The sequence below is a fragment of the Myxine glutinosa genome, chromosome 11, assembly GCF_964187855.1.
Source record: "Myxine glutinosa chromosome 11, kmMyxGlut1.1, whole genome shotgun sequence".
Lineage (NCBI taxonomy): Eukaryota > Metazoa > Chordata > Myxini > Myxiniformes > Myxinidae > Myxine > Myxine glutinosa.
The window spans coordinates 114697200-114769288 of NC_136271.1; the positions used below are offsets into that span (position 1 = coordinate 114697200).

At 41.5% G+C, this 72089-nt stretch overlaps 2 protein-coding genes across 5 annotated transcripts; both read left to right on the forward strand.

Moving 5' to 3' along the window:
• The first annotated feature begins 2012 nt into the window (after positions 1 to 2012).
• On the forward strand, positions 2013 to 13083 carry LOC137412711 (keratin, type 1 cytoskeletal 11-like). Of its 3 annotated transcripts, none has more exons than XM_078787045.1 (11): positions 2136 to 2541; positions 2649 to 2731; positions 3089 to 3245; positions 8254 to 8418; positions 8549 to 8674; positions 8766 to 8986; positions 9191 to 9255; positions 9340 to 9492; positions 10179 to 10194; positions 10296 to 10330; positions 12777 to 13083. In XM_078787045.1, exons 1-11 carry the CDS (start codon positions 2212 to 2214, stop codon positions 12869 to 12871), a joined length of 1446 nt encoding a protein of 481 aa, XP_078643171.1. In that variant the 5' UTR covers positions 2136 to 2211; the 3' UTR covers positions 12872 to 13083. The 3 variants fall into 3 exon arrangements, with proteins under 3 accessions (XP_078643170.1, XP_078643171.1, XP_078643172.1); XM_078787046.1 differs by having other exon boundaries at positions 9382 to 9492; XM_078787044.1 differs by having other exon boundaries at positions 2013 to 2541; positions 9191 to 9492.
• Positions 13084 to 60240: 47157 nt separating this feature from the next.
• On the forward strand, positions 60241 to 71188 carry LOC144888211 (keratin, type 1 cytoskeletal 11-like). Of its 2 annotated transcripts, XM_078787053.1 has the most exons (11): positions 60241 to 60644; positions 60751 to 60833; positions 61191 to 61347; positions 66364 to 66528; positions 66659 to 66784; positions 66876 to 67096; positions 67302 to 67366; positions 67451 to 67603; positions 68290 to 68305; positions 68407 to 68441; positions 70884 to 71188. In XM_078787053.1, exons 1-11 carry the CDS (start codon positions 60315 to 60317, stop codon positions 70976 to 70978), a joined length of 1446 nt encoding a protein of 481 aa, XP_078643179.1. In that variant the 5' UTR covers positions 60241 to 60314; the 3' UTR covers positions 70979 to 71188. The 2 variants fall into 2 exon arrangements, with proteins under 2 accessions (XP_078643179.1, XP_078643180.1); XM_078787054.1 differs by having other exon boundaries at positions 60242 to 60644; positions 67302 to 67603.
• Positions 71189 to 72089: the final 901 nt, after the last annotated feature.

Consider the following 72089-nt stretch of genomic DNA (forward strand, 5'->3'; position numbering starts at 1 on the left):
TCCCTACCCCCTTCCCCTCCCCACTTCCCCCCTTCCCTTCTGATCCCTCTTATTCCCAGTGGGGAGGACCAAACGAATCCAATCCACCAATCCAATCTGCAATTCCCTATTCGTGTGAGTGAGTTCGTTCTGTCTGTATTGTCCTGGGTATAAGTAAGCTTGTATAAGTTAATATTTGCACTGTGACTCCTGCTGCTTCTGTCTTTATTTTCGTATTTTTCCTTCTTCCTTGGTTTCTTTGGTCTTGTAAATAGTAGTAATAAATTATATTTGTTCTTCCTTACCTTCTGGTTTCCTCTCGTCCGATCGCTTTAGTGATTTCTCGATTGAGTACCTGTGGCGCGATTTTGGCCAACGTTCAGAATCGGGTCTAGTTCTTGTTAATAGTTCGAGCCGCGGCTGCTAATACACTCGGCAAATAACATCTTGTCCGCGGTCTCGAACGAGGTTGCTCACCTGCCTCTCTGGAGGGAGCTGGGCAGCTTCAGGACTCACATCGGTCAGTCACAGACAAGGGGATTATTCCCCCCCTTGGTAAGGGGAAAAAGGGCCGACGGTGAGATCCGCAACAATATATATATATACAGTGCATATTCAGACCCCTTCACTTTTTTCACATTTTGTTATGTTGCAGCCTTATGCTGAAATCGTTTAAATTCATTTTTCCCTCATCAATCTACACTCAATACCCCACAATGACAAAGAGAAAACAGGATTTTAGAAAGTTTTGCAAATTTATTAAAAAGAAAAAACTGAAATATCACATTGACATAAGTATTCAGACCCTTTGCTATGACACTTGAAATTTAGCTCAGGTGCCTTTCTCTTGATCATCTTTGAGATGTTTCTACACCTTGATTGGAGTCCACCTGTGGCAAATGCAATTGATTGGACATGATTTGGAAAGGCACACACCTGTCTAAATAAGGTCACACGGCTGACAATGGATATCAGAGCAAAAACCAAGCCATGAGGTCGAAGGAACTGCCTGCAGAGCTCAGAGACAGGATTGTGTCGAGGCACAGACCTGGGGAAGCCTACAAAAAAGAATTCTGCTGCATTGAAGGTTCCAAAGAACACAGTGGCCTCCATAATTCTTAAAAGGAAGAAGTTTGGAACAACCAGGACTCTTCCTAGAGCTGGCCGCCCGGCCAAACTGAGCAATCGGGGGAGAAGGGCCTTGGTAAGAGAGGTGACCAAAACCCGATGGTCACGCTGGCTGAGCTCCAGAGATCTTGTGTGGAGATGGGAGAAACTTCCAGAAGGACAACCATCACTGCGACACTCCACCGATCTGGGCTTTATGGCAGAGTGGCCAGACGGAACCCTCTCCTCAGTGAAAGACACATGAAAGCCCGCTTGGAGTTTGCAAAAAAGCACCTAAAGGACTCTCAGACTGTGAGAAACAAGATGCTTTGTGAGAAACAAGGGCTTGTGGGTCCTCCGACCATCACTATCTACTGATGCATGTGTTCTTCTCGTAACCCCCTCTTGATTAAAATTCCAAAATCAATACTTACTGCATACCTCAAAACTTTTATTCCTCGCTTCTCCCAGCTATGGGACCACCTTCCACAGGCTGTTTTGTTTCACGCATCCTTCCAGGACCTCAAGCATGTGGTATGCTGCCACCTTATGTTCTTCCCATGCATTTATGTCTTATATTTATTACCCCCATTAACCTTCATGAACCCAACCATCTTATACTTACTCGTTTCAGTGTTTACTGCCCTCATCCCTTTCCACATATCCTGATTGTTTATTCCCATGCTGTTTGTCCCACTGTCAGATCTACTTTGCTCTTCCATGAACCTCACTCCTGTAAAAAAAGAAGAAGAAAAAAATGGACTCAGAACAGCAATAAGCACGGTCTATTTCACAATAGTTACTGTCAATTAAATTAATAACCACACTAAAAATAATCAACAAAAGTGATTTTTTTTTCTTCCAAATTTAGAACTCATGAAAGGAGATTCTTATTATGACAAGGACAACACCCATTTCTACGTGTGGAGAAAGGTGAAAGAATTCTCATTGTTAACAATGACAGAGATTGGCTTGAGGAAATATTTTGCTGTTGGATGACATCCAAATGAAAGGTTATCTTACCGGTGGTGTATATAAAGGCAACACCCCCATGAGGAGAAAACCAGAACTTCCAGTGAAGCTTTGTCAGAACTAGCTCGTTTGTGTTCCTTTTCAGCAGTCAAGATGAGTTCGCGACAGTTCAGCTCTAATTCATTGAATAACTTCGGTTCAGGTCGGAGCATGAGCACCTATCGTGGTGGTGCTGGTGGTGGTGGTGGTGATGGTGGACAAGGTGGACGAGGCTTAAGCTTTTCAAGCGGTCTGCAAGGTAATGAAAAGCAAGCCATGCAATCCCTTAATGAACGTCTCGCCAATTTCATGAATAAGGTTGGCAACCTCGAGAAAGCAAATGCAGAACTAGAACTCAAGATCAAGGAACTGTTGAAAGGTAAAGGTGCACAAGACTCAGACTACGAGTCATACTATGGGATCATCGCAGACTTACGAGCCAAGGTATGTGCACTTGATCCATTGCTGCTTACCTGGTCAGGAATAATTAATGATTAAAACAAAAATAATTTAACATCTAATCATGTATTTTCATGTGTTTGTGTGTGTAGATTCATAATCAAATAATGGAGAATGCCCAAATCAGCCTGGAGATCGACAATGCAAGGCTCGCTGCGGACGACTTTAAAACCAAGTGAGACCGCAGATGTTGCGCATGACCCACCATCATGAACAACAATCCTAGTTTGTGTCCTGAACAGATCTGCTAAGTATCATCTTGTGCAGATTTGTTTTGTCAGAGTTGAAATGCACTAAAATTGAATTGAGGCACTGGATATGTCTATAAGTTACATCTATTCTTAGATAACAATTGTTAACGTTGGTTGGGATTCAGCTATAAAACAAAAAAATGTTGGAATATGTGTACAATGAGACCTTGAGTTTTGTCGTGAATTTCACTTCATATCTTCCCCTTTACTGGATCCAGCAGTAAATTCATGGAATTGGATTTCTTCTCAAAAGTGAAATCAAAATGCTCCGCTGATTGCAGGTTGGACAACGAAACTACTTTGCGCACTACTGTGGAAGCTGATATCGACAACTTGCACGGACTGCGCGATGAGTACACGATGGCAACTTCATCAATGAAGGGAGAGCTGGAGGCACTGCAGGATGAGTTGGACTTCTTGAAGAAAAACCATGCGGAGGTTTGAATACTTCTTCTTTCACCAGAAACATTCCAAAAACCGTTGATGGAATTTCATGGAATTTCATAATTGGATGGAAATTCGATGGAATTTCATATTTTCCAAGAAAATGTAAAATTTAAGCAATTATTTTCGTCAAGAAATATACTCATTTTGCAATATAATAACAAGAAAAAGAGGAATCAGAGATTGCAAACCCTCGCCAGGATGTATTTTCAGTGGTTTATAAGGCTTTTGTGTTCAAACAAATGTGGCGGCCGAACCACGTGACCGATGACGTTATCATTTTTTTTTCCAAACTAATTTATTCCGAGATTATCCTCAAGAAATTTCATCTTGATCGGATGAAGTTTTGTACTTGTATTTTCAGTGGTTTTTAAGGCTTTTGTGTTAAAACAAATATGGCGGCTGGACCATGTGACCGATGACCCCAATTTTTTTTTTTTCTAAACGAATTTATTCCTAGGTTATGCTCAAGAAATTTCATCTTGATCGGATGAAGTTTTGTACTTGTCGAATTATGACGTCATAATGGAGGCACCTACGACATCATCATTAACATATTTTATTCCCCATGGAGAGTTCTTTACAATGAGCCATGTCTCAATTTTTTCTATTCGGCACTTGCGGAGATATAGAGGTTTTTTTTTTTTTGTATTTTTTTTTTGTATACAAGATCGAGGCTCATGAAAGAGCGAACAATAATCACACAGAAAGACAAACCGACACATAAAACATCGGGAGCGGTAGACAAGATGGGGAGAGAGGAGGAAGGACACAAACACAACATTATTTTGAGAGCAGGTACCGAGAGACATGGAGACATCGAGAGATCTGTGAGAGGGAGAGGGCATTGGGGGCGGGGAATGGGAAGGGGGGGGGGGGGAGGGGGTGGGAGAGGTACAAAACATATGGACACTGCCAGGACTTCCAGGAAAGAAGTTGGAATTTCAAACAAGGTGGATCTGGGGTGAATTAGCAGGGGTAGAAAAGATCAAGGTTTTAGATGGGGGAAGATAAGAGATGGTGGTGAACAGCTGTTTTAAAGACCTGGAGGGACGAGTGGGATTGAAGGGAGTGAGGGAGTTTGTTCCAGAGGCGGGAGAAAAGAGGAATGAAAGAGTGAAGGTGAGCAGAGAGCCGAGATTTCGGCAGTTTAACCATCAGAGAGTTGCTGGCAGATCTTGTGCGACCTGTAGGAATATTTGGGGGACAGAGCACAGAGAGAGCTGGGGGTGCAAGGCCGGAGAGGAGTCGGTAGAAGACAGAAAGACCACCTACCTGCCTGCGGTGAGTGAGTGAAAGGCCCTCAGAGATAGCTTCATCACGGGAGATTCCAATAATTCTGAAAGCTTTGGTTTCGACAGCGTGAAGCCGATCTCGGTGTGAGGCAGGAGCACCGGCCCATAGGGGAGAACAGTATTCCATTGAGCTGCGGATGAAAGCCTTGTATGTGGTGAGGAGCTCAGGTGTGCCGAGGAAGGACTTCGCACGACGGAGGATGCCCAGTCGGCGACTGGCTTTGGAGGCCAGGTTGGAAATGTGGTTTTTCCCAAGAAAGATCATGGCAGATAGTGAGACCCAAAAGCTCGAGCGACAGAACTTCTTGGAGAGGATTGTTGAGAAAGTAGATGGGAGGGTTGTCCAGTCGATCTTTTCGGAGAGACATAGTAAGAGTGTGAGATTTGTCAGGATTGAAAGACATGTTCCACTTGTTTGACCAGTCTGTGATTTTGTCCAAGTCTTCAGAGAGTGAGGAGGCTGCAGACTGCCGATCTGAGGGCAGAGGAATGGAGTGGCAGAGAGTGGAGTCATCAGCAAAGAGATAGAGAGGATTTTCCAGAGAGTCGGAGAGATCATTGATAAAGACCAGAAAAAGCACAGGGCCCAGAACACTGCCTTGGGGAACTCCAGCCTGAACAGGAAGGGGAGTTGAGAGAAATCCATTCAGGGCCACACGTTGACTACGACCAGAGAGGAAGTCCGCAAGCCATGCATGGAGATTTCCATGGATACCATAGGAGGAGAGTTTGGTGAGCAGAGCTGGGTGCCAGACCGTATCGAAGGCACGTGATATGTCGAGGGAGACAGCTCTGATTTCCTGTTTGGCATTGAGGACCTCCATCCATTGTTGAGACAGCAGAAGCAGCATGTCCAGAGTAGAGTGACCTGGTCTGAAACCAAATTGATGATCAGAGATCAAGCCATTGGAGAAGAGGAAAGATTTCATATCCGAAGCAATGATGGATTCCATGACTTTGCTGATAATTGGGAGCAGGCTGATTGGTCTGTAGTTGCAAGGATCTGTTTTTGCACCTTTTTTGTGTAAAGCGGTAATGTTTGCTGATTTCCAGGATGCTGGCAGATGACCTTGAGCAAAAGAGAGGGTGAAAAGGACAGAGAGAGGGTGAGATAGAGCAGCAGAGCAGGATTTTAGGACCCGTGGGCTGATGCCGTCTGGTCCAATTGCAGAATCAGAGTCGAGGTTAGACAAAAACTCCTCCACCTTGTCAGGAGAGAAGGACACAGAGTCCAGGAGCAGTTGGGTTCGACTGGGAAGGGTGGGAACAGAGAGAGATGGGTTTGGGACACAAGATTTTGAGGCAAACACAGAGTTGAGGCATTCGGCTTTGTCACGTGCGATGTCAACTGTGTGGCCATTTGAGGTAAGGGAGGGGATGGAGGGGGAACAAACACCAGAAACGGATTTGACCAGACGCCACCAGGATTCGGAGGAAGGAGACAGGTTTGAGAGTTCATTCTTGAGTGTGGAGAGATAGTGCTTCCTGGCACTCCTGAGGGTAGACACACACTTGTTCCGAGCTTGGTGGAAGGAACTGAGATTGCCTTCAGTTGGATTTGCCTTCCAAGAGGCAAAGGCAAGTTGTTTCAGGGCAACTGCCTCACCACAAGATTCAGTGTACCATGGACGGGAGGAAGGGTAAGACATCTGAAGACGAGATGGGATAAATCTGTGCATGAGAGAGAGCAGTTTGCTTTGGAAGAATTCCCAGGAAGAATTGATGTCAGAGGCAGTGGAGATGGGATTTCGTGCAAATTTCGAGGTGCAAACTTTTCGGTTTTTCCAAGATGGCGGCCGAACCACGTGACTTATGACGTCATAATTATGATCAAAAACTTCTACAGGTGGAGTTGCACCTATGGTGAAAATTCCGTGTCAATCGGACCAACGGTTGCAGAGAAAATCATATTTATTCTCTGCGGACAAACAGACAAACAGACAAACAAACAAATAGACAAACAAACAGACAAACAAATAGACAAACAAACGGTCTCAAATGCAATACCCTCTCCTCTGGCGAGGGTAATAATAATAATAATAACAATAATAATGATAATAATGATAATAATAATAATAATAATAATAACTAGAACGGCACTCAGTAGAGAGCATACCTCCGCCTGGTTGGTCCTATCACTCAATGGTGAAGAATCACTTAACAATTTCTCGTAGCCGGATCTGAATCCAGATCTTCTCCAAAATCTAATCATTTCGTCCTTGTCACATACGCTACATCTCTCCCAAATTTCGTCCGAATCCGTCCACAACGTTTTGAGATATTTTGTTCACAAACGGACAGACAGACAAACAAACAGACAGACAGACAGACAGGGGTGAAAACATAACCTCCATCCACCTTTGGTGGCGGAGGTAATAATAAGAAATTTTATTTACATATAGTACTTTTCAAATACAAAGAAATTTCAAAGCACTGAATTTAGGAAAATCAGTTAATCAAGGAAAAAAGAAATAAAAAGAAATGTAACAAGAATCAAAGTATAGTAGACTATAATTACAGAAAAAAAACAAGTACAGTATATATGGAAATATAGAATCAAATTTCATTAAATACAATGTCTTCTGATAAATAGGGGAGAGGGGGTAAGGGGAGGGGGGGGGGGGGCGGGGGAAATCAAATTGCATACAGTGGAAATAATAACATCGTTGACCAGTACTTTTTGCAAAGCAGGTTACTTAAAGGCAAGGCAGTAAAGGTGGGTTTTAAGCCGAGATATAGAACCTGTAATAAAACTGGATGCCTTCAGGTGATCTGGTAGCTTATTCCATAGGTGGGGTGCAACCGAGCAAAAAGCCCGGTCCGCCATTGTGGGCAACCACATCCTGAGCACAGATAGGAGACCGACAGTGCTCGACCTAAGGGTGCATGTGGGTGTGCAATGGCCAAGTAAACTTTCCAAATATGTGAGGCAGGTGCCATGTAAAATCTTAAAACCAAAAGTGAAATTTTAAACTAAATTCGATATTTCACTGGCAATCAATGCAAGGAAGCCAGCACAGGAGTGATGTGCTCTATTTTCTTATTTTGGTTAAACCCCATACAGCACTATCCTGAACATATTGCAGCGTTTGAAGGGATTTGGCAAGTAAACCAACAGAGAGTGAATTGCAGTAATCAAGCATGGAAGAGATAAATCGCAATATCTACAATTATTTGATATTTCATGAGAAATTATTTAACACGTCAATGTAAATATAAGGTGGTGGAAAATGGTTTGCCTGCGATGAGTAAAAACGTTTATCAAAGTAAATATGTTGATTTCTCTGCTGTGAGAAACTCTTTGAGGTAATAATCGTTGCTAAACAATATTCTGATCACAGGACTTCTGAAGTGTAATACGATAGATGATAGATTGATATTTCTTATGTTCTTTAAAGCTTTCTCTTCTCTAAAATATCAGCCCCGTTTGTTGTTAACAGACTGTGGTGGTGATATTTCCTGGTGGGCCACATGTCCATGTAAAATGGAATAAAGAATGTCAGCACAAAATTAATGCTCAACACAGTTCGTGTGGTCAGAAGACATGGTTATTGAGAAATACACAAAGTATAACTTATCACTGTTATTGTAAGATAAGATATGTGTCGTCATAGAAATATGGCATTTTAACAAGTCGGAAATACAACTTTACTTGGAATATATATGGACATTATTCAATAAACTCCTTCAACTTTCTCCCCCTTTAGGAAGTTGCAGCATTGAAGGCGCAGATTTCTGGTTCCAGCATGTCTGTGGAGGTTGATGCCCAACAAGGTCCAAACATTATGCAGATGTTGGATGATATGAGAAGCAGATATGAAGCTGATATAGAAAGGAACAGGGCTGAGGCTGAACAAGCTTTTCAACTACAGGTCAGTTTTTGTAAAAGTTAGACATTGTGAGAGCAACGTAGTTGTAGTTGGAATAACAACATCATGTTACTTAAGTTATGCGTGCCAATGATGAAATTGTTCCTTCCATTACCTTGAAATGTTATTTTAGGCTGAGCAGGTGCAGCAGGTTGCAGTCCAACAAAACCAAGCTGCAATGTCTTCGAAGAATGAGGTCACTGAAATGCGACAAAGTATGCAGGTCCTACAGAGTGAGCTGGCAACTTTACGAGGCCAGGTAAGCTGGATAAGTAAAACTCAGGTGTCTGTTTTATGTGACAATTATCGTCCTTATAAAAAATAAAGTTAGAGTATGTTCTGTATTCTAGATTCCCTCTTTGGAAGACACGCTGGATGACACAAGATGCAGAAAACAACGTGAACTGGAATCGTATCTGAACAGGTTGGAACAACTTGAGGGAGACCTTGCAAGCGCACGCGGGGATATCAACGGCCAGAAATGTGATTACGCCAAACTCCTGGATGAAAAGATGCAGCTTGAAGCTGAGATTGAAACATATCGCCGTTTGCTGGATGGAGGAGGCAGCGGGTAACTTAACAAGCTATTTTGTAGCATTTCTAGCCAAGCAATGTGTGTCAATTGTGAAAAATAAAAAGGTATTTTAATTTTTTTTCTTTAATGTGTAAAACCCCCCAAAAAACAAAACTACAACACATCAAGTGTAAAGCACTCTCTATTTGTTTGAAGATACTGAAAGCCTTTCTCATCATGATATTATAATGTTTTCTCCAGAGTTGAAATGTCATCATCCTCATCTTCATCATCAAAGGGAATGAGGTCAGGATCTGGAGGAACAGGTTCAGGATCTGGAGGAACAGGTTCAGGGTCTGGAGGAACAGGTTCAGGGTCTGGAGGAACAGGTTCAGGGTCTGGAGGAACAGGTTCAGGATCTGGAGGAACAGGTTCAGGATCTGGAGGAACAGGTTCAGGGTCTGGTGGATTAAGTCTCAAGACTGGTGGATTAAGTCTCGGGTCTGGAGGATTAAGTCTCGGGTCTGGAGGATTAAGTCTCGGGTCTGGAGGTTTCAGTGAACGTAAGTACCATACCTTTAATTAAGAAGTCCCAGCGAATGCAAGAACTCTGCTTTCAAATGGATAAAGATTCTGAAGGATAAACAAGTGCCAAACACTTGGAGGGGAGGAGGGGGTGTTTATTTGAATACTCTGTTCTTAATTAGGGTATGTGTAGATTAGGGAATGTTTCTAATTCGGGTATGTTTCTAATTAGGGTATGTGTAGATTAGGGTATGTTTCTAATTAGGGTATGTTTCTAATTAGGGTATGTTTCTAATTAGGGTATGTTTCTAATTAGGGTATGTTTCTACTTATGTAGAAAAGAAAACGCATTTGCATTTCTTGGATGATTGTTGTCTTGTTCTTAGAACGACTTGGAACATCCATGTACTTTTCCAATACGATATTCATGTCTCTATACAGTTACATCTCCAGTGTTACAAAACTAAAATGGTTATTCATTTGAATCATCCTCTGAATGAAGAAATTGTATTTAAGCGAATCAAGTCAAAATCAAATTTTACCAAAGTTGTTGTTATATCTGGAATACAAAGGTCACTATTATGCATTATTATGTCCTCATCGACGAACAGAGATCTTTAAAGTGTATTTTAAGGGTTGAAATTGAAAGTAACTTTGGATATTCTCTGTCCATCCCTCCCCCTCCCACTGCTCCGCTTCCAAACTCGCAACGATTCTTCCACAGAAGTCATCAAGACAGAGTAAGGATTTGTAATAATTTTCATTTTACTGGATGGTGTAATTACTCGATGGTGTGAAATACTCAATTTTAACTTGCTCATCATGTGTTTCTAATTTCCAGGCTACATGAAAACAAAGCATCAAAAGAACCTGTCGGTAAGGTTAACATTCGTTTGGACAATGAATGCAATGAAATTTTCATGAAGAAAACTAGAGCCAATGAGGAGGCTGATAGGAAGGCCTAGGGGTACGCACACTCGTACCTAAGCCGTCTAGCCTGGATTTAAATCCCGACCCAGCTCTAAACTATTATCCTGGCGTTGCACAGGCAGAGTGATTCATGTGTATGCCGTCGCTTGGATGGATGCTAAACGGACGTCCCATCTGCCGGTTTTATTTAGTGAATGATAAACACCCCATGGTGTCCGCTGTGAAGAGTAGGCTAGCTATCACCGGCATCATGACCAAATTCCAAATTCCTGCTCTAACTACTGCTTGGATACTGGGAAGGCAATGTCAAACTACCCAGTTTAATCCTTGCTCAGAAATCTGCCTCAGCAGTACCAACGTTCTGTGAAGAGTATGGTACATAAGAGAGAGAGAGAGAGTTGAAGAGAGAGGGGAATTAATTAATTATTTAATTTGCAGTGTTAATTTGCAAGGTGTTATCATCCAATGTCTACAAAATAGCTTTTTCTAAAACTTAACTGTATACTGGCTGAAGTACCTGACCTGGTATTGCCCAGGGAAATTCAATTAAACCCTCTAATCATTAAATTTGTGTTGTTGAGAACAAATCACAACAAATTAACATACGATCTTCACAACACATATTACTCGATCACTCCCGGGAGAAAAAAAAACCCAGGCAGTGCATAAGCACAACACCTGGTCGAGGCCTGAAGGCCAATTATCTGGTTTTATCTGGGGTCATTTTTTTATTATCCAAACATAGCCCTTGACCTTCCTCTGGATGAAAGAGGAGGGTATGCAATGTTTGGTTGCACTGGTTCCTGCAGAGTCCGAATGCATAAACGAACAAACAAACTTTCTTCTTTATAAATTAGATATCACCCTCTGGGTGTGTCAAGTTTGCGCATTACTTGCTCAAAAAAACTATAGTCTGTGTTTTGCAAGAAGACTATTCATGTTAGTGTGGTGTCGGCTTAAAGGGTTCTAGATGGTCTGAACACTCTAAAGGATACGTTCCAATCGTAGTTAGTGTTGAAGGGGTCAAAAGGGTCTCGTCTCTCAAGCATTTAAAAAGGGTCTAAAAAGGTCCAAGTGGTCTAACGGTCTAAATGGTCAAGGGGCCAAGCTGTCTCATCTGTCTGAAGAATGTATGGGGTTACAGTGGTGTTAAGGTCTAAGGGGTGAAAAGATCAAAATGTTCTGGGGTCTAAAGGGTAAAAAGGTCAAAAGAGTGAAGGGATCTAAAGGTGTGTAAAGTGTCAAAAGGGTCTTAAAGGTAAAAGGGTTCTCAAGGGTATTCAATGTCTTCAAGGTTCTTACAGATCTTTGGGGTCAAAAGGTTATTTGGGGTCTTATGGGTCTTTGACGTCTGAAAGTTCTTAAGGGTCTTTGGAGGTCTAAAAGATATTTGGGGTAAAAAGGGTCTTTGAGGACTAAAGGGTCTTCAAAATCTTAAGGGTCATAAAGTGTCTTGTGGGTCTTCAGGGATTTAAAGGGTTTTAGTGGTCTTAGAGGCCTTAAGGGTCTTAAACAGTCTTAGGAGTCTTCAGGGTCTAATTTCTCAAGCATGTGAAAAGTCTTCTCTCAAGCATGTAATCTATTATCTCAAGCATGGAAAAAGCATGCAAAGGCAGGTGTTAGAGGTCTTCAGAGTCTTTAAAGACTGAGGTGGTGACTGAAAATACCCTAAGGACAATCCCTGGATCAGACTTGGGCTGTGTGCCAAATTTTGTGGTTGTCGGCCATGCGGCCTTTGCAAAAAACACAAACATACAGACAGACAGACGACGAATTATATTTATTATATCTCACTTGGCATTTTTTATCCATCACTATGATAATGGATTTAATCACAAGACGGCATGTCGTGCTTCACACATATTCTGCTCTAGCCATTCCATCATTTGCCTGAGGTCATCTTCCATTTGCTTGGAAGTCAGCAAACATCACCTTCATTAACCATCCTTGCTGCTTGTAAATATGGCGTGAGCAAAAATCATTTCCACTTCACTGCGAAGTGTCGGGTGACTTGGTTTGAACCTTCCTTTAAAATGAGTGAACTTGGACATTTTGAAAATTTCGAATTATTCTCACTCAGATTTTAACTCAATCAGATCACCATAATGCAAATTATCAAGTTATTTAAACCTTCTTTTTGTAAGGGAAGATTATTTGAAATACCGGATACCACCGGGTGGCGCTATATGATGCATTTACAACGAAAGAATTGGGGTCTTCTCCAATACAAAACAAAAAAAAACAAACAAAAAAAAAATACAATAAAATACCCCAAAAAATAAATATATAAATCCACTTTTGTAGTTTAGGTGAGTAAATGCTTCATGAATTATGATATTTTTGTAAATGATTGAATTTTTTACAATAACGAACAAAATGTGTTGTGTTGCAGTTGAGCAGAGGAGGAGAATACAAATTGTAACAGAAGTTTTTGTGAACGGGGAAAAGACGGGTGAAGAGGTGCAAACTTCTGAAGAACCTTTCTAGTAATTACTTCTACTCCTGTTCAATCACATCCAAGTTTGACGAAAAGCTTCGCTGTTTTGACTTGTTATTCGAGGGCTTATTTCTGGGGTTTTAAAAAATATGGTTTTCCCTTCCAGACATTAAGAACAGGTGGCTAAGCAATGGTGCTCGGTGGCGAAATGCTTGCTCATCCTTGAAGCAGAAATGCAATAAAATTAATGATCATGCTGTTTCTTGTTGTACTGTAACTGAAACACAACAGTAAGATGCAATCCCTGGATCACAAATAAACAGCATTCACCTTCAACACAAGAAACAACATAGAATGAATGAATGAATGATCGTTTTAAGGCCATTTTCCCCCGCTAGAGCGGGGGTTGGACCTTGCGGGCCCCATGACAATCATGGTTCCCTGTTTGAGGCAATGTTTTTATGGCCGGATGCCCTTCCTGACGCCAACCCTTGGTCACGCTCTTATGATGCACAGGGATACAGTGTACCTATTCTAAGCCGGGGTACACACCGGGATCATTCATCCCAGCAAGCTGGTGCTCAATTTGCCGACCTCGGAAGGATGACAGGCTGAGTCAACCCCCCTGGTGTTAATTCAGCAATCGACCGGGATTCGAACCCAGGATCCTAGGATCCCAAGCCGGCACCCTAACCGCGAAGCCAACGCCAGGCTAAAAACAACACAAGAAACAAGAAACAACATAGGAAATAAAGAAATGGAAAAAGTCACTTTGGTACTTAGTGACCAACATCCTCACAGAAGTTAAAATCAGCAAGTGATGAGAAAACATACCTCGTGTTGATACTGATGATATAACAATTTCATTTCACTCTTCTTCATATTCGTGTTTGGAAAAAGAAAATAATGAGCAAATGAACGCAAAAGTATTCAAACTGATTTCTATCCAAAGATAAGAATAAGATTGGAATTTTACTTCCTCAACATTTTACAAAAATGATCAAAAACCTTTTTCCAACCATGAAAGAATCTACGTATTTCCTTTTTAATAATTCCACTTTTTTATGTTGAAGGTTCCAGTCACGGACTATATAGTCCTCATCGAGGCAAGGCCTTAAATATAAGAGCTGCATAAAGAGAAATAAAAGAGAGATAATAAAAGGTCAGGAGTGAAACTGAGTATGAGAAGTGTATGATCAAAGGTGGATGATGTTTTTTGTGAGAAAGAGAGAGTGAAGCTAGCCCGGTAGCTAAAGTTTGAGTGAGACAGTAAGTAAGACCAGCGATCTTGACACGGAGAGTGTAAGATGGTTCCGGGCACCACTTTTAACGCTCCTAAGTCAGAAAGCTCGTACTACCCTGAGCGGTTGCTGTCTTCAACCTACTACCTAAAAATCAATCTCCAACCGGATGGGTGTTTTTTAAGGAGGCACCATCTCTGTACTGGATGGCCATTGGCTCACTAAGGGAGGTCATTCGCCCTTTAACAGGTATTGTTTTTAGTCCTGCATGTTGGCAAAATCACCCTTCCCACTGGCAAGCCAGTAAGGGTAGTCGGTTTAGTCGCTGACTACACGACCATGCGCAGGTAGCACTGCGTTACGTGTTAACAGTGGCCGTCAAGAAGCCGACCTGACTTCAAGAAAAACCGACTTGACGCTGCATACGAAAAGAAAGACAACTTCAGAGATTCATCCCAACATTATTCAAAACAAGTACAGATACATTCAAAATACACCGCCCCCATGCCAAATAATTAAATATCCTACAGCGTGGCATTGCCAGGGTGCCTGTGGCGCCTGGCAATACCGCAGTGCAGCTCATAGAGTGCATTGGGAGGGAGAGGTGTACAATAATTGATTGATTAATTGCATAATTAAAATCAAGAAAAGATTATCATAAAATATTTTCTTAATCAATGGCTAATAGCAAGCATAACTAAACCACTAGTGCTTCATCCGAAGATGTATTGTTGCGGATCCTGGGTTCGGCGACATACTAAGGGGGGTTTAAGCCCTGCTCCCCCTCGAATTCCGGGTCCACGAGGCCAACAACCACAACTACACTAGTGGTGGACGGATTGCTAAGCAATTCCAGCCGCTGAGCCCGCAGCTACGCGTGGAAGGGTTAACGGTCACCACCAGAATACCTTCAGACACATGCAGCTGTGAGAACGGGGACTGAACCCCGCACGAGTCACACTGATCCTGGATGCCCGAGCGGTTGTGTGTCGCGTAACTCGTGCCGTTAACACTATCGAACCCGATCGAGCGGTTTTAATTCGGGGCGATGCTAGGTCAATATGGAAAGGACGATGACGGCCAGGTTGGAAACCAAAACACAGTATTTATTCACAGTATTTACAGAACATGGACAAAGTGAAGAATCTTAATGGCCTTACCTAGGTTCCCAGACAAGGGCCCTCATTCGTTCGGGGAAGGGAAGGAAAAGGGTAATGCTCAAGAAGCGCAGCCGCTTCGTGCAGCTCGCCCGGATGGGCTCGGTCGTGCAGCTCGTGCGAATGGGCTCGTTGGACGGAAGCCCCGAGAATCGCTCCAACCTGGGACACCACAGCCGGAGATGATCGCGGCAGGAATGACGATCGATAACGTGCACGTAGCAGGAACCAGAGGAGCGCTCAGTCTGCAGGAGCCAAGCGAGCGAGGGAGAGTATAGCAGGAGACCAGCGCGAGAGAGTGTATACCCAGGAAGAGAGAGCCAGCAAGAGAGAGAGCCTGGCAGAGAGTCAGAGAGCGAGCGGGGAGTCTGGGCCGTGTTTTATAACCCCCTGAAACCTCACTTGAATGTTCCATGGGCCTCCATTGGCCGCCTGGGGTCACGTCTCTTGACAGCCCCTCATTGGTCACCCTCGGCCACTCCCTTTAGCTCCCATTGGTTGCTCACTGCTCCTCCTTGGCCACTCCCTTTAGCCCCTCCTTCGGGCCTGCAGGGCCTGGCCTAGTCCTGTGACGAGGCATTTAGGCTTCAATGAGGCCTGCTATTATCCTGCCTGCCTCAACACATATCAACGCATCCTAACACTGGAAAGGGGACGATGCTTTACATTTAATAATAAATAACTAACTATACGAGGCTACATGTTGTGGTGTAACTAAATATGGGGGGGTTGCCTTTATTCACAAAACCGCAACTATATCTTTTAGAATTGTAATTAAATAAGTCATTAAAAAAAAAAAGAAGATTAATCAATAAATAATTAATCCATTAAATGATTAATCAATAAATCAAAAATATCCTTTATAGTCACATTACTTGGTCACTGTCATGTCCAAATATTAGCTTCCTAGCTCAAACGGTGCCTGAGATATTGCCCAGATGAGAAAGAAAATATATAAATAATTAATAATGAAAATAAATAAATAATAATCATAAAAAAATTAAATAGTTAATCAATTGGCTAATATAATACATAAATCACCACCATTTCATCCGAATCTGTAACTTAAAAAAAAAAATTAATTAAGTCATTCATCGAATAATTGTATCCCTGGTGTTGGGCTAGCGGCTAGGGTGCCGGCTTAGGATCCTAGGATCCTGGGTTCGAATCCCGGTCCAATCGCTGAATTAACGCCAGGGGGGTTGACTCAGCCTGTTCATCCTTCCGAGGTCGGCAAATTGAGTACCAGTTCACTGGTAATTCCCTGCTTGTCGTTAAAGGCGGCAAAAAGGGTTGGCGTCAGGAAGGGCATCCGGCCATAAAACATTGCTTCAAAAAGGGGACCGAAAAACAACAACAACCACGGTTCCCGAAAAAGGCCAACCCCTGCTTGCAGGGAAAAATGGCCTCTAAAGGTGGTTTTTTTATTTATTCATCGAATAATTAAATAATTAATTGATTAATTAATGAATCAATAAATCAAAAATACCCTTTACAGCAAAATCACTTGGTCATTGTCATATCCAAATATCAGCTCCCAAGCTCAAAATGTGCCTGAGATATTGCCCAGATGAGAAATAAAATAAATAAATGATTAATAATGAAAATATATGAATAATAATCATAAAAAATTAAATAGTTAATCAATTGGTTCATGGTATATATAAACAACCACCATTTCATCCGAATCTGTAACTTAAAAATAAATAAATAAATTAAGTCATTCATCGAATAATTGAATAAGTAATATTGATTAATTAATTAATAAATAAATCAAAAATACCCTTTACAGCAAAATCACTTGGTCATTGTCATATCCAAATATCAGCTCCCAAGCTCAAAAGGTGCCTGAGATATTGCCCAGATGAGAAATAAAATTAAGAAATTATTAAAAATGAAAATAAATAAATAATAATCATTAAAAATTGAAATCATTAATCAATACACTTATAGAACACGTAAACCACCACCATTTCATCAGAATCTGTAACTTAAAAAAATACAATTTTTTAGTCATTACTCAAATAATTAAATAATTAATCTATTAATTGATTAATTGATTGATTAATAAATCAAAAATATCTTTTACTATTTTGATAGCTATTTTGATAGCACTTTGTCATTGGCATGTCCAAATATCATCTTCCTAACTCAAAAGGTGCCTGAGATCATGGCCAGAAGAGAAAGGAAATAAATAAGTACTTAATTAATCGCAAATAATTAAATAACTCTTCAATTAATTGATTAATTAAAAAAGAAAAAATAGCGTTTTTGACAAGGGACTTGCTCACTATTGTGCCGAAATTTCAGATTCCTGGCTCAAAAATGGCTGAGATATCGCCCGGACAAACAAGAAAACAAACAAGAAAACAAGAAAACAACCAGAGCGAAAACTGAGTACTCCCTTTCAGCGTGCGTCATTGACGAGCCCCCTTCGGTGCCTGCTAATGACGTTTTGCAATGCCTGCAGATGGCATAGGAAAGGAGCGGTGTACAATAAAAAAAAACAAGCAAGGCATATGGACAAGATGGCATTCCTCCTCGTGTCTTGAAGGAGTGTGATTCAGAACTTGCGCTCGTGCTTGCTCGTTTGTTTCATTTTTGTTTAAAAACCCAAACTTTAACTCTTTCCTTTCTTTATCCCCACACGGCATCATTCTGGAACAGTTTACCTGCATCCTGCTTTCCCCTATATCCTAACCTACCTCAATTCAAGAGGAATGTCAATAGATGCCTCCTTTCTGTCTAATAGCTATACTTTCCTTTGTGTAGCCCCAACCTAGAGTGGCGTTGAAGGCTTGGTGGCAGGCGATATCTCATAACTAAATAAATAAAAAACATCACATGGCGAGTGTCACCCATCAAAACTGTTCTCACATACCATGGCTTCAGGACTTTAGTTCCTGTCCAAATTTGCAAACAGATGAAAACCATCTGCAAAAATGAAGCTAAATCATGAAAATAAAGACCCCCTTTTAAATGGTTTGGCAACCGCTGGAAAAAGGCTCCACGTTTACATTTCTACATCTGTTGCACAATTTGTTGTGTAACAAAAGCCTTTGACAGGAGGCACGAAAAGCCTTTGACATTTGTCGCACAAAAGCTCTACAGTTGTTGCACAATTTTGTGGTTTTAAAACCAGTCATATTTTGCATCATTTTAATCGGATTTTTACTGATTTTTTGCATTATTGAATTTTACTGCAGTGGCAGCGATGGAACTTATGTACGCAGACGCACACAAATCAGTATTGCTCGCATATCACGCATACAATATGTTAGGACAGTGAACGAAAGGCGGCAGTACAGCTCTCGACGCTGACATAAGAAGCTATAAAACCTCATTATTGACATCGGGAAAATTATCCATTCAAAGAATGGTGGAAGAGTTGTACACAAAGATGTGGATTTTTTCGGGACGTTTGACAAAATAATGAAAAAATGCAGGCGGATTCAAAAAAGGAAGCTGGCGGGAATGATCAACTGATATACAGTATATATATATATGTATTTTATTCTGCCGAATAGGCGTCCACACCACACCCATCCTCGACCATGTTGCCAGACGAGGCCCTCACTTTTGCACCTTTATTCTCTTTTAAATTTGCTTTCTCCGCAATCGCATGAGCGATTGATACAAAACTTTCAATACAGGAGAGCCTACCAATGGAGATCGTTTAAACAAAGTTGCATGATTGGATGGGAAACGTGCACGGCATTCCAAAAAAAAAAAAAAAAGCTGTTTTTTGTAGACATCACATCACAGCTCAGAGGTGAGTGCGCGTACCTCCGAGGTCGACAAAATAGAAGCTTATTGTTAACAGGGCACTGCATCAGCGTTACATCATTTTCTGAAAGCACGTTTGTAACCAGCAGCCACAGGCTGCACACGAAACAACGACAAGAAGTTGGATTTCACTTTTGGGATTTAAAATCCCAAGGTTAGTGGTCAGTAAAGATCATTGAAGTTCTCGTCATACACTTGAAACCCTCAATGGATAATTTTAAATAATAGAGTGGAAGTGTCATCATCTTGGAAGTCGTATCAGGATACAAGCACAGCAATAGTGGTTTTATCATTACATGTGGTACATTTTTTTTTTTTTGTATACAAGATCGAGGCTCGTGAAAGAGCTAACATTAATCACACAAAGAAATCAAACAGACACATAAAACGTATAATAAGGGGAGCGGTAGACAGGATGTGGAGCGATGGGGAAGCACACAAACACAATATTTGAGAGCAGAGACATCGGGAGATCTGTGGGAGGAAGAGGGCTTGGGGGAAGGAGGCGTGGAAAGGGGGAGGGTGGGGGTGGGGAGAAGTATAAAACACAAGGACACTGCAAGGACTTCCAGGAAATAAGCTGGTATTTCAAGAAAGTGGAATTGGGGTGAAATTAGCGGAGGTAGAAAGGATCAAGCTTTTGGATGGGGGAAGATAAGAGATGGTGGTGAACAGCTGTTTAAAGACCTGGAGGGAGGAGTGGGATTGAAGAGAGTGAGGGAGTTTGTTCCAGAGGCAGGAGAAAAGATGAATGAAGGAGTGAAGGTGAGCAGAGAGCCTAGATTTTGGCAGTGTAACCATAAGGGGGTTGCTGGCAGATCTTGTGCGACCTGTAGGATTATTTGGGCGACAGAGCCCAGAGAGAGCTGGGGGAGCTGGGGGAGCAAGGCCGGAGAGGAGTTGGTAGAAGACAGAAAGACCACCAATCTGCCTGTGGTGAGTAAGTGAAAGGCCCTTGGAGTTAGCTTCATCACGGGAGATTCCAATGATTCTGAACGCTTTGCTTTCAACAGCGTGAAGACGAGCTAGGTGTGAGGCAGGAGCACCAGCCCAGAGGGGAGAGCAGTATTCCATTGAGCTGCGGATGAAAGCCTTGTATGTGGTGAGGAGCTCATGTGTGCCAAGGAAGGACTTCGCACGACGGAGGATGCCCAGTCGGCGACTGCCTTTGGAGGCCAGATTTGAAATGTGGTTTTCCCAAGAAAGATCATGGCAGATAGTGAGACCCAAAAGCTTGAGTGACAAAACTTCTTGGAGAGGATTGTTGAGAAAGTAGATGGGAGGGTTGTCCAGTCGGTCTTTTCGGAGAGACATCGTAAGAGTGTAAGATTTGTTAGGATTGAAAGACATGTTCCACTTGTTGAACAATGAAAAAGACCAAAAAAAAAATTCAAATGAAAAAGGGAATTACGACGATGAAAGTGATAAAAAAACATCAGCTGAAAATTTAAAAGCCTTAGATGAATTAATTACATGCTCATCCTCTGTGTATAAACACATCTGGGCTAGTTGAAGGGCCTGGAATACAGGAAACCTTTATCTACAATATATATAAACTCGAAAAACATGGTCCGACCGTCTGGCCGTGAAGCCGTGTGAATGTATGTCTATTAATTACATACTGTTTGATCGTCAGTTGCACCCTGACTACACATACATCTATTAATTATGTACTATTGGAATGTACGTTTAAACGTTTCGACCATTTCGTCTGCAGAGACACATAAGACCCTTAAGAACCCTAAGACCCTGTAAAACCTCAAATACCCTTAAGACCCCCAAAAATCCATGAGACTCGTAAGACCCATGAACATCCCTTCCGGCCATTTTTACATTTAAGACCCTTTGACACTTTAGACACTTTTGGATCCTTTCACCCTTTAGACCTTTTTATATACATCATTTACTTTATACCCTTTAGACATCCAGAACCTTTAGACCAGTGAGTGCCTGGGTATGTTTCCCCCCCGGGAGCGATCAAGTCATATACATTATATCATGAAGATCGTATGTTGAGGTTGTAGTTATTTGTTGTCAACAACATTTTGGGCTGACAAAAAAAAAAATTCCCCATTTTAAATTCAGGCTGTAATGCAACAAAATGTGAAAAGGTCAAGGGGTGTGAATACTTTCTGAAGACCCTGCATATCAACGATTTGGATAGTGGGGTAAAGAGTAGGCTTTCTAAATTTACAGATGACACAATAATTGGGAGGTAAGGCGGATAGCAGAGAGGGGTGGCGACAACATTCAGGAATGTCGAGATACCTTGAAGATTGAGCAAAAGATTGGCAGATACGCTTTAACATAAAGGAATGTAAGGTGCTGGGGATGGGTAAGAATAATGAAAATCTAAAGATTACATGATGCAAGGGGAAATATGAGTCCATGTCGCACAGGAGAAGGATCTGAGAGGTAAGGATCCCCCATATCTATTACCATCTTCTCCTGCAGGACTGTGCCAGGTAGCTGTAGGTAAAGCTGTAAAGCTAATAGGTATTATTCATGGGGGATAAATTATAAATCAAAAGAGGTAATGTTAACACTGTACATAGTTAGGTCCAAAACTTCAATTCCGTGACCATTTTCTGGCTAGTAAGGTTTGAGGATTGATTTGACTTCTATTGACATTTTATAACAAAAATAGCCTCTATGTCCCTCCCAAAAATCCCGGCATTTTTCGCCAGAGGCCCGAATCCAAGATGGCCGCCGGCACTATCTTGAAAAATTAAGTTTTGAACCAGAACACCTAGAATCACGTACAAAGACACTTTTTTGGGTGACCACGAGGATTCCGAATCTGACATTAGTTTGACGTTATGACATTATTTTGACCCAGAAATCCAAGATGGCCACCATCCAGTAGAGCGAAAATGCAACTTTTAAATGGGAGAACATATGATCATGAATTAACACATTATTTTGGCTAAATCTATACTGGCCACGGAATTGAGGTCCTGATTAGTGAATTGCTATTTTCTTGTTTTTTATTTGTCTGTGTGTGTAATGTCATATACTTATTTCTGTCTTTCCAGGGAATATACGAGCGAATGAGACGGCACTGAGAAGCGCAGTATTCAGAACATAGCTGTCAAGAGAATGTCCACCGTTCCGTGTGTCCTCCAGTGTGGCGGGCTTTGCAATGAAGCCACTGATGTCGTTACCTCCGTTGAGAGTTGGGAAAATCTCAAGAAAAAAGCCCTGTTATGGAGCGGTCTTGACAAGTTCGGAGACGTTTATGCAACAGTCAATTGGGATAATGGTCCCGGCAGACAATGTGTCCATAAATCATGTAGGCTGACCTTATGGAATGCTAATAAACTGGAGCAGGCCAAGACAAGACAGAAAAAACGAGAAGTCAAGGAATGCCAATCTCAGTCTTCGTCCATGTCTGAGGCTTTCCCCCCGGCTGCTTCTCCACCTGCCAAGCGGCTGCGATCAAGTGTAGAAGGGCTGATACATGAAAAAACAAAATGTGTCTGGTGCTGTAAACCGGAGTCGGCAAAGCACCCAGAATCAAAGCTGTCCCTGATTTCGTATGATAATGCATGGGCAACGTTCAAGAGTCACACGGTGGTCCTCGAAGATCAGAGCATGCGAGACAGAATCAACTGTGTGATCGATTATGCAGCTGATGACCCATATGCGATTGAGATCAGATATCACAACAAATGCTGGTTGAAATATGTGCGTAGTTACCAGAAAATGAGTGAAGATGACAAACTCCCACGCATGCACAATGTCAATCTCCGTGAGGCTCAGACTATCTTCTTTGACCACATCAGAACAGTTATCTTTGAGGAACGTGAGCTAAGGTCACTACAGAGCCTCCTCAAAGACTACAGCTCTATCATATCTCGGTATGGCTTCTCAACATCCAGCATCAAGTCATCCTTTATCAAAGATATCCTGACCCGGGAGTTTGAGGGCAAGACCGGCTTCCACTCCCGCCCTCAGAGAAACCAGAGCGACCTAGTCTATGACACGTCTGGAGGTGGTTCATATGTTGAAGCAGCACTCTCCGCCATCGGTGCTAGCAGTGAACAACTGGTGCACAATGTGGCTAAGCGGCTCAAGGATGATGTCAAGTCAATCAAACCCATCCCATGGCCGCCAAGAGTCGAGCAGCTAGAAGAGGAGGAAGAGCTCTCGCCTCTCATGGTGCAGCTGCTATCTGCTTTGCAGGGGAAGAAGGAGGTAGATCTGTCTCCCAGCACACTCTCTCTCACCTCTCTCATCACGCAGTACATTACAAAGCGACCCACCACTACCGCCATCAATGCCACCGTCACCCTTCATGGGATGACTCGCAGCAAGGAGCTTATTGACTCTTACTACAAGCTGGGCATGGGGATCAGCTACCCGAACGTGCTTCTCCTACGTGACCTCTGGACCATGCATGGTGAATGACCTTCTGTGTGAATGACCCATATGACACACCATACTCTACTAAAGATGACGAGCGAGACCTGCGGGTACAGGGTAAGGCACATATACCCAACACCCACATGAAATTGAATGACCCCTTCCCTTCTGCCCAAGCATTCAAAACACTTCTATGTAGCGTCAGCAACAAGGGGCGGATGCAAAAGCTGATATGCACCTACCTGACAGACCTTGCAGAGAGTGTTGATGCAGAGATTGTCTACTCTGTTGGCTCCCACTGCACCAATTTGTCAACCCAGCAACCAATGGAGAACTACAGCTTTGACCAGTCTGAGGCTGATACTGTCCTCTTTTCTGCTCACGCAGTTCTGCGTGAATCAGGCTACAGTGGCCCTGTTGTCATTGATACCGCTGATACCGATGCCTATGTCGCGGCAGCAGTCATCTCGCAGCAGCTGCCCGGAAAGCTCTGTATCAAGAGGAAGAAGGAGACTATCTTATGTCATGGCCTGGTTAATGACGAGATGGCAGACTGTATTGTGCAGCTGCACTGTATGACAGGCTGTGATGCCAACTCAGGCTTCTATGGCAAGGGTAAGAAGTTGGTGTATGACCGGGTGGCGAAGAGCCCTGTGGCTCGACGGCAGCTCTCGCTGTGTGGAGATAGCCTTGACCTTGAGGAGGAGGTGCTAGAGGAGCTCTTCCAGTTCACACGACATGTCATCTATGGCGACGAAAAGAGTAGCACCATGGCTGAGGCCCGTGCAGCAAAGTGGAAGACACTGAAAAACAAATCATTTATCCGTCTCCCTCCAGATGCAGACAGCCTACGCCAACACTGCCTCCGAGCAAACTACTTGGCATATCTTGTGCGTCATCCCTCCAAGAAACACCACCCCTCGCCACTCGGACATGGCTGGGAGCTGGTGGGTGGTCGCTGTCGCCCTGTCCGCCACACGCAACCTGCTCTCCCGACACATCTACCTGCACCAGGGCCAGCTGAAGAGAGTGAGGAAGATGAGAGTCAGGAGGGGAATGAGGAGCGAGATGATGATGTACAAAGGTGGGGAGATTCATCGGAATCTGATGATTCAGATTCTAGTGAAGCAGAATGCTCTGATTCGGACTAATCATATAATTAAAGGTCATATTGATTAATTATTTCATTTGAAAACTGTTCAAGTCACAGCTATTAAAAATAGCTTATTTTGAAGTGTAATGAGTTTACTTGTCATGCAATCATCAATTACTTTACTGCAAGATATCCTTATGGAGGTAGTTTCTTTAACATGTTTAAGTACAAAAGTTGCATTTTCGCTCTACTGGATGGTGGCCATCTTGGATTTCTGGGTCCAAATAATGTCATAACGTCAAACTAATGTCAGATTCGGAATCCTCGTGGTCAAATTACCCAAAAAAGTGTCTTTGTACGTGATTCTAGGTGTTCTGGTTCAAAACGTAATTTTTCAAGATAGTGCCGGCGGTCATCTTGGATTCGGGCCTCTGGCGAAAAATGCCGGGATTTTTGGGAGGGACATAGAGGCTATTTTTGTTATAAAATGTTAATAGAAGTCAAATCAATCGTCAAACCTTACTAGCCAGAAAATGGTCACGGAATTGAGGTTTTGGACCTAACTAACAGGAATTTATCGAAGCGTCATATAGAATATTGTGTGCAGTTTTCGTAACGACATCTGAGGAAGGACACAGCTGTCTTTGAGAGGAGGGTACAGCATCAAGCTGCTATTCCAGGAAGAGCTCGACTAAGCTATGCAAAACGTTTGAAGGAGACAGGGCTTTATACATTGGAAAGGAGGGAATTGTGAGGGGATCTCATGTAGATGCTTAAGATAATGAAGGGTGTGGACAAGATGTGTTGGTGCAGTGCAGTTTTCAGGAGAGTGGACAGTGCTGGGATCAGTGGCCAGAGCTTGAGGGTAAAGAATATGCGAGTTGGGACAGTTTTAAGGCAGAGGTATTTCAGTGGGAGAGTAGTTAATGCATGGAATGTTCTCCCCGGAAAGGTTGTGTTGGCGGAGGGGGTGGATAAGTTTCAGTTGGGTTTGGATAGGTACCTGGAAGCATTGATCAAACAGTCGACCTTTACGTCGTAATTTGGTTTGAGAGATGCAGCTTCTTCGAAAGATCGATATATTCTGATTCACTACAAAATGAGGAAACGTGATCTTGTTGGTATTCAACTATCTCGTGATGCAGCAAATAAAGTCAAAGACATTTGAAAAAGACGAAGTTGTCCACTCATGAATTCCATCGTGACGGAATCACCATGTGCACTCTAATTTTGAACATATAAGGTAATTATCTTGAATGCTAAGAAGAGCAGAGAGAATTCAATTATATGTATTGAATCAGAACTGTCACATGGCTACAGACGAGTACTACTCTCAGTGAGGCAGACCAGGTAATGTGACGGAATCACACGTGGGCGACGATTTCCATGGAATTCATCCACTCTACAATGCTACAAAATGGCATGTATTACCACAAAACTGGACAATATCGACTGCAACCCCAGCTCACTGCACACGTTCTGCCTTCCGTGATGCAGCAATGTTCCTGACTCAGCATGTTTCACATGGAATCCTGGAGTATGCTATCTGCTCCTAACGACATTGCACGATCGCAAACCACCAAACCATTACCTGAAACGTACACCCACGCGTCACCAGCAGCGTTTCCTAATGATATAATCCTCCGTCGCCAGAAACTGCGTGTTGTGCGGTTCCTGGAACTATGTTGATGGATTCAGATGAGACATAAAATAATTGGTTGGTAAAGTGAATGAGCTCTATCTAGGGGAAATGGTTTGTCCTTCGTTAAAGTTGAAGCACACAGGTTTTCATACTTGCACAATCTCGCGATAGCTACTGCCCTGGGGTTTGCAAGATCGCATGTCTTTGCATGTAATTGCTTGGAGTGATTCACATGGGAAGGGTTGAAACCGAACGTGCTTGCTTATGTGTTCACCACCAAATGTTTTTGTGATAAGCAGACTAACCTGTAGTTTCAGGCTATAATAAATAACTCAGTATTGCTTTGATCCACTGGCCGCCCTCCACATTCCACACCCTGACTCAAATTCCTCATTCCTTTCTCCACCTTACTCCCACACACTCTGTCTTACTCATGTTCGAATTTTACATGCATTTGTCATTCCACCAATTCATTTGACTCCAAAATTTTGACTTTATAGTTAATATGATGATGTATTATTACACACACACACACACACACACACACACACACACACACACACACACACACACACACACACACACACACACACACACACACAGACATACACTATAAACACATACACACAGACATACACATATAAACACACACGCATACATACACAGACATACACATATAAACACATACACACAGACATACACATATAAACACACACACACACACACACACACACACACACACACACACACACACACACACACACACGTACATACACAGACATACACATATAAACACATACACACAGACATACACATATCAACACACACACACACACACACACACACACACACACACACACACACACACGTACACACGCGTACATACACAGACATACACATATAAACACATACACACAGACATACACATATAAACACACACACACACACACACACACACACGTACACACGTGTACATACACAGACATACACATATAAACACATACACACAGACATACACATATAAACACATACACACAAACATACACATATAAACACATACACACACACACACACACACACGTACACACGCGTACATACACAGACATACACATATAAACACATACACACAGACATACACATATAAACACATACACACAGACATACATATATAAACACATACACACAGACATACACATATAAACACACAAACACACACACAGACACACACACACACACACACACACACACACACACACACACACACACACACACACACACACACACACACACACACACACACACACAAACACACACACACACACGGCTCTCTTATAGTACAGTAGTACAGATGCAGATTCGTTTTTTAACCCATTTCATCCGGATGGGGTTTGGCTAACTAACATCTGTTACGAATTCATGTGAATTACTATTCAGGTCTTTGCTTATCAATGTGTAGTCGATTAAAGGTTGTTGTGATTAAAGGGTCAGGAGCCCTTCTGGGAAAAAGGAGACCGGAAACGGAAGAAGAAAAGACACGAGGTCCTGCCCCTGGAGAAGCGACGATCTTCTTCTTCCTCCTCGCCGAGCTCCGAGGCGAGGGTATCGATATTGAGCAGCGTCTGACGCTGCGTTGGAAAACCCGTCTGGCGAAAGGAATTACCCCTTGACACATCAAGTTGCCGTGGGTTCGTGCACGGAACCAAGCGTCCTACACAGTTCGCCTCACCGTCTACAAGGACGCATACGGGTCGCACCTTGGGCCTCGCGTGCTGGACAAGCCGCGCGTTGCTTTGCCCGCTTTGCTTGGCAAGGAGGTGTGCGCTGCAACCGTTGTTCCCGGTACGTGACGTGCACGTTTGGGAGCACGTCAGCCAGGGGTTCGTTCAACCGCCCGTGTGCGGAGAAGCCGACCATCATCTTGGTCAGGAGGGGCCCAGAGACATTGTGAGGGACAGAGACCAAAGGGGTCGTGAGTACCCAAGGGGTCGGGAGTGGGGAAAGGGGACACACATATATAAGATGGCCATCTGAATACTATTGGTGATTAATTGTTGATTGTTGATGGTTGTTGATTGTTGATGGCTCGGGGAATATATTATTGATTATTCCGGATCCTTGGTGTGGGGTTTCTCATTGACTGGAATTCATATTGATTGCGTTACGAAAGCGTATAAATCATTGATCTTTCTGGCGGAGTTCCTCTCACGGTCCGGGGGTCACCGAGACCAGGTAGTTACCGGGAGGACCACGTAACAGAATAGGGCCACGTAACATATCCCTGTGTTCAATTACGTTATTACCGCAATTATCATGATTTAAATTGGTCCCACAATACTGTATTTCATGAGGTACTGTGTTACTCCCCATGGCAATGGTATGCCAGGAATTTCCCTGAGTGACTTGGATGGAGACACAACCTAAAGCTGCCCATGATGGTTTGTCATCACAAACAATCATTATATGAACCAGAAAATTGAAGGATTAACTATGGGCCCCTATTAGGTCATGGCACCGGGATGCTCACCGCCCACACCTCCCGGCACCCTTGGGTACAGGACACTGGCTTCTGTTCTTTATTGGCTTCGGTTCCGGTCTCCGGTGTTGAGCTTCCGGCTGGTTGATTCTGGTTGATTCGACAATTCTTACAGCAAAAAAGATGTGCTTATTGTTTTTGTTGTGTTTCAACTTTGTTGTCATGATTTTGTGGAAGGTGTTGTTTATTTTATATCACTTAAGGTTGCAGTAGTATTTGTAGTACATTAGCAGGTCATTGTATTGTTTTATTACTTGGCAAAAATTTTTAATTTTTGACAAGTATGTTTATCACTCCAGTTTGTGTGTGTGTGTGTGTGTGTGTGTGTGTGTGTGTGTGTGTGTGTGTGTGTGTGTGTGTGTGTGTGCGTGTTTGTCTGTCCACTCATATACTTGCCTACAGGTCACAATTTTAAACAGCTTCACAAAACTTCACAAAACTGTTCGTGGTCCGACAGAATCCTATTTATTTTTGAGGTCAAAAGGTCAACATAGGCCAAAGGTCAACCACTTTTTCAGATTGCTAAAATCCTCAATTTTCATCCGATGACTTGAAATTTGAATAGGATTTACATATCAGCTGAATTCAGTCATTAACTATTTTATAAATCACCATCGGCCAAAAGGTCAACATAGGCCAAAAGGTTAACAACCTTTTCCAATTTCAAAAATCCACAATTTTTATCCGAATTACTTGAAATTTGAATAGTATATAAAATTGATTATTATCATACTTCCATTTGGATATAAAAATGCGGAGGTAAAAATTGCAGCAAGAAAATCATTTTTGGGGAATCTGGGTCTCCTGCTGACCTCACAGGTCCCTGAGGGAAAGTAGAGGTGCCATCTATATGGGATCTCGACTACTGTTGAAATGGATGAGATTAAAAGTCATTTGGTAGATGTGGGACCTAATGAGGCCTGTAGGTTCAATAATGTTAGGGTTTGGGGCGAAGCTAAAGACTACTTCTGTAATCCCTCGTTGATCTATAATGTATTTCGATGATTCCAAGCTTATTTTGTGCATGAGACATCCCTCATCTCCACTCCCCCTCCCCCAAGATGCTGCAAGTGAATTTTTTTTTTGGATACACTGCGCCAGACTGTAGTAAATATAAGGTAAGCAACACTGTGCCATGGTGATCACATGTATGAATGCTGCACAAGTGAAAAAAATGTACTGTGCTAATTGTGGAAGAGATTATAGTGTTGTCTCTAGAGGGTGTTTAGAATTTCAAACATCTGCCCAAGTCCAACAAGTCAAAACTGCAGGAAAATTTTCCCATGCAGAAGCAGTCTCAAGGTACCTGAGGTTAAAGAGCCATTAAGTCAAATGAGTGTAAATATCAAAACCTATATAACCACCTTTAGAGGCCATTTTCCCCCGCAAGCGGGGGTTGGCCTTTTTCGGGGACCGTGGTTGTTGTTGTTTTTTTGGTCCCCTTTTTGAAGCAATGTTTTACGGCTGGATGCCCTTCCTGACGCCAACCCTTTTTGTCGCCTTTTTACGACAACCAGGGAATTACCAGTGAACTGGTACTCAATTTGCCGACCTCGGAAGGATGACAGGCTGAGTCAACCCCCTGGCGTTAATTCAGCGATTGACCGGGATTCGAACCCAGGATCCTAGGATCCTAAGCCCTCACCCTAGCCGCTTGCCCAACACCAGGGCAGAAATATCAAAACCTATATTCAAGCGAAAATGCCAACGAAATTGTTGGGAACTGAGACAGAAATTAAAGATCGAGAATGCCAAAATCAGAGTGGAATTAATTAGATTTCTAAAATGTGGTTCATTGGCTTTTTACGGAGGTTGTAAATTGTGAAGCTCAAACAAAATTAGATCGGAAAATATAAATATAATTTACTCTGCAGCAAAAGATATCTATATTCAGAAGACATTTCCTCCACTGAGAGCAATACAATTTTTAGCAAGACAGGGAGAGGTAGTGAAATGGATCCTAAATAGTCCATTGATTATTGTGATTCAGTGCAATGCAAAAATTTAAAAAAAATTAAATTTCAATTTTTAAAAACATTTTTGGAAAAAAAAGATCCAAAAAGCCCATTCGTGATTGGACTATCAAACAGATGTTATCTATCCAATTGGGAAACAGCTGAAAACACATAAATACTATCAAAGCTCTATTTTTTCCATTATGCATAGGGATATACTATGTGTGAATGGAGATGTTGTGTTCTTATGAAACACTATACAGTATTTCTTTCATAGAAATTGATTCAATTTCAGGGCTTGAATTGCATATCATTAAAATGTTTGGTCAAAATGGAAATATGCCAATAATCAATTTTTATATCGAAATGGAAGTATAACAATAATCAATTTTTATATCCAAATGGAAGTATAACAATAATCAATTTTTATTTCCAAATGGAAGTATAACAATAATCAATTTGTATATCCAAATGGAATTATGACAATAATCAATTTTTATATCCAAATGGAAATATGCCAATAATCAATTTGTATATCCAAATGCAAGTATAACAATAATCAATTTTTATATCCAAATGGAAGTATAACAATAATCAATTTGTATATCCAAATGGAATTATGACAATAATCAATTTTTATATCCAAATGGGATTATGACAATAATCAATTTTTATTTCCAAATGGAAGTTTGACAATAATCAATTTTTATTTCCAAATGGAAGTTTGACAATAATCAATTTTTATATCCAAATGGGATTATGACAATAATCAATTTTTATATCCAAATGGAAGTATGAAAATAATCAATTTTTATTTCCAAATGGAAGTTTGACAATAATCAATTTTTATATCCAAATGGGATTATGACAATAATCAATTTTTATATCCAAATGGAAGTATGAAAATAATCAATTTGTATATCCAAATGGGATTCTTGACAACAATAAATTTTTATATCCAAATGGAAGTATGAAAATAATCAATTTTTATTTCCAAATGGAAGTATGACAATAATCATTTTTTATATACAAATGGAAGTATGAAAATAATCAATTTGTATATCCAAATGGGATTATGACAATAATCAATTTTTATATCCAAATGGAGGTATGAAAATAATCAATTTGTATATCCAAATGGGATTATGACAATAATCAATTTTTATATCCAAATGGAAGTATGAAAATAATCAATTTGTATATCCAAATGGAATTATGACAATAATCAATTTTTATATCCAAATAGAAGTATGAAAATAATCAATTTTTATTTCCAAATGGAAGTATGACAATAATCAATTTTTATTTCCAAATGGAAGTATGACAATAATCAATTTGTATGTCCAAATGGAATTATGACAATAATCAATTTTTATACTCAAATGGAAGTATGAAAATAATCAATTTGTATGTCCAAATGGAAGTATAACAATAATCAATTTTTATTTCCAAATGGAAGTATGACAATAATCAATTTGCATGTCCAAATGGAATTATGACAATAATCAATTTTTATTTCCAAATGGAAGTATGAAAATAATCAATTTGTATATCCAAATGCAAGTATGACAATAATCAATTTTTTTTTCCAAATGGAAGTACAACAATAATCAATTTTTATTTCCAAATGGAAGTATGACAATAATCAATTTTTATATCCAAATGGAAGTATGAAAATAATCAATTTGTATATCAAAATGCAAGTATGACAATAATCAATTTGTATATCCAAATGCAAGTATGACAATAATCAATTTTTATGTCCAAATGGAAGTATAACAATAATCAATTTTTATATCCAAATGGAAGTATAATGATAATCAATTTTTATATCCAAATGGAAGTATAACAATAATCAATTTGTTTGTCCAAATGGAATTATGACAATAATCAATTTTTATATCCAAATGGAAGTATGAAAATAATCAATTTGTATGTCCAAATGGAATTATGACAATAATCAATTTTTATATCCAAATGGAAGTATAACAATAATCAATTTTTATATCCAAATGGAAGTATAACAATAATCAATTTGTTTGTCCAAATGGAATTATGACAATAATCAATTTTTATATCCAAATGGAAGTATGAAAATAATCAATTTTTATATCCAAATGGAAGTATTACAATAATCAATTTTTATATCCAAATGGAAGTATAACAATAATCAATTTTTATATCCAAATGGAAGTATAACAATAATCAATTTGTATGTCCAAATGGAATTATGACAATAATCAATTTTTATATCCAAATGGGAGTATGAAAATAATCAATTTTTATATCTAAATGGAATTATGACAATAATCAATTTTTATATCCAAATGGAAGTATGAAAATAATCAATTTGTATATCCAAATGCAAGTATGAAAATAATCAATTTGTATATCCAAATGGAATTATGACAATAATCAATTTTGATTTCGAAATGGAAGTATGCAATAATCAATTTTTATATCCAAATGGAAGTATAACAATAATCAATTTGTATATCCAAATGCAAGTATGACAATAATCAATTTTTATATCCAAATGGAAGTATAACAATAATCAATTTTTATATCCAATGGAAGTATAACAATAATCAATTTTTATATCCAAATGGAAGTATGAAAATAATCAATTTGTATATCCAAATGCAAGTATGACAATAATCAATTTTTATATCCAAATGGAAGTATAACAATAATCAATTTTTATATCCAAATGGAAGTATAACAATAATCAATTTTTATATCCAAATGGAAGTATAACAATAATCAATTTTTATATCCAAATGGAAGTATAACAATAATCAATTTTTATATCCAAATGGAAGTATAACAATAATCAATTTTTATATCCAAATGGAAGTATGAAAATAATCAATTTGTATATCCAAATGCAAGTATGACAATAATCAATTTTTATATCCAAATGGAAGTATAACAATAATCAATTTTTATATCCAAATGGAAGTATAACAATAATCAATTTTTATATCCAAATGGAAGTATAACAATAATCAATTTTTATATCCAAATGGAAGTATAACAATAATCAATTTTATATCCAAATGGAAGTATGACAATAATCAATTTGTATGTCCAAATGGAATTTTGACAATAATCAATTTTTATATCCAAATGGAAGTATGAAAATAATCAATTTGTATGTCCAAATGGAATTATGACAATAATCAATTTGTATATATCCAAATGCAAGTATGACAATAATCAATTTTTATATCCAAATGGAAGTATAACAATAATCAATTTTTATATCCAAATGGATGTATAACAATAATCAATTTTTATTTCCAAATGGAAGTACAACAATAATAAATTTTTATATCCAAATGGAAGTATAACAATAATCAATTTGTATGTCCAAATGGAATTATGACAATAATCAATTTTTATATCCAAATGGAAGTATAACAATAATCAATTTGTATATCCAAATGCAAGTATGACAATAATCAATTTGTATATCCAAATGGAAGTATGACAATAGTAGTAGGAAAAGGGGGGTTCTGGGACACCTTCAAATTTAACATTGGAGTCAATGGGGGAAGAGGGAAAAACTGATTGACTCACAACCCCATCTCTCGTTAAATTACACCCTTTTTCTCCCTTTCAACTAAGCTCATTTACCAACAACTAAAACACATTAAATTTAACATTGAAGTCAATGGGGAAAATTAAGGAAACTTATTGACTCACAGCCGATCTCCCGTTAAATTACACCCCTTTTCTCCCCTTCAACTAAGCTCATTTACTAACTACTAAAACACATAAAATTTAACATTGAAGTCAATGGGGAAAATTAAGGAAACTTATTAACTCCCCCCATTTTTCATTATACTCATACAGAGACCCAACGAATATTTGTGTTTCATTTTTAGGTAATAGCTTAATTATCTTAAAAGAACAATCACCATCTAGAATATTGACAAATGTTATATTAGAATTCAACTCGGTTTAGGTAGCGCCGTTGAGCTTATATGAAATGATAAACTTCTCTTAATGACCTTGTCTGAAATCCTCCAGTGCCACATACCATTTTGAGATTATAGTAAATTATTTTCCCCTCAATCTCTTGGCAACCATCAAAGTTTTCTGTCCAATCTAGGATATTACCTCCCAGAGTCTCCAACTTATTCGTATTGAAATATATTCACTTTTTTGTTTTATCTACTTTTACCCCTGTTATTTTTTCAATAAGACTTATTTGATATTTTTCACATTCATGATGTTTTCCATTTAAATACCAAGGTTGTTGTTTTCTCCACACTTTGGTTTGGTTATTGCTCGGTTCTATAATTTATATATGAGTAAAAAAAAGGCGGCGGTAGCCCGTTAAAATCCCAGACGCCCCCCCCCCCCCCCTTGAACTTATCACTTATACTTATATATTTATCTCATCACTTATATATTTATTTATCACTTATATATATCACTTATATTTATCTTAACCCTTATAACCATAAGGGAGACTATCAATTCCATTTTCTAAAATAAACCTCTTATCATCAAAAGCTCCTAATGCCTTCTTATTCACCTCTTCTGAATATAATTGATGTTTATAACTTCTTATCGTATTCATTTTTCAAAACTCTTCTTTCTTTAAAGTTAAACAATTATAATAATTTTCAAAGTTTATTGTTTCTTTAATAACGTTTTTCTTTATTCCTTTTAACTTTTTATCACTCCCGCTTTGCGGGGAAAAATGGCCTCTAAAGGTGTTTTTTTTTCTTTTTTTTTTCTTTAACTTTCTATCACTCTTTTCAAAATTATTATCAATATATTTATAAGCATAAGCCTTAGACCTCAATCCCACAAATTCACTCATTACCTTACCCCCCCAATTCATCCTTAAACTTTCCAATAACCTTTTTATTCTTTGAAGAAAACAACTTATCACCCGGCTTGTAATTACTTGTATCGTATATATCAATATCATCAATCATATCTGAATAAACATCTTCTGTATCAATTTTCAAAATAAAACTATCTGTATCCATATAAAGTAGATTAACATCATTTGGATATTTCTTCCTTAAGTTATTGTAAAAGTAATCATACATTGATGACTTTGACAAATCAAGAATTGATGTTCCAATATAAATCGGTTTATCTATTTCAATACTTTCTTTGACCAAATGGAGAGCACAAAAGTTCTCTGAAAACACCTCTGATCTTTGAAAACTGGCTCTATTAATTAATTTTGTTGCTTGTTTCCAAGATGTAGCAAGTCTTATGTTTTGTCTATTCCTAACATTTTCCATCGTCTTTCCAAATACAGCATTATTCATCAATTTATAAAAGTCCTTCTCAAAATCTGTCTTTGCCTCTGTTCTTCTCTTTGTATTAAAATCAATATATGTTTTCAACCAATGACTTTGACTAAACTGTAAAACTCTATGAATCTTCTTCACTCTTAACCCTGCTGATAAACATTGTCTCAAGTTCCTTTGGTGTAAAACATAATTTCCTTTATTATATAATGTAGTAAATTTCTCTGTTGATTTACCTTTGGTATTAAATGATTGTTGATAATCACTTAACCATTCTTTTCTTGGACTTTCTATATCAGGAGCATGAGGTAGATCTTTATGTTTATTATGAAATTCTTGAGGATATTTCAAATCAACCTCAAAATAATATCCAATTTCAGCTTTATCCAATTCTTTTTGTGTAGAGATAACGATATCCTGTAAAACCTTTTCATAATCTTTCTCTTTAACCCACTTAAGTTTACCATAAGGTAGGGGTTGAGACATAGCCCACCCATACAAATTATTAGCATCATAATACATCAAATAAGAACTATCTTTTGTTGTATCATAATTAGAAAGATATTTGTTGTTAGCTTTAGCACATCGACTCGAACATACTTGAGATATTCCTCCTCGTTTAGCCTTTTCTATCATCAAAAGCACATCTACATCACTGATCAAATCCAAACCTGTTTTGTCATTTTTAACATGGCACTCCAATCTAAACCAGGAGCAGTGTAATAGTGAGCGGGGGGGGGGGGGGGGGGGGGGGGGGGGCTAAACCATAAGAATTTTTATTATGGCAGACGGTTCTAAAAGTCTCAAATACATCAGCCAATGGTAGGACATCAGTTTTAAGATACAAATCATGATACTCTCCAAGGTTCTTTCTATTAAACCTTTTTCCAAACATTTTGTGCTCGAGTATAATCTTTATCTGTTATATGACTTTTATTTAACATGTTATAGAAATTTTATTTTGAGGGAAGTTGTGTTTCTTCAAATCTCTCAAATGAATCCATATAATCATAAGGATATATACCCTTTTGTGATAAGAGTTGAATCTCTTCTTGATTTATGAAATACTCTGAAAGACTCAGTAAGTTTTTAATATTTGATACCAAGTTAGATAATGGACTTGAGATAAATTTAAATGTGTCAAGAAACCGGATATGAGTTATCGGAGTTGTAGGAATTGTTTTTGTGAATGAAATGTATTTCTGATCTGTGTTAGGAATTGCTGAAATGTCTCCAGATGCCTTTGAAAGTTCATTTATAAATAGATGTGTATCGTAATGTGCGTTGTTGTGAAGAAAGACTGGGATGAAAGAGGGGAGTTTATAATTAATATTACAACTTTGATGAGCTGGGCCTCTATATTTACCTGTAAGATGACAATGGTCTCTAACCTTTAACCCTTTACCAAATTTCTCATCACAAATGACATACAACCTTTGGTTGTCAAAACGTTTTTTCTCTTATTTTGTTAAGGACATTGGTTTATAGGTTTTTCTCATTATCTTGGTTAATCGAACACAGTCTTTCTCCAGTTGTTTTACAAACTCACGAGAGGCATCTTCTCCTCTATAAAGTTCTAACTTGTTGTATATATCACCATACGGATGATTTGATATTGTTACGGGACCGCGGCGAGGATGTTGTTTGCCGAGCGGATGGCCGCCGCGCCCGAACAGTTACCCCGACTAACCCGATTCCTGAACGTTGGCCGAATCGCGCCACAGATATTCAATGGGGAAAAGACTAAGACGAAGGATGTAAAGAAGAAAGAAAGGCAAAGGGTAAGAAATACAAATATGATTTATTTACTATTTACACAATTGAAAGAAACCAAGGAAGAAGGAAGGATAAGAAAATAAAATACAGAAGAGGAAAGGTGACACAGTGAAATGCTAGCTTATCTATACAGGCTTAATTAACCCAGGGACAGAACAAACAAAGACAGACTCACGCGGGGAATGATGACAGGAATGGCAGGAGGTGGATGGCTGGAGGGAGAGGACGAAAACTGGAACCGGAGCACGGTCAGGCCGGGAGTGAGCAGCCGCCGCCCCCTGGTCAATCGGCACGTTTAGCAGCCGCCGTTCCTTCGCAGCCACGGACGAAAACTGCCGTCGAAGCTCAAAGCTGTGGTGGTTTAAAGCTGCGGTGGTTGCACTTGTTCTCAGGCTTGGCACTTGTTACTTGTCCTCAGGCTTGGCACTTGGCATTTGTTCTCTCTGACTCCCTCTCTTCCTCTCTTGCTTCGCCCTGACTCCCTCTTTCTGCTTCTTTCTCCCTCTCTCTCTTGCTTTCTTCGCTTCGCTTCGCCCTCCTCGCGCACTTCTTGTCAACGGCTTCCGCGCACGCTCTTTATAACGCCGCGGGCAAATCAAGCCGCCGGCCTCTAGAACACGCCCATCGGTGAGCTCGCCTCGGCCCTGATTGGTCGGCACGGCCCTCTGGCTCCACCCTTGATGACGAGGGGCGGGCACGCCCAGGATTCGGCAGCTCCTCCCCCTTCTTCTCCGAGCCTACCTCGTGGCGAATGGAGTCGCGGAGGGAACAGTTGGCAATTGCGGCTTTGGGAATGGGAATGAAAGGGGATCTATCTATTTGAATTCGGTGCAATGGAGTGTCAATTAATGGAAGACAAGGCCTTACCCTACTACACAGAATAAGGAAATAACTGCCAACAAGGGGGAAATCTATGATTGGCTAACGTGATTGTTTATGAAATAACTACGGAACGACCTTTGACCTTTATACACAACTGGAGGCAGGAGGGTCCAGAATAAAGCAATCAAAAAAAACACAATCCTCATATCCACAACAATATAATAACAGAAACCACAAGGAGTATGTTTTTGATATTTATTTGTGTAAGACCCTTTAGGGTCTGGAGAAGCAGTATCTATTTTTTCAAGGATACTTTCAAAGTCAGCATATATTACAAATGAATGTTTTATGGATTTGTTGAAATCTTTGAATGATATACCTGATCCTGCTTTTGGAATATTGATTGCAGTTGATTTATGATTACTACAGTATTTTGAATGTTGATCTAATCGTTCTTTTGTTTGAAAGAAGTTGAGACATCACTTACATGGATATGTTTTACATTTTTTATTGATTACTTGTGAAGTGATTAATATTGATAAATTTTTGATGTAAGCATAATGTGATTTTTCTTTTGAAGCAAAGTAGAGAAGGTCAATATGTGTTTCATTATTTATATTATCAGAAAATTTTAATATCGGAACTTTGTTTGTATTCGTTAATCCATATACATTAATAGATAGATTATTCATCTTTTCAAATTTAGAAATATCTATTAATGACATTGGGAATTTTAAATCTTTAACATTTAGCGTATTCTCATATTTCTTATAATGAGATACTCTCTCAGGTTTGCAATGTGGGGGATGAAGGTGAGTGAGAACAGACCATAGAAAACATTTATTATTATCTTTGTTTTGAATATTAACAACTGCTTTTTGTACACCGCTCCTTTCCTATGCCATCTCCAGGCATTGCAAAACGTCATTGCTGGGCACCGAAGGGGGCTCGGCAGTGACGCACGCTGAAAGGGAGTACTCAGTTTTCACTTTGGTTGTTTCTTGTTTTCTTTCTTTCTTGTTTGTTTGTTTTCTTGTTTGTTTGTCCGGGCGATATCTCAGCCATCCTTTGAGCTGGGAAGCTGAAATTTCGGCACAATAGTGAGCAAGTCCTTTGTCAAAAACAATATTTTTTGTTTTTTGATTAATCAATAAATTGAGGAGTTATTTAATTATTAGCGATTAATTAAGTACTTATTTAATTAATTAAATTTCCTTTCTCTTCTGACCATTAACTCAGGCACCTTTTGAGTTAGGAAGCTGATATTTGGACATGCCAATGACCAGATGATTTGGCTGCAAAGGCTATTTTTGATTTATTAATTAATCAATTAATCAATTAATCGATTAATTATTTAATTATTCGATGAATTACTAAAAAAAAATTTGTTTTCAGTTACAGATTCTGATGAAATGGTGGTGGTTTATGTGTTCTGTGACCGAAATGATTAATAATTTAATTTTTTAATGATTATTATTTATTTATTTTCATTATTAATCATTTCTTTATTTTCTTTCTCATTTGGCCAATATCTCAGGCACCTTTTGAGCTGGGAAGCTAATATTTGGACATGACAGTGACCAATTGATGTGGCTATCAAGGATATTTTTGATTTATTGATTAATCATTTAATCGATTAATTATTTATTGATTAATCGATTAATTTTTTATTGATTAATCAATTAATTATTTAATTTTTTATTAATGACTTATTTAATTAAATTTCTAAAAGATACATCTTCGGATGAAGCACTAGTGGTTTAGTTATGCTATTAGTCAATTGATGAAGAAAATATTTTGTGATAATCTTTTATTGATTTTAATTATGCAATTAATCAATCAATTAGTGGATACCTCTCCTTCCCAATGCAGCCTCTATGAGCTGCACTGCGGTATTGCCGGGCGCCAGAGGCGCCCCGGCAATGCCGCGCTGTAGGATATTTAATTATTTGGCATGGGGGCGGTGTACTTTGAATGTTTCTGTACTTGTTTAAGTTTAATTTCTCTTGGTAAATCAATATAAGAAGAAGCATGAAGAGGGTCTGATTTTAGAATGTGTATATCTAGGAAAATGATTTTACTAATGCTATATCCACTACCCACCACAGTATTATATACATCCTGCTCCTGTTTTACAAGTTCACCATAAACACCTGATGATAAGAAATCTTGGAATGATGTGATAAAGTGAGGGACTGTTCTCATATAAGGAGTTTCTTCAACACCATCTTTTACCATACCCATTTTTACCCCCATATTAAACTTTGAAGTATTCATCTCAGTCAACATATCTTTTATAAGTGTTTCAACAGCAGGTTTTACCATCTGAATCGCATCAGCTATTGGTTTTAGTCTAATAGTTCCAAACTCAAAAACCCTTATCTTAATATGTCCCTTAAATGCTCCATCAGAGTTTTTAATCGAGTATCCAACTGACTCTTCATTCTTTTTGTGTTTTTGTGATTGAAGGTGTCTAGGAAAACCATTCTTCAAGACATCCTTAGAACAGACATCGCAATGTTTTCTTTCTCGTTTAAGCAGGGATATCAGCTGAAAAAGATTGAATGTGTGTTTGTGGGTTTGGAGGTGTTTTTTGTAATATTTGCACTCATGATTACAAACGTCGCAATACGTTGTATTCACCATATTTATATAGTAAAACTTTACTTAAAATAAAATTTTCTTGATGAAAATCTCGTGGTAATTTATAGATACTTTTCCACTTAAAATAAAATTTTCTTGATGAAAATCTCATGGAAATTTATAGATACCTTTTCGCTTAAAAGAAAAAATCAGTTCTTGGCACAGATCCAAATTAGTATGACTCCTTGGAGGAGACTGTTTAAGGTTTTAGACCTTATTTTTCAATTTTTATTTTGGAGGAGACTTTAACCCTCTAAATGTTTTACTTAATAAATACAATGTTTCAAAACACAAAAGACATATTTCAATCAATTTCCTCATTTAAAAAGGATACTGAAATATATTGCACTGATGTGAAATTGAACAAAGATGATTACAATAACTTTTGGATTAAACCTATTATGAAAGATACTTTGAGAGTTACTCAATCCCTTTTAAAGGAAGAGCATTCTCTGTCTTTGGGAAGTCATCAATTAAAGTAGTTATAACAAAAGTTTCACCACTATTTATGGAGATCATTAACAAACTAGAGGAGGTAATGAAAGATGTTAAAGTATCAAAAAACAAAACTCTTTTTACTGAAGCTATCGAAAAGGAGGATAAAACTATTAGCTCGAAACACGGTGAAATTTCTATATTCTTTAATAAGCCTAAAGATGTTAATCTTGATGAAATGAAAGATGTTAATATATCAGGAGAAATGTCATTTTGCTCAATAGTAGTTAGGAACCATTTTAAAATTACCTTTAATATTAGAGACATAGTAGTTGAATCTGTTAATGAAAAAAAGTATATGGATATAGATGGTAATATTTTTTTCTGCTAATTAAATATGAGTCATTATTCAAGTGAAAACTTTGTGAAGTATGATAGTGATGATAGTATCTCTATTGGAACAAAAGACAGTTATGATAGTGAGAGTTTGTGTTCTAATGATAGCTATGAAAGTAGTTTTATAGATGATGAAGATGAAGATACCGATGAAGATGATACTACTACTATGACTACTACTACTACTACTACTACTACTACTACTACTACTACTACTACAACTACAACTACATCATCATCATCATCATCATACTGATGATTTTTCGTTTAAGTAATCTTTTACTATATAAATATGATAAATCCAAATGACATACCAGATATTGAGCCTCTTCAATTCCCTGATTCTCCATATGATAAATTAGAGGATTGTCCTGCTTGTGAAAGAAGAGGAATAAATACAGTCACAAGCCCATAAACAATGTTTATTCTGTGATTATCTTTTAATTAATGTTGATAAAAAATATAAAAATAAACATAACTATTTTAAAATTACACCAAAAATGAATTACTTTACAAGATTAATAAGAGAAATGAATGTGAAGTATGATGATGATAACACACCATTTCTTACAAAGGAAGAGACTTTGTATTGAGGAACTGTATGGGGGTTTAATGTTATTTGCTATTCACGATTGTCATTTTCACGGAAATATCAACACAAGATATTATATAAATATGATATTTCACAAGATATTATATAAATATGATATTTCACAAGATATTCTATAAATATGATATTTCACAAGATATTTCACTCAGGCCAACTGGCACAGTCTTCAAGCAGCCATCAACAATCGGGACTGGTCTCCCATCTCTACCGCCTCTGACATCAACTCATCCTGGGAATTCTTCCAAAGTAAATTGCTATCTCTCATGCACAGATTTATCCCATCTCGTCTTCAGTTGTCATACCCTTCCTCCCGTCCATGGTACACGGAATCTTGTGGTGAGGCTGTTGCCCAGAAACAACTTGCCTTCGTCTCCTGGAAAGCAAATCCAACAGAAGGAAATCTCATTTCCTTTCACAAAGCCCGAAACAAGTGTGTGTCCACCACCCTCAGGAGAGCCAGGAAACAATATCTCTCTGTTCTCAAGACCGAACTCTCTTATCTGTCTCCCTCTTCCAAATCCTGGTGGCGTCTGGTCAAATTTGTTTCTGGTGTTTGTTCCCCCTCCATCCCCTCCCTCACCTTAAACGGCTACATGGCTGACTCCGCACGTGAAAAAGCTGAATGCCTCAACTCTGTGTTTGCCTCTAAATCTTGTGTCCCAAACCCATCCCTATCTGTACCCACCGTACCCAGTCGTATCGAGCTGCTCCTTGACTCTGTGTCCTTTCCTCCTGACAAGGTGGAAAAGTTCCTGTCAACCCTCGACTCTGATTCTGCAACTGGATCTGACGGCATCAGCCTACGGGTCCTAAAATCCTGTTCTTCCGCTCTTTCACTCCCTCTCTCTGTTCTCTTCACCCTCTCTTTTGCTCAAGGTCACCTGCCATCTGCTTGGAAATCAGCCAACATCACCGCTTTGCACAAAAAATGTGCGAAAACAGATCCTTGCAACAACAGACCAATCAGCCTTCTCCCATTTATCAGCAAAGTCATGGAATCCATCATTGCTTCGGATATGAAATCTTTCCTCTTCTCCAATGGCTTGATCTCTGATCATCAATTTGGTTTCAGACCTGGTCACTCTACTCTGGACATGCTGCTTCTGCTTTCTCAACAATGGATGGAGGTCCTCAATGCCAAACAGGAAATTAGAGCTGTCTTCCTTGACATATCACATGCCTTCGATACGGTCTGGCACCCCGCTCTGATCACCAAACTCTCCTCCTTTGGTATCCATGGAAATCTCCATGCATGGTTGGCAGACTTCCTCCCTAGTCGGAGTCAACGTGTGGCCCTGAATGGGTTTCTCTCATCTCCTCTTCCTGTTCAGGCTGGAGTTCCCCAAGGCAGTGTTCTGGGCCCTGTGCTTTTTCTGGTCTTCATCAATGATCTCTCTGACTCTCTTGAAAATCCTCTCTATCTCTTTGCTGATGACTCCACTCTCTGTCGCTCCATTCCTCATCCCTCAGATCGGCAGTCTGCAGCCTCCTCACTCTCTGCAGACCTGGACAAAATCACAGACTGGGCAAACAAGTGGAACATGTCTTTCAATCCTGACAAATCCCACACTCTTACGATGTCTCTCCGAAAAGGCCGACTGGACAACCCTCTCATCCACTTTCTGGATAATCCTCTCCAAGAAGTTCTGTCACTCAAGCTTTTGGGTCTCACTATCTGCCATGATCTTTCCTGGGAAAACCACATTTCAAATCTGGCCTCCAAAGCCAGTCGCCGACTGGGCATCCTCCGTTGTGCGAAGTCCTTCCTTGGCACACCTGAGCTCCTCGCCACATACAAGGCTTTCATCCGCAGCTCAATGGAACACTGCTCTCCCCTCTGGGCTGGTGCTCCTGCCTCACACCTAGCTCGTCTTCACGCTGTTGAAACCAAAGCGTTCAGAATCATTGGAATCTCCCGCGATGAAGCTAACTCCAAGGGCCTTTCACGCACTCACCGCAGGCAGGTTGGTGGTCTTTCCGTCTTCTACCGACTCCTCTCCGGCCTTGCCCCGCCAGCTCTCTCTGGGCTCTGTCCCCCAAAAATTCTTACAGGTCGCACAAGATCTGCCTGCAACCCTCTTATGGTTAAACTGCCAAAATCAAGACTCTCTGCTCACCTTCACGCCTTCATTCCTCTTTTCTCCTGCCTCTGGAACAAACTCCCTCACTCTCTTCAATCCCGCTCCTCCCTCCAGGTCTTTAAAACAGCTGTTCACCACCATCTCTTATCTTCCCCCATCCAAAACCTTGATCTTTTCTACCCCCACTAATTTCACCCCAAATCCACTTTCTTGAAATACCAACTTCTGTCCTGGAAGTCCTTGGGTCCTTGTGTTTTATACTCCCCCCCCCCCCTCCCACGCCTCCTCCCCCCAAGCCCTCTCCCTCCCACACATCTCCCGATGTCCCTGCTCACAAATGTTGTGTTTGTGTGCTTCCCCTTCTCTCCCCATTTTGTCTACCGCTCCCTCTTTTTATATATTTTGTTTGTCTGTTTGATTTGTTTGTGAAATAAATGTTAGCTCTTTCACGAGCCTCGATTCTGTCTTAAGAAAAATAAAAAAATAAAAAATAATGAATTATCTTGAAATTAAACCTGAAAAAATGAATTACTTTACAAGATTAATAAGAGAAATAAATGTTAAGTATGATGATGATAATACACAATTTCTTAAAAGGGAAGTGACTATTTGTATTGAGGAACTGTATGGGGGTTTAATGTTATTTGCAATTCACGATTGTCATTTTCACGGAAATATCAACACAAGATATTATATAAATAAAATAATGAATTATCTGGAAATTAAACCTGAACGCAGGATAAAATATAGAGTTTCTAAAAAAGCTCATAAAAATTAGATGACTTGTTTTCCAAATATATAAATTTATGATTTTTTACCCGTTTGGGGGAAATAAGATAAAATTTAACAACCATAAAAATCGACCAAATTAATTAAGATGTCTAATTGTTGGTTCAAGCGGTTGTGGAAAAACCTGTTTGCTTTTAAAGATGCTCCTTACCCCCAACTTTTTAGATTATGATAATTTAATAATTTTCACAAAGTCAAGTTTTCAACCCCGAGGATCAACTACTATCACAAGGTTTTAATGCGGGTCTTCAAAAAGAAGATATAATCGGTTTATTTAAACTTCAAAACAAACTAAATGATTATAACATTGAGGATATAATACAACTATTTTGTGATACACAGAAATCAAAACCAAAACCAAAACCCATAACTTGTATTCTCAGTGATAATACGGATGATATACCTTCACCCCAAGATTTAGATAAATCAAAAAAGAACCTCGTTATCTTTGCTAATTGTGTTAATGAGAGAAACCAAACGGTTATGGAGAGCTATTATACAAAGGGAGACATTCTTCTTGTAATTGTATTTATCTCAGTCAATCATACTTTCAACTCCTTCGTCGCTCAATAAGAAACAATGCCAATACTTTTATTTTGTTCAAGTTAAATTCAATAGATATAAATAATTTTTGGAGAGACAATTGCTCTATGTTATGTAGTAAAAAAGAATTTAAGTCTCACATGAAACACACGACTGAAAAATATAAATATATTGTTGTGAAACAAGATGAGATACCAACTGATATTTTTAAAATTTTATAAATAATTACATACATAAATGACAACTGTTATTAATGTTGTGGGTAAATCTGCTTCAGGAAAAAAACTTTCGCAAATCTAAGCTCTTGAATAGTAAAAATGAAAATATTGTAAGTTTTTTTTTTTTTTAAACACCCTCGATGATTCTTATTGTATCTACAACAACCAGAGCAATGCGACCAAGAGAAGTAGAAGGTGAAGATTATTACTACATTTCAATGGAAGAACATATGCGATTGAGGAACGAAGGTCAAATATTTGAGGAGGTCTCTCTTGGCACAACAAAATATTCACATTGTAAGAGTGAGTTAAATAAACTAAAAGCTGGTGGTCTTGGGATTTTAGAAACTAATCCAGAAGGAATGAGACAAATTATGAAACATCTGAGTGATAATGGAGTTGAGGTTTTGAGTTTTTTTTTTTTTTTGAATACAGAATCGAGGCTCGTGAAAGAGCTAACATTTATCACACAAAAAAAATCAAACAGACACACAAAGTATTTAAAAAGGGGAGCAGTAGACAAGATGGGGAGAGAAGGGGAAGCACACATACACAACATTTGAGAGCATGGACATCGGGAGATCTGTGGGAGGGAGAGGGTTTGGGGGAGGAGGCATGGGAAGGGGGGGGGGGGGAGAAGTATAAAACACAAGGACACTGCAAGGACTTCCAGGAAAGAAGTTGGTATTTCAAAAAAGTGGATCTGGGGTGAATTAACGGGGGTAGAAAAGATCAAGGTTTTCGATGGGGGAAGATAAGAGATGGTGGTGAACAGCTGTTTTAAAGACCTGGAGGGAGGAGTGGGATTGAGGGGAGTGAGGGCGTTTGTTCCAGAGGTGGCAGAAAAGAGGAATGAAGGAGTGAAGGTGGCAGAAAAGGCAGAGCATGAAAGTTATAAGGCAGCCAAGAAGGCTGCAAAGACAGAGGTAGAAAAGGCGCAGGAGGCATGTAGGAAAATGTTCGGAGAACACTTGGATTCGGAAGAGGGTCAGTGAGCGGTATTCAGGATTGCAAAGCAGATAGCGAAAGAGAGGTGTGATGTGATGGGGGTGAGTTACTTGAAGGATGAAATGGGACAAATCGTTGTGGACCCAGATGGAATTAAAGGAAGATGGAAGAGACATATGGAAATGCTGTTGAATGCCGAGAATGAATGGGATGGCAACATAGAGAGTAACCCAGTTTTAGGACCAGCAGAGAAGATAACTGAGAAGGAAGTTGAGGAAGCGATAAAAGCAATGAAGAGTAGAAAAGCGGGAGGGCCGACGGGAGTTGTGGGAGATATGTTGAAGGCAGCAGGAAGTTGTGGTGTGAAGAGAATGACAGAGATCTGTAATCTGGTGGTGAAAGAAGGCCGCATTCCATGGGATTGGGAACTGAGTACCCTCGTCCCTCTATACAAGGGGAAAAGTGACCCTCTGGACTGTGGCTCGTATCGAGCGATAAAGTTATTGGAGCATGGAATGAAGGTATTGGACCGGGTGTTGGAGAGTAGGATAAGGAAGAAAGTGAAGATCGACGAAATGCAGTTTGGATTTATGCCAGGAAGAGGAACGACAGGCGCACTTTTTATTGTAAGGCAGTTGCAGGAGTAGTACATGGAGAAGAAGAAGAAGATTTTTCTTGGGTTTGTTGATCTGGAGAAAGCATTCGATAAGGTTCCACGCAAAGTAGTGACATGGGCATTGAGGAAGTTAGGAGTGGAGGAATGGTTGATCAGAGTGGTGATGGCAATGTATGAGAGAGCAGGCACAGCTGTAAGGACGAAGGACGGGATCAGTGGTGAGTTTGAGGTGAAGGTGGGAATGCATCAGGGGTTGGTACTAAGTCCACTACTATTTGTAGCTGTGATGGATGTGCCGGCTCGGAACATAAAGGAGGGTTTGCCGTGGTAGTTGTTGTATGCAGATGATCTGGTGTTGATTGCAGAAAGTATGGATGGACTGAAGGAGAAGAGGAACAAGTGGAAGGAAGGTATGGAGACAAAAGGTCTGAAGGTGAATATCGGAAAGACGAAGGTGATGGCAAGTTGTAAAGCATGTGGTGAGGTGGAAAGATCTGGGAAGTGGCCATGTGGTGTGTGCAGGAAGGGTGTCGGAGTGAACTCAATTCAATGTACAATGTGCGCTGAGTGGGTTCATCAAAAATGTAGTGGCTTGAGAGGGTCATTAACCAGTGTGGCAGCTACATTCAAGTGTAAGATGTGCACAGAGGGAGCTGCAGATGGAGGAAATGTTGAGTTGGATCTTGGAGACGGTGTGGAGCTGGAAGGTGTGAAAATATTTTGTTACCTAGGAAACATGCTGAATGGAGAAGGTGGATCAGACTCGGCAATGGTTGCTGGAGTGAGATGTGCATGGAACATGAATTCCATGAAAATCGTCACCCACGTGTAAAAAATTAAATCCATTAATTTATACTCCTTGTGCTGATTTTATTGTGCCATATATCTCGTAGGTTTTGGTTATAAACAAAAAGAAACGCTAACTTTTAATTTCGTTTTCTATCAAGGATATTTGGCTTGGCTAACCCCCGCTTTTGGATATTTGGCTATTTAATTTGGCTAACCCCTACTCTAGTAGGGAAAATGGCCTTTAAAATGCATGTTGTGTGTTGTTGTGTATCAAGGAGATAACTAGGCCTAGCGGTCAGAGTAGCTTAATAATAACCGTTACATGTTCAATGATGAAATTAAAATAAATTTGTTAATTTGTTTAATTGCTTATTATTTGTTCCTCCATCCGAGTTCTGTATATCCACAACTTTCTCTACTAAGATTTCCAATCCTATTTTGGATACTTTGTCATTTCAGCTGTGTTAACATGTCACAAGCGCACTTGTGATCCCGTCACATTACGTGTGATTCCGTCACATTACCTGGTCTGCCACCTATAGTTTGCAGTTTCTGCATTGCATTACCAATAAGACTACGATAGGAAAGCAGTACTATTGTTGACGTCCGAATTTTTTTTTCTAGACCTTGTGTTCACTAACAGAGCAGAGTTTTTATATCAAATCTCATTAGTCTGTTTACCATGTCCACATAGTGTGATTCCGTCACAAGACTATTCTGGGTAACAAATTTTGTTAGCCGGGGTAAGCCTCACTGAGAGTAGTACTCGTCTGTAGCCATGTGACAGTTCTGGTTCAATACATATAATTGAATTCTCTCTGCTCTTCTTAGCATTCAAGATAATTACCTTATATGTTCAAAATTAGAGTGCACATGGTGATTCCGTCACGATGGAATTCATGTATATATATATATATATATATATATATATTGTTGCGGATATGGGATTTGGCCTCCATATCCGCTTGTAAATATTCCCCTATTTCCCCAATACCCCCCAACTATCCCCAATCCCCCATTCCCTAGTCCCATTGCCTGTAAATAACACTCTGTAGAACCGACCTTCCCCTTTTTCCCCCATTAAATGTCATGCCCAGGTCCACCGCATCTCACGTAGACAACTTTCGGACATCTTGCTAGTTATTCTTAGTCTATGTCAGTTAAGGACTCGTTTCCATTAATTCTGACTCTTCGTTGCACCAGAATGTGATTGTATGGCACCAGTAGTGAGTTTAGGACCTCCCCATACCTCCTCCCATCTTCCTCATGAAGCAATAACAACAACAACAACTACAACCACAGCGGGGGCGGCGCGGCCGCGGTGCGGGGAGTGTGCGTCCTCACACCGGCTTGGTTAGCCGCCATTGCCATGTGCGCCCACGGGGTTACCACGAAGGGGCTGGCTGTCAGCTCCTCGTCAAGGGCGGAGCCCGGTAACCCCCGCACCCAATAAGAAGCAACGGGCCGATTCCATCTGGGGCGGAGCTAACGAGCCGAGGGCGTGTCACTCCCCGCCGGATATACGCAGCCACTTACCGGACGTGACGTCAGATGCGCCTCAGCCACGAAGGAGAAACAGACGCCACCTCCAGCGCGACGAGACCTCCCGCATCTCTGGACCGGACCGGGTCGATTCTGCCCCTGCGCCAAGGTGCACCTTGAGCCTCGACTACCTGCCCTTCCTTGCCATCAATCCCCGTGTGAGTCAGTCTTGTCCCGTTTATCTGTCGTCTGTCGGGGTTACTATAAGACCGTGATTAAGTGCCTACCTTACTATGCTGTCTCTCTTGTCCTTGTAATCTAACGTTCCGCAATATTATAACCTCCTCCGGAGGTCTTGAGAACTGTACCCCTGGTGTCGTGTGATTTTAACCCAGCCGTTGTGTCCTTTCCTCAATTGATTTAGCGTAGCGCGACTCGGCCAACGTTCGAGTATAATCGGGTAAACTGTGCAGACGCGGTCATACCAAACCGCTCGGTAAACCAACATCCACAACCGCGTCTGTAACATTTGGTGTCGAGGAGTTGGATTCGGACCTGGGACTAAATTCAGTTAGGCCCAAATTTTGGAACACCAATTGTACCATAAGGGTAACATTTTGGTGTCGGGAAGTGGAATTCGATCCGGAGCGCGTTTCACGCGCTCGAAATTATAACGGCGAAATTTGATTTTGTTTTACGAAAATAAAAACCCGAATTTTGAAAGTCGCGCTATGGCAGACCAAGACGGCTGGGTTCCGATAGAGGAGAGTGAGGCAGGGTCGATCCAGGACCAAATTGAGGGACATGAGGAGAGCGAAGCAGCGAGGGTAGCAGACGCACAAAATGGCGCCTCGCACATGGCCACGGCGACCGCGCCCGCGACCGTGGTAGCGCCCCTGGTGGATTCGAACCTTTTCCTCCTGCAAATGAGGGCCTTTATGGAACAAATGGGAGACCAAATTGGAGGTGTGAAAAACAGTATAGAAGCTCAGGGTGAGCGATTGGAGGGCAAAATAGGGGTAATGGGAAACAAAATAGGGGTAATGGGAAACAAATTGAGGGTAATGAGGGACGAAGCGAGGGGTACCGGTGAGGGGTTAGACAAGAAATTTGGGAAGTTAGACAATAATTTTGAGGAGTTAGACAAGAAATTTGGGAAGTTAGACAATAATTTTGAGGAGTTAGACAAGAAATTTGGGAAGATAGACAATAATTTTGAGGAGTTAGACAACGGGATAAAAGAGGTGAGAAATGGGTTAATGGGGTTAGAAAACAGTATGGAAGGCAAATTGAGGGACATGAGGGACCAAGCGGAAAGGGAAGTTAAACAAATGGAGCAGCGGATAAAGGGGGTCAGAATGGGGGTAGAAACCAAACTGGATGCTCACAGGGAGGAAATGGAGCAGATGAGGGTGGCATCTGGGCAGGAGATGCAAGTGATGGGAGAAGAGATCAGAAGAGGTGTGAGTGAGGAGGTCGGAGGAGTGCGCGAGGAGGTGAGGCACTGTAAGGAGCACATGGAGAAGGAGGTGAGAAAGGGGACTGTAAAGTTACAAGGGGGCATAGAGGACCTGACGCAGGAGGTGGAACAGCTGACGGAGGGACAAAAAAGACTAACGGAGCAGGTTCAAAGGAACACTGCGGTATTATTAGGAGGGTTAAAGGCGACACAGAAAGAACTAAAAGATGACTTGATAGCGACGAAGAGGGAATGTCAGATGGTACGTGAGGGACTGACAACGAGGTTGGACGAGGTGATAGAGGTAATGGAGACGAAGGACCGGCAGGTGAGGACGCACATGGAAACGGTCAAGGTAGCCTTGGAGGACGAGCTTGAGGAGACGTACCGGGGAATAAAAGAGGTGAAGCAGAAATTAGAAGAAGTGGAAGAAGGGGTGAGCGAAATTAAGAAGCGACGGAGAGGGGATAAGAAAGAGATAAAAGAGGAGATAAAAGAATTGGTCCAAAGTCTGTGTTTGGATCGTGATGATGTGCTCATTAACCGGATGAGGGATTCGCAGGTGATGGAGGAGAAGCGAAGAGGAAGAGGACCCGGTGTAAGTGGTGACCAATATGGTCGTGCGTATGATGCGCCAGGGGATTTAAGAAGCTTGGGGGTCGAGATGGACCCGGGTGTTCGTGAGAGGCCGTTGGTGAAGTGTGCGACAGGTCTGGTGTGCGAAAAAGGAGGTGTGCAAGAAAGTCCGACTCTGGGGTGTGTGAGGAAAAAGTGCGTGCCAAGGAGTGAGGGTGCTGGCGAGAGTGAGTCGGTCGTAGCGCATGTGCGAGGGAGCACATGGAAGCGCGGTGTGGTGAGTGTTACAGAGGGTGTGACGGGAGAGTGTGCGCGAGAAAGGTGTGTGACGGGCAGGTGCATGGGGAAAGAGTGCGCTGTCAAAGGCAAGGGAGAATGCACGCCTGTGGTGAGTGTTACAGAGGATGTAACGGGAGAGGGTGTGCGAGAAAGATGTGTGACAGACAGGTGCATGGGGAAAGAGTGCGCTGTCGGGAGTAAGGGTGAGTGCGTTGTCAAGAGTGGAGGTGAGAGTAGTAAGAGTGACACGGAGCGTGAGTTGGTTGTGACAGGTGAGAAAGGAAGCACACCTGGAATGGTAGAGCGTGAGTGGGAATGCACGCTGGAATTGGTAGTAAGGCACGTGGTTGGGTGTGCGAATGAGAACACATCTGTGATTGTCACAGAGGAGGTGACCGAGGAGGGGGCACGAAGAGGTGTGTTGGTGAGGTGTGCGACCAACGAATGTGTGCCAAAGTGTTCGGTGGTCAGGTGTGTGACCAAGGCTGTGAGTGGAATGAGGGTACCTGGGTGTGTAAGGAAAGGTACGAGGAGCATGGGAACGGCTGGATGTGTGAGCAAGGAACGGGCTGCGGGGTGTAAGCATGCAGGTGAAGCATCGACGTTAAACGGGCTAGCGGTTAGAGCGACTTTTAGCCGAATCGGGCCCTCGGTGCGTGCTGGGCCTCGCTTTGAACGGCCGCGTCCGTGCTCCACTAGGCGGAGCGGGCGGCTGGATAGGAAGGGTCGTCATGGCGACCACTTTTTGTTGAGGCATTCCGGCAGGTCGAGATCGAGCCATGGGATGGCTCCGTGCCGAGAAGGTGCGTGGGATCTCGGCCCGGGTAAACCTCCTTTCCTGCACCGAGTGCCGGACGCATCCAGCCGCTGGCACAGAACAACCCGCATTCATGGCTTGGCTGTACGAAGCCGAGCTTTAGAAGTAAATTGGCGCACTGAGAGGCATTAGTGAGTAGACTGTGTGATGAGGTTAGTGTTTTGGCCCCAAAATTAGAGAAAAACAAAATTTGATGATTGGCAAAGGATTGGCAGTAATGATTGGCAGATGATGGGTAGTGATTGGCAAATTTTTGATTTATTGAAATTTGATGTGCAAAATTGGTAGTGAGCGATGGGCCCGGTGGGTAAGGGTGGCATCCCTGCCACCCTTCCCATGTGGGGCAAAGGAGCAATAGCTTATGGGGTGTATGGCAGTGAAAACTAGCCCGGGTGGGTTAGGATATTGATAGGGATCTAGCGAAGATGACAGTAGGTAACGTTAAGATTAGTTAGTGACTGATACCTGTAGTGGGGACGCAGGTAGATTAGTGTGGATTATAATGACGTGGGAGCGCAATAGTTTAAAGGGACGACTGGGAAGCGCAAGTTTCAGAGGGGAGTAGTTAGATGAGATGATGCCGTGTGTGTGAGAATTGAACAGGTGTGAGAACTGGACAGGTGTGTGGAGCAGTGTATGAGTAGTGAGTGTTGTGGATCAGCGTGAATGCGCTTGGGGAGAGAAGGGTGCAGGTGGCACCAGGTGTGAGAGCACAGGTGTGCAAATACAGGTGTGTGGAGAGAGTTGGAGTAAGTGGTACGGAGTGGTGTGCATGGTGCGAAGGTGTGGATGGGGGAAGAGTGGACCCCTTTCACGAGTACCCGGGGCGGGTAGTGTAAGTGTTAGGTAGAGGGTATAGGTAAATTGTGGTTGGATATTGGCATTTGTGGTGCGGTTGCAGAATGGTATTGTGGATGGGTGCATTAGTGTTGTGGAAATGGCTGGGCGTGTAGCCTGTTAGTGTGTGTAGTTGGTTGGGCACTCCACCACTGTGAGGATGTCGGCCAGGTGAGGCCGCAGGTGGGCTCTGGGAGCCGTTAGTGTCAGTGGGGCCCGAGGATCCGGAGGACGGACCCGGGTAGTCCAGTGCCAGAGAGGGCACCGAGTGGGGAGAGCGCCAGAGGGCCTTCCCCAGGTAGTTAGGTTAGGGTAAGGAGCAGGTAAGCTCGGAGGCAACTGCAGTGGTGGAGGTGTGCAGGTGGGTAGACCCGCTGGGAGAGGTACACGCCACAGCCCAGAAATTGTGCGAGGGCACCGGGAGATGAATCGGGGGAGTGAGACCCCAAATTGAAAAGCACCACAGTTTGGTCAATGGGAATTGGTTTTTAGAACCCAGAGTGTAAGTTGGCCAATGGATTGGCAGGAGAAAGACCCCGGGTAATGTAAAGTTGTTAAAGTCATTTAGGAAATAGTTAGGATTGTTGAACCTGTCGCACCATACGCAGCCACTTACCTGAGGTGGTGATGATGACTCCACACCTGTGTTTTCTTTGTTCTGTTGCAGGAAATGAGAATTGCTGTGAGGATTTGTGAGACGCATCACGACGTGGATGAGACATTGGGGTGATTCCATCTCTCCCTCCCTAGGAGGGACTGATGAGGAATTGGTGATAGCAAATTATGATGTTGAGTTGGAGATGGCAAATTTTGATGAGAGTTGAAAATGGCAAATTTGATTGGTTAGGAGGGAGAGAAGACGAATTTGGTTTATGGGAGGAACGGGGAAGACAGTAGGGACGGTTGTTGATTTGTAAAGTAGATGTTTATGGGTAGTGTTGTGTTTTGTGGATACAGTAAGGGGTAAGGGAGGGGCCATGTAGGTTACCTGGTGGGGGGGGGGGGCGTACGGTAGGAACGTACCTGTCTCACCTGGTTCCCATGTGCCCCCAGTGTGCATTACCTTACATTGCGTGCACTTTTGCGCCCTTACCACCTTACTCACTTGTCTGCTTCTTTTGTCTCCCACCTCCGAGGATCTGGTTTTGGGGCAGAGAGAGAGAGGAGAGAGAGGTGCTGGCTCCGCAGTTGTGGGCCTGCACTTTCGCTGCTTGCTGCCTGGATCGATACACCATATGGACCGCAATTTTGGTGGCCACCCACAATGGACCGCAGTTCTTTTGCGGCCAAGCACCACCCGTTGATGGACCTATGGGTCAACGTGGCACCTATGCCATACAGGTGAACCACTTTTAGTTGGCCCCCTGAAGGCCACAATCTAGAAATGGACGCGGTTGGCGCCTTTCTTTATTTTTGAAGGAAGCCAGAACACCAAGTGCACCACACGAAGGCAAGACCAGCGGCAGAACATCGGCCGGCTGCGACACCACACCATGATTATTAAACATTTTATTGGTGCACCGGATGGTGCTGACTGTGTGATGGGGTGGTGCTTTTGGTGCTTGGAAGGGGTGCTCTGCACATTATTAAAGGCCGTAAGGCCACAGAGCACTCGTGGGTTGGTGTATCGATGCTGGCATGCGTGCTCTCTCTATGCATAACATCTGCATGTGTTCCTCCAAAACAGGTCCTGGATCGTAGTGTAAATATCAGCGTAGTCTTGTAAATAATGCTCCCTACCGGCTGTATGTTTAGTTTGCGAATTCTTTCCGCGATTCGGTTATCCTGTGGGTGTGTTTCTGTGAGGAGAAGGGTGCAACGTCGCAGGGGGACATATTTACTCATTTGTGAATATCTGTAAAACTGTCGCACTCAGGGTAGAGTTAATAGTAGAGGGAACTACATTGCGTGCCACACTAAAGTAGGTAAAAATTTATCGGGTCGGGACGCCCCGAGGGTAGAGAAGGGTGCAATGTTGCGGATATGGGATTTGGCCTCCATATCCGCTTGTAAATATTCCCCTATTTCCCCAATACCCCCCAACTATCCCCAATCCCCCATTCCCTAGTCCCATTGCCTGTAAATAACACTCTGTAGAACCGACCTTCCCCTTTTTCCCCCATTAAATGTCGTGCCCAGGTCCACCGCATCTCACGTAGACAACTTTCGGACATCTTGCTAGTTATTCTTAGTCTATGTCAGTTAAGGACTCGTTTCCATTAATTCTGACTCTTCGTTGCACCAGAATGTGATTGTATGGCACCAGTAGTGAGTTTAGGACCTCCCCATACCTCCTCCCATCTTCCTCATGAAGCAATAACAACAACAACTACAACCACAGCGGGGGCGGCGCGGCCGCGGTGCGGGGAGTGTGCGTCCTCACACCGGCTTGGTTAGCCGCCATTGCCATGTGCGCCCACGGGGTTACCACGAAGGGGCTGGCTGTCAGCTCCTCGTCAAGGGCGGAGCCCGGTAACCCCCGCACCCAATAAGAAGCAACGGGCCGATTCCATCTGGGGCGGAGCTAACGAGCCGAGGGCGTGTCACTCCCCGCCGGATATACGCAGCCACTTACCGGACGTGACGTCAGATGCGCCTCAGCCACGAAGGAGAAACAGACGCCACCTCCAGCGCGACGAGACCTCCCGCATCTCTGGACCGGACCGGGTCGATTCTGCCCCTGCGCCAAGGTGCACCTTGAGCCTCGACTACCTGCCCTTCCTTGCCATCAATCCCCGTGTGAGTCAGTCTTGTCCCGTTTATCTGTCGTCTGTCGGGGTTACTATAAGACCGTGATTAAGTGCCTACCTTACTATGCTGTCTCTCTTGTCCTTGTAATCTAACGTTCCGCAATATTATAACCTCCTCTGGAGGTCTTGAGAACTGTACCCCTGGTGTCGTGTGATTTTAACCCAGCCGTTGTGTCCTTTCCTCAATTGATTTAGCGTAGCGCGACTCGGCCAACGTTCGAGTATAATCGGGTAAACTGTGCAGACGCGGTCATACCAAACCGCTCGGTAAACCAACATCCACAACCGCGTCTGTAACAATATATATAAAACACAGTTTGTGTGTGTGTGTGTGTAATGTTACCGATAGACTCCTAAACGGAGAGGCTTACGTGCTTGATATTTGACATAGACATGGCCATTGAGCGTGGGACGAACATGGCCGAACTCAAAATATTTGACGATCCATATTTTTTATTAATATTTACCTCAGCGCATTTCAGCGAAGTACCCGCTAATCTCAGCCGGTTCCAGAGCAGCTCGCTGATTCGCTCAGAGCGATCACGTGATGTTCCATTCCCGCCGCCAGACTGATTCGCTCAGAGCGATCACGTGATGTTCCATCCCGTCACACGTCGCTTCACCTTTTATGCGATCGTGTTTTGTATCGATTCTGTGCGATATGAATTAAATGTCTTTGAAACAGCTGTGAAACGTCTTTCCACAACCCTTCCGTAACCGATTGGAGCAGTTTCTTGCCGCACAAAACGAGTTCCGCGAAGCGAGTTGGTCGAGTCGTGCTGACCAGGATGGCAACATGGCGGCTTCACTTTTCACGGAGTATGAGCGTTCTATATATTTTCAATTCAGTGCGCCCGTGATTTGTGGCATAGACATGACCATTGGGCCTTCACGGTGTAATTTGTGCGAGGCTTTTGTCCGAGTGAGCTTGAGTCGAGAGGGCGAATGTACGAGTTGGGGATGTACGGGTCTCCCTTCCCCCGCCCGGCAACGCCGGTACTGGAGCACGTCACAGGATCGGTGAGTCTCCAAAATCCGCTTCGTGCTGTTGCGAATATGCAGGACTATGTCCGATTGTTGTGCTGCTCTCCGACCATGAGAACTGCAACGTCATTGTTGACTGGCCATCCCCTTCCCTCCCCCTTCCCCCTCCACCGTACCCCACCCCTTCTCCCCCTCCCTTTCCCCCCTCCCCCTCCCTCTCCTCCCTCCCCTTCCCCCTCCCCTTCTCCCCTCCCCCACCCTTCTCCCCTCCCCCCCTCTTCTCCCCTCCCCCGCCCAGCAATGCCGGGTACTTCTGCCGGGTCCCCCCTCCCCCTCCCCCTCCCCCACCCATCCCTCACCCTCCCCATCCCCCCCTCTTCCCTACCCCCTTCCCCTCCCCACTTCCCCCCTTCCCTTCTGATCCCTCTTATTCCCAGTGGGGAGGACCAAACGAATCCAATCCACCAATCCAATCTGCAATTCCCTATTCGTGTGAGTGAGTTCGTTCTGTCTGTATTGTCCTGGGTATAAGTAAGCTTGTATAAGTTAATATTTGCACTGTGACTCCTGCTGCTTCTGTCTTTATTTTCGTATTTTTCCTTCTTCCTTGGTTTCTTTGGTCTTGTAAATAGTAGTAATAAATTATATTTGTTCTTCCTTACCTTCTGGTTTCCTCTCGTCCGATCGCTTTAGTGATTTCTCGATTGAGTACCTGTGGCGCGATTTTGGCCAACGTTCAGAATCGGGTCTAGTTCTTGTTAATAGTTCGAGCCGCGGCTGCTAATACACTCGGCAAATAACATCTTGTCCGCGGTCTCGAACGAGGTTGCTCACCTGCCTCTCTGGAGGGAGCTGGGCAGCTTCAGGACTCACATCGGTCAGTCACAGACAAGGGGATTATTCCCCCCCTTGGTAAGGGGAAAAAGGGCCGACGGTGAGATCCGCAACAATATATATATATACAGTGCATATTCAGACCCCTTCACTTTTTTCACATTTTGTTATGTTGCAGCCTTATGCTGAAATCGTTTAAATTCATTTTTCCCTCATCAATCTACACTCAATACCCCACAATGACAAAGAGAAAACAGGATTTTAGAAAGTTTTGCAAATTTATTAAAAAGAAAAAACTGAAATATCACATTGACATAAGTATTCAGACCCTTTGCTATGACACTTGAAATTTAGCTCAGGTGCCTTTCTCTTGATCATCTTTGAGATGTTTCTACACCTTGATTGGAGTCCACCGGTGGCAAATGCAATTGATTGGACATGATTTGGAAAGGCACACACCTGTCTAAATAAGGTCACACGGCTGACAATGGATATCAGAGCAAAAACCAAGCCATGAGGTCGAAGGAACTGCCTGCAGAGCTCAGAGACAGGATTGTGTCGAGGCACAGACCTGGGGAAGCCTACAAAAAAGAATTCTGCTGCATTGAAGGTTCCAAAGAACACAGTGGCCTCCATAATTCTTAAAAGGAAGAAGTTTGGAACAACCAGGACTCTTCCTAGAGCTGGCCGCCCGGCCAAACTGAGCAATCGGGGGAGAAGGGCCTTGGTAAGAGAGGTGACCAAAACCCGATGGTCACGCTGGCTGAGCTCCAGAGATCTTGTGTGGAGATGGGAGAAACTTCCAGAAGGACAACCATCACTGCGACACTCCACCGATCTGGGCTTTATGGCAGAGTGGCCAGACGGAACCCTCTCCTCAGTGAAAGACACATGAAAGCCCGCTTGGAGTTTGCAAAAAAGCACCTAAAGGACTCTCAGACTGTGAGAAACAAGATGCTTTGTGAGAAACAAGGGCTTGTGGGTCCTCCGACCATCACTATCTACTGATGCATGTGTTCTTCTCGTAACCCCCTCTTGATTAAAATTCCAAAATCAATACTTACTGCATACCTCAAAACTTTTATTCCTCGCTTCTCCCAGCTATGGGACCACCTTCCACAGGCTGTTTTGTTTCACGCATCCTTCCAGGACCTCAAGCATGTGGTATGCTGCCACCTTATGTTCTTCCCATGCATTTATGTCTTATATTTATTACCCCCATTAACCTTCATGAACCCAACCATCTTATACTTACTCGTTTCAGTGTTTACTGCCCTCATCCCTTTCCACATATCCTGATTGTTTATTCCCATGCTGTTTGTCCCACTGTCAGATCTACTTTGCTCTTCCATGAACCTCACTCCTGTAAAAAAAGAAGAAGAAAAAAATGGACTCAGAACAGCAATAAGCACGGTCTATTTCACAATAGTTACTGTCAATTAAATTAATAACCACACTAAAAATAATCAACAAAAGTGATTTTTTTTTCTTCCAAATTTAGAACTCATGAAAGGAGATTCTTATTATGACAAGGACAACACCCATTTCTACGTGTGGAGAAAGGTGAAAGAATTCTCATTGTTAACAATGACAGAGATTGGCTTGAGGAAATATTTTGCTGTTGGATGACATCCAAATGAAAGGTTATCTTACCGGTGGTGTATATAAAGGCAACACCCCCATGAGGAGAAAACCAGAACTTCCAGTGAAGCTTTGTCAGAACTAGCTCGTTTGTGTTCCTTTTCAGCAGTCAAGATGAGTTCGCGACAGTTCAGCTCTAATTCATTGAATAACTTCGGTTCAGGTCGGAGCATGAGCACCTATCGTGGTGGTGCTGGTGGTGGTGGTGGTGATGGTGGACAAGGTGGACGAGGCTTAAGCTTTTCAAGCGGTCTGCAAGGTAATGAAAAGCAAGCCATGCAATCCCTTAATGAACGTCTCGCCAACTTCATGAATAAGGTCGGCAACCTCGAGAAAGCAAATGCAGAACTAGAACTCAAGATCAAGGAACTGTTGAAAGGTAAAGGTGCACAAGACTCAGACTACGAGTCATACTATGGGATCATCGCAGACTTACGAGCCAAGGTATGTGCACTTGATCCATTGCTGCTTACCTGGTCAGGAATAATTAATGATTAAAACAAAATAATTTAACATCTAATCATGTATTTTCATGTGTTTGTGTGTGTAGATTCATAATCAAATAATGGAGAATGCCCAAATCAGCCTGGAGATCGACAATGCAAGGCTCGCTGCGGACGACTTTAAAACCAAGTGAGACCGCAGATGTTGCGCATGACCCACCATCATGAACAACAATCCTAGTTTGTGTCCTGAACAGATCTGCTAAGTATCATCTTGTGCAGATTTGTTTTGTCAGAGTTGAAATGCACTAAAATTGAATTGAGGCACTGGATATGTCTATAAGTTACATCTATTCTTAGATAACAATTGTTAACGTTGGTTGGGATTCAGCTATAAAACAAAAAAATGTTGGAATATGTGTACAATGAGACCTTGAGTTTTGTCGTGAATTTCACTTCATATCTTCCCCTTTACTGGATCCAGCAGTAAATTCATGGAATTGGATTTCTTCTCAAAAGTGAAATCAAAATGCTCCGCTGATTGCAGGTTGGACAACGAAACTACTTTGCGCACTACTGTGGAAGCTGATATCGACAACTTGCACGGACTGCGCGATGAGTACACGATGGCAACTTCATCAATGAAGGGAGAGCTGGAGGCACTGCAGGATGAGTTGGACTTCTTGAAGAAAAACCATGCGGAGGTTTGAATACTTCTTCTTTCACCAGAAACATTCCAAAAACCGTTGATGGAATTTCATGGAATTTCATAATTGGATGGAAATTCGATGGAATTTCATATTTTCCAAGAAAATGTAAAATTTAAGCAATTATTTTCGTCAAGAAATATACTCATTTTGCAATATAATAACAAGAAAAAGAGGAATCAGAGATTGCAAACCCTCGCCAGGATGTATTTTCAGTGGTTTATAAGGCTTTTGTGTTCAAACAAATGTGGCGGCCGAACCACGTGGCCGATGACGTTATCATTTTTTTTTCCAAACTAATTTATTCCGAGATTATCCTCAAGAAATTTCATCTTGATCGGATGAAGTTTTGTACTTGTATTTTCAGTGGTTTTTAAGGCTTTTGTGTTAAAACAAATATGGCGGCTGGACCATGTGACCGATGACCCCAATTTTTTTTTTTTCTAAACGAATTTATTCCTAGGTTATGCTCAAGAAATTTCATCTTGATCGGATGAAGTTTTGTACTTGTCGAATTATGACGTCATAATGGAGGCACCTACGACATCATCATTAACATATTTTATTCCCCATGGAGAGTTCTTTACAATGAGCCATGTCTCAATTTTTTCTATTCGGCACTTGCGGAGATATAGAGGTTTTTTTTTTTTTGTATTTTTTTTTTGTATACAAGATCGAGGCTCATGAAAGAGCGAACAATAATCACACAGAAAGACAAACCGACACATAAAACATATAACATCGGGAGCGGTAGACAAGATGGGGAGAGAGGAGGAAGGACACAAACACAACATTATTTTGAGAGCAGGTACCGAGAGACATGGAGACATCGAGAGATCTGTGAGAGGGAGAGGGCATTGGGGGCGGGGAATGGGAAGGGGGGGGGGGGGGGAGGGGGTGGGAGAGGTACAAAACATATGGACACTGCCAGGACTTCCAGGAAAGAAGTTGGAATTTCAAACAAGGTGGATCTGGGGTGAATTAGCAGGGGTAGAAAAGATCAAGGTTTTGGATGGGGGAAGATAAGAGATGGTGGTGAACAGCTGTTTTAAAGACCTGGAGGGACGAGTGGGATTGAAGGGAGTGAGGGAGTTTGTTCCAGAGGCGGGAGAAAAGAGGAATGAAAGAGTGAAGGTGAGCAGAGAGCCGAGATTTCGGCAGTTTAACCATCAGAGAGTTGCTGGCAGATCTTGTGCGACCTGTAGGAATATTTGGGGGACAGAGCACAGAGAGAGCTGGGGGTGCAAGGCCGGAGAGGAGTCGGTAGAAGACAGAAAGACCACCTACCTGCCTGCGGTGAGTGAGTGAAAGGCCCTCAGAGATAGCTTCATCACGGGAGATTCCAATAATTCTGAAAGCTTTGGTTTCGACAGCGTGAAGCCGATCTCGGTGTGAGGCAGGAGCACCGGCCCATAGGGGAGAACAGTATTCCATTGAGCTGCGGATGAAAGCCTTGTATGTGGTGAGGAGCTCAGGTGTGCCGAGGAAGGACTTCGCACGACGGAGGATGCCCAGTCGGCGACTGGCTTTGGAGGCCAGGTTGGAAATGTGGTTTTTCCCAAGAAAGATCATGGCAGATAGTGAGACCCAAAAGCTCGAGCGACAGAACTTCTTGGAGAGGATTGTTGAGAAAGTAGATGGGAGGGTTGTCCAGTCGATCTTTTCGGAGAGACATAGTAAGAGTGTGAGATTTGTCAGGATTGAAAGACATGTTCCACTTGTTTGACCAGTCTGTGATTTTGTCCAAGTCTTCAGAGAGTGAGGAGGCTGCAGACTGCCGATCTGAGGGCAGAGGAATGGAGTGGCAGAGAGTGGAGTCATCAGCAAAGAGATAGAGAGGATTTTCCAGAGAGTCGGAGAGATCATTGATAAAGACCAGAAAAAGCACAGGGCCCAGAACACTGCCTTGGGGAACTCCAGCCTGAACAGGAAGGGGAGTTGAGAGAAATCCATTCAGGGCCACACGTTGACTACGACCAGAGAGGAAGTCCGCAAGCCATGCATGGAGATTTCCATGGATACCATAGGAGGAGAGTTTGGTGAGCAGAGCTGGGTGCCAGACCGTATCGAAGGCACGTGATATGTCGAGGGAGACAGCTCTGATTTCCTGTTTGGCATTGAGGACCTCCATCCATTGTTGAGACAGCAGAAGCAGCATGTCCAGAGTAGAGTGACCTGGTCTGAAACCAAATTGATGATCAGAGATCAAGCCATTGGAGAAGAGGAAAGATTTCATATCCGAAGCAATGATGGATTCCATGACTTTGCTGATAATTGGGAGCAGGCTGATTGGTCTGTAGTTGCAAGGATCTGTTTTTGCACCTTTTTTGTGTAAAGCGGTAATGTTTGCTGATTTCCAGGATGCTGGCAGATGACCTTGAGCAAAAGAGAGGGTGAAAAGGACAGAGAGAGGGTGAGATAGAGCAGCAGAGCAGGATTTTAGGACCCGTGGGCTGATGCCGTCTGGTCCAGTTGCAGAATCAGAGTCGAGGTTAGACAAAAACTCCTCCACCTTGTCAGGAGAGAAGGACACAGAGTCCAGGAGCAGTTGGGTTCGACTGGGAAGGGTGGGAACAGAGAGAGATGGGTTTGGGACACAAGATTTTGAGGCAAACACAGAGTTGAGGCATTCGGCTTTGTCACGTGCGATGTCAACTGTGTGGCCATTTGAGGTAAGGGAGGGGATGGAGGGGGAACAAACACCAGAAACGGATTTGACCAGACGCCACCAGGATTCGGAGGAAGGAGACAGGTTTGAGAGTTCATTCTTGAGTGTGGAGAGATAGTGCTTCCTGGCACTCCTGAGGGTAGACACACACTTGTTCCGAGCTTGGTGGAAGGAACTGAGATTGCCTTCAGTTGGATTTGCCTTCCAAGAGGCAAAGGCAAGTTGTTTCAGGGCAACTGCCTCACCACAAGATTCAGTGTACCATGGACGGGAGGAAGGGTAAGACATCTGAAGACGAGATGGGATAAATCTGTGCATGAGAGAGAGCAGTTTGCTTTGGAAGAATTCCCAGGAAGAATTGATGTCAGAGGCAGTGGAGATGGGATTTCGTGCAAATTTCGAGGTGCAAACTTTTCGGTTTTTCCAAGATGGCGGCCGAACCACGTGACTTATGACGTCATAATTATGATCAAAAACTTCTACAGGTGGAGTTGCACCTATGGTGAAAATTCCGTGTCAATCGGACCAACGGTTGCAGAGAAAATCATATTTATTCTCTGCGGACAAACAGACAAACAGACAAACAAACAAATAGACAAACAAACAGACAAACAAATAGACAAACAAACGGTCTCAAATGCAATACCCTCTCCTCTGGCGAGGGTAATAATAATAATAATAACAATAATAATGATAATAATGATAATAATAATAATAATAATAATAACTAGAACGGCACTCAGTCGAGAGCATACCTCCACCTGGTTGGTCCTATCACTCAATGGTGAAGAATCACTTAACAATTTCTCGTAGCCGGATCTGAATCCAGATCTTCTCCAAAATCTAATCATTTCGTCCTTGTCACATACGCTACATCTCTCCCAAATTTCGTCCGAATCCGTCCACAACGTTTTGAGATATTTTGTTCACAAACGGACAGACAGACAAACAAACAGACAGACAGACAGACAGGGGTGAAAACATAACCTCCATCCACCTTTGGTGGCGGAGGTAATAATAAGAAATTTTATTTACATATAGTACTTTTCAAATACAAAGAAATTTCAAAGCACTGAATTTAGGAAAATCAGTTAATCAAGGAAAAAAGAAATAAAAAGAAATGTAACAAGAATCAAAGTATAGTAGACTATAATTACAGAAAAAAAACAAGTACAGTATATATGGAAATATAGAATCAAATTTCATTAAATACAATGTCTTCTGATAAATAGGGGAGAGGGGGTAAGGGGAGGGGGGGGGGGGCGGGGGAAATCAAATTGCATACAGTGGAAATAATAACATCGTTGACCAGTACTTTTTGCAAAGCAGGTTACTTAAAGGCAAGGCAGTAAAGGTGGGTTTTAAGCCGAGATATAGAACCTGTAATAAAACTGGATGCCTTCAGGTGATCTGGTAGCTTATTCCATAGGTGGGGTGCAACCGAGCAAAAAGCCCGGTCCGCCATTGTGGGCAACCACATCCTGAGCACAGATAGGAGACCGACAGTGCTCGACCTAAGGGTGCATGTGGGTGTGCAATGGCCAAGTAAACTTTCCAAATATGTGAGGCAGGTGCCATGTAAAATCTTAAAACCAAAAGTGAAATTTTAAACTAAATTCGATATTTCACTGGCAATCAATGCAAGGAAGCCAGCACAGGAGTGATGTGCTCTATTTTCTTATTTTGGTTAAACCCCATACAGCACTATCCTGAACATATTGCAGCGTTTGAAGGGATTTGGCAAGTAAACCAACAGAGAGTGAATTGCAGTAATCAAGCATGGAAGAGATAAATCGCAATATCTACAATTATTTGATATTTCATGAGAAATTATTTAACACGTCAATGTAAATATAAGGTGGTGGAAAATGGTTTGCCTGCGATGAGTAAAAACGTTTATCAAAGTAAATATGTTGATTTCTCTGCTGTGAGAAACTCTTTGAGGTAATAATCGTTGCTAAACAATATTCTGATCACAGGACTTCTGAAGTGTAATACGATAGATGATAGATTGATATTTCTTATGTTCTTTAAAGCTTTCTCTTCTCTAAAATATCAGCCCCGTTTGTTGTTAACAGACTGTGGTGGTGATATTTCCTGGTGGGCCACATGTCCATGTAAAATGGAATAAAGAATGTCAGCACAAAATTAATGCTCAACACAGTTCGTGTGGTCAGAAGACATGGTTATTGAGAAATACACAAAGTATAACTTATCACTGTTATTGTAAGATAAGATATGTGTCGTCATAGAAATATGGCATTTTAACAAGTCGGAAATACAACTTTACCTGGAATATATATGGACATTATTCAATAAACTCCTTCAACTTTCTCCCCCTTTAGGAAGTTGCAGCATTGAAGTCACAGATTTCTGGTTCCAGCATGTCTGTGGAGGTTGATGCCCAACAAGGTCCAAACATTATGCAGATGTTGGATGATATGAGAAGCAGATATGAAGCTGATATAGAAAGGAACAGGGCTGAGGCTGAACAAGCTTTTCAACTACAGGTCAGTTTTTGTAAAAGTTAGACATTGTGAGAGCAACGTAGTTGTAGTTGGAAAAACAACATCATGTTACTTAAGTTATGTGTGCCAATCATGAAATTGTTCCTTCCATTACCTTGAAATGTTATTTTAGGCTGAGCAGGTGCAGCAGGTTGCAGTCCAACAAAACCAAGCTGCAATGTCTTCGAAGAATGAGGTCACTGAGATGCGACAAAGTATGCAGGTCCTACAGAGTGAGCTGGCAACTTTACGAGGCCAGGTAAGCTGGATAAGTAAAACTCAGGTGTCTGTTTTATGTGACAATTATCGTCCTTATAAAAAATAAAGTTAGAGTATGTTCTGTATTCTAGATTCCCTCTTTGGAAGACATGCTGGATGACACAAGATGCAGAAAACAACGTGAACTGGAATCGTATCTGAACAGGTTGGAACAACTTGAGGGAGACCTTGCAAGCGCACGCGGGGATATCAACGGCCAGAAATGTGATTACGCCAAACTGCTGGATGAAAAGATGCAGCTGGAAGCTGAGATTGAAACATATCGCCGTTTGCTGGATGGAGGAGGCAGCGGGTAACTTAACAAGCTATTTTGTAGCATTTCTAGCCAAGCAATGTGTGTCAATTGTGAAAAATAAAAAGGTATTTTAAATTTTTTTCTTTAATGTGTAAAACCCCCCCAAAAAACAAAACTGCAACACATCAAGTGTAAAGCACTCTCTATTTGTTTGAAGATACTGAAAGCCTTTCTCATCATGATATTATAATGTTTTCTCCAGAGTTGAAATGTCACCATCCTCATCTTCATCATCAAAGGGAATGAGGTCAGGATCTGGAGGAACAGGTTCAGGATCTGGAGGAACAGGTTCAGGGTCTGGAGGAACAGGTTCAGGGTCTGGAGGAACAGGTTCAGGGTCTGGAGGAACAGGTTCAGGATCTGGAGGAACAGGTTCAGGATCTGGAGGAACAGGTTCAGGGTCTGGTGGATTAAGTCTCAAGACTGGTGGATTAAGTCTCGGGTCTGGAGGATTAAGTCTCGGGTCTGGAGGATTAAGTCTCGGGTCTGGAGGTTTCAGTGAACGTAAGTACCATACCTTTAATTAAGAAGTCCCAGCGAATGCAAGAACTCTGCTTTCAAATGGATAAAGATTCTGAAGGATAAACAAGTGCCAAACACTTGGAGGGGAGGAGGGGGTGTTTATTTGAATACTCTGTTCTTAATTAGGGTATGTGTAGATTAGGGAATGTTTCTAATTCGGGTATGTTTCTAATTAGGGTATGTGTAGATTAGGGTATGTTTCTAATTAGGGTATGTTTCTAATTAGGGTATGTTTCTAATTAGGGTATGTTTCTAATTAGGGTATGTTTCTACTTATGTAGAAAAGAAAACGCATTTGCATTTCTTGGATGATTGTTGTCTTGTTCTTAGAACGACTTGGAACATCCATGTACTTTTCCAATACAATATTCATGTCTCTATACAGTTACATCTCCAGTGTTACAAAACTAAAATGGTTATTCATTTGAATCATCCTCTGAATGAAGAAATTGTATTTAAGCGAATCAAGTCAAAATCAAATTTTACCAAAGTTGTTGTTATATCTGGAATACAAAGGTCACTATTATGCATTTTTATGTCCTCATCGACGAAAAGAGATCTTTAAAGTGTATTTTAAGGGTTGAAATTGAAAGTAACTTTGGATATTCTCTGTCCATCCCTCCCCCTCCCACTGCTCCGCTTCCAAACTCGCAACGATTCTTCCACAGAAGTCATCAAGACAGAGTAAGGATTTGTAATAATTTTCATTTTACTGGATGGTGTAATTACTCGATGGTGTGAAATACTCAATTTTAACTTGCTCATCATGTGTTTCTAATTTCCAGGCTACATGAAAACAAAGCATCAAAAGAACCTGTCGGTAAGGTTAACATTCGTTTGGACAATGAATGCAATGAAATTTTCATGAAGAAAACTAGAGCCAATGAGGAGGCTGATAGGAAGGCCTAGGGGTACGCACACTCGTACCTAAGCCGTCTAGCCTGGATTTAAATCCCGACCCAGCTCTAAACTATTATCCTGGCGTTGCACAGGCAGAGTGATTCATGTGTATGCCGTCGCTTGGATGGATGCTAAACGGACGTCCCATCTGCCGGTTTTATTTAGTGAATGATAAACACCCCATGGTGTCCGCTGTGAAGAGTAGGCTAGCTATCACCGGCATCATGACCAAATTCCAAATTCCTGCTCTAACTACTGCTTGGATACTGGGAAGGCAATGTCAAACTACCCAGTTTAATCCTTGCTCAGAAATCTGCCTCAGCAGTACCAACGTTCTGTGAAGAGTATGGTACATAAGAGAGAGAGAGAGAGTTGAAGAGAGAGGGGAATTAATTAATTATTTAATTTGCAGTGTTAATTTGCAAGGTGTTATCATCCAATGTCTACAAAATAGCTTTTTCTAAAACTTAACTGTATACTGGCTGAAGTACCTGACCTGGTATTGCCCAGGGAAATTCAATTAAACCCTCTAATCATTAAATTTGTGTTGTTGAGAACAAATCACAACAAATTAACATACGATCTTCACAACACATATTACTCGATCACTCCCGGGAGAAAAAAAAACCCAGGCAGTGCATAAGCACAACACCTGGTCGAGGCCTGAAGGCCAATTATCTGGTTTTATCTGGGGTCATTTTTTTATTATCCAAACATAGCCCTTGACCTTCCTCTGGATGAAAGAGGAGGGTATGCAATGTTTGGTTGCACTGGTTCCTGCAGAGTCCGAATGCATAAACGAACAAACAAACTTTCTTTTTTATAAATTAGATATCACCCTCTGGGTGTGTCAAGTTTGCGCATTACTTGCTCAAAAAAACTATAGTCTGTGTTTTGCAAGAAGACTATTCATGTTAGTGTGGTGTCGGCTTAAAGGGTTCTAGATGGTCTGAACACTCTAAAGGATACGTTCCAATCGTAGTTAGTGTTGAAGGGGTCAAAAGGGTCTCGTCTCTCAAGCATTTAAAAAGGGTCTAAAAAGGTCCAAGTGGTCTAACGGTCTAAATGGTCAAGGGGCCAAGCTGTCTCATCTGTCTGAAGAATGTATGGGGTTACAGTGGTGTTAAGGTCTAAGGGGTGAAAAGATCAAAATGTTCTGGGGTCTAAAGGGTAAAAAGGTCAAAAGAGTGAAGGGATCTAAAGGTGTGTAAAGTGTCAAAAGGGTCTTAAAGGTAAAAGGGTTCTCAAGGGTATTCAATGTCTTCAAGGTTCTTACAGATCTTTGGGGTCAAAAGGTTATTTGGGGTCTTATGGGTCTTTGACGTCTGAAAGTTCTTAAGGGTCTTTGGAGGTCTAAAATATATTTGGGGTAAAAAGGGTCTTTGAGGACTAAAGGGTCTTCAAAATCTTAAGGGTCATAAAGGGTCTTGTGGGTCTTCAGGGATTTAAAGGGTTTTAGTGGTCTTAAAGGCCTTAAGGGTCTTAAACAGTCTTAGGAGTCTTCAGGGTCTAATTTCTCAAGCATGTGAAAAGTCTTCTCTCAAGCATGTAATCTATTATCTCAAGCATGGAAAAAGCATGCAAAGGCAGGTGTTAGAGGTCTTCAGAGTCTTTAAAGACTGAGGTGGTGACTGAAAATACCCTAAGGACAATCCCTGGATCAGACTTGGGCTGTGTGCCAAATTTTGTGGTTGTCGGCCATGCGGCCTTTGCAAAAAACACAAACATACAGACAGACAGACGACGAATTATATTTATTATATCTCACTTGGCATTTTTTATCCATCACTATGATAATGGATTTATTCACAAGACGGCATGTCGTGCTTCACACATATTCTGCTTTAGCCATTCCATCATTTGCCTGAGGTCATCTTCCATTTGCTTGGAAGTCAGCAAACATCACCTTCATTAACCATCCTTGCTGCTTGTAAATATGGCGTGACCAAAAATCATTTCCACTTCACTGCGAAGTGTCGGGTGACTTGGTTTGAACCTTCCTTTAAAATGAGTGAACTTGGACATTTTGAAAATTTCGAATTATTCTCACTCAGATTTTAACTCAATCAGATCACCATAATGCAAATTAATCAAGTTATTTAAACTTTCTTTATGTAAGGGAAGATTATTTGAAATACCGGATACCACCGGGTGGCGCTATATGATGCATTTACAACGAAAGAATTGGGGTCTTCCCCAATACAAAAAAATAAAAAATAAAAAAAAATACAATAAAATACCAAAAAAAAAAAATATACAAACCCACTTTTGTAGTTTAGGTGAGTAAATGCTTGATGAATTATGATATTTTTGTAAATGATTGAATTTTTTACAATAACGAACAAAATGTATTGTGTTGCAGTTGAGCAGAGGAGGAGAATACAAATTGTAACAGAAAAATGGGTGGACGGGAAGTTGATTGGTGAAGAGGTGCACACTTCTGAAGAACCTTTCTAGTAATTACTTCTACTCCTGCTCAATCACACTCAAGTTTGATGAAAAGCTTCGCTGTTTTGACTTGTTATTCGAGGGCTTATTTCTGGGGTTTAAAAAATATGGTTTTCCCTTCCAGACATTAAGAACAGGTGGCTAAGCAATGGTGCTCGGTGGTGAAATGCTTGCTCATCCTTGAAGCAGAAATGCAATAAAATTAATGATCATGCTGTTTCTTGTTGTACTGTAACTGAAACACAACAGTAAGATGCAATCCCTGGATCACAAATAAACAGCATTCACCTTCAACACAAGAAACAACATAGAATGAATGAATGAATGATCGTTTTAAGGCCATTTTCCCCCGCTAAAGCGGGGGTTAGACCTTGCGGGCCCCATGACAATCATGGTTCCCTGTTTGAGGCAATGTTTTTATGGCCGGATGCCCTTCCTGACGCCAACCCTTGGTCACGCTCTTATGATGCGCAGGGATACGGTGTACCTATTCTAAGCCGGGGTACACACCGGGATCATTCATCCCAGCAAGCTGGTGCTCAATTTGCCGACCTCGGAAGGATGACAGGCTGAGTCAACCCCCCTGGTGTTAATTCAGCAATCGACCGGGATTCGAACCCAGGATCCTAGGATCCCAAGCCGGCACCCTATGATCCCAAGCCGGCACCCTAACCGCGAAGCCAACGCCAGGCTAAAAACAACACAAGAAACAAGAAACAACATAGGAAATAAAGAAATGGAAAAAGTCACTTTGGTACTTAGTGACCAACATCCTCACAGAAGTTAAAATCAGCAAGTGATGAGAAAACATACCTCGTGTTGATACTGATGATATAACAATTAAATTTCACTCTTCTTCATATTCGTGTTTGGAAAAAGAAAATAATGAGCAAATGAACGCAAAAGTATTCAAACTGATTTCTATCCAAAGATAAGAATAATATTGGAATTTTACTTCCTCAACATTTTACAAAAATGATCAAAAACCTTTTTCCAACCATGAAATAATCTACGTATTTCCTTTTTAATAATTCCACTTTTTTATGTTGAAGGCTCCAGTCACGGACTATATAGTCCTCATCGAGGCAAAGCCTTAAATATAAGAGCTGCATAAAGAGAA

Bases quoted from the DNA above. Each gene is read 5' to 3' on its own strand.
- LOC137412711 (XM_078787044.1), top strand. From the start codon at position 2,212: ATGAGTTCGCGACAGTTCAGCTCTAATTCATTGAATAACTTCGGTTCA. The intron at 2,732-3,088 runs GTGAGACCGCAG...CGCTGATTGCAG, and splicing joins GCGGACGACTTTAAAACCAA to GTTGGACAACGAAACTACTT. The intron at 3,246-8,253 runs GTTTGAATACTT...CTCCCCCTTTAG, and splicing joins TGAAGAAAAACCATGCGGAG to GAAGTTGCAGCATTGAAGGC.
- LOC144888211 (XM_078787054.1), top strand. From the start codon at position 60,315: ATGAGTTCGCGACAGTTCAGCTCTAATTCATTGAATAACTTCGGTTCA. The intron at 60,645-60,750 runs GTATGTGCACTT...TTGTGTGTGTAG, and splicing joins TCGCAGACTTACGAGCCAAG to ATTCATAATCAAATAATGGA. The intron at 61,348-66,363 runs GTTTGAATACTT...CTCCCCCTTTAG, and splicing joins TGAAGAAAAACCATGCGGAG to GAAGTTGCAGCATTGAAGTC.